Source organism: Magallana gigas, chromosome 9 (genome assembly GCF_963853765.1).
Source record: "Magallana gigas chromosome 9, xbMagGiga1.1, whole genome shotgun sequence".
Taxonomy (NCBI): Eukaryota; Metazoa; Mollusca; class Bivalvia; order Ostreida; family Ostreidae; genus Magallana; species Magallana gigas.
In genome coordinates this window covers 7,667,378-7,739,466 of record NC_088861.1, presented here as the reverse complement: position 1 = coordinate 7,739,466, position 72,089 = coordinate 7,667,378, and the positions used below count along the sequence as shown (strand labels likewise).

Sequence of the window (72,089 nt, the reverse complement as noted above, 5' to 3'; positions counted from 1 at the left end):
CTAAAACTTTGATTTTGGGGGGCAAAAATTGCATAAAACCGCACTTAGTCCTGTTCCGGGGGTATGAGATCTGGGCCCCCTCTCCCCCTTTACTGCATGTATGAAGTTATTAATATTGAATTTTCCGGGGGCGGGCCCCCTCTCCCCCTCGAGATCCATACATCAGCAAGGAGTGTCGCATAATGAAATTAGAATGTTACTGTGTTTGATCCACGGTAAACAGACAGCTGGTAAGTGACAGCTGGAGTCTGAAAGTGCATATGTATACATTATGGTGGATAATACATTTTATATGGAGTATATAACGATTAGACATAACCAGCACTGGTAAACATATATGTCACATATACACATGGATTAATCGGAAAACCTTGGCGAGTACAGTATCTGCATCAAGTTCTACGTAATCGACCGAGACTTTCTGAATGCTATCAAAACAGGTGAAGACGAAAGTGCGAAGTTGCGAAGTTGCGAAGACGAGAGTGCGAAGTTGCGAAGGCGAAGGAGCGATAGTAGTATCGCTCCTTCGCCTTCGCACTTTCGCCTTCGCACTTTCGCCATCGCATCTTCGCACTTCGCCATCGCATCTTAGCACTTTCGCTCCTTCGCCGTCGCACTCTCGCACTTTCGCCTTCGCAACTTCGCACTCTCGCATCTTCGACCTAAAGGCGAAAGTGCGAAAGTCGAAGTGGCCCCATCGGAACACCATACAAATATAATATAACCAAAATTTCGTGTAAGTTATTAATACTTGTAGTCCATTCTCATTTCAAAATCTAACTCTTGCTTTTTTGTCCATTTCGTTCCGTAAACGAAAAAAACTGGTGTCTGAGGAAATCATTATACACTTGAATATTGATTTTGCGATAGTTATTTTTCTGAAAATTCCGCAGTAACTCTTTATTTTCTATCGCCCTGTTTTAATATTTCCAACCGCTCTACGGCTTTATCTTTAACTGAAGTAGTTATATTCGCCGATCTTCAATCTTTATTTTTTAATTGTGCACGTAAGTTTTCTATACTATTTCACTTGATTCCAGTAAAAATTGTTTCCTTATTAAAATAAGTGTTATGTTTATTTATTCTGTTAATCAAATGCATCATTGTTGAAATATTTTTGTTACGTCATGTTAATCAAAGCGGCTTTGTAGATCAACACAAAAAAGAAAGTATGGAGCAACATTATTGCCATTTTACAAAAAATATAAATATAAGAAATCACTTGTTAATATCCCGATCTATATCCAAAAATGATAACTTATTTCTTAAGTATTGACTGTAAGTTAAATAATAGCTCGATTCTTAATCTTTTGCCAATTAAGTTGAAGCTCGGCGAGTCTTCTTTGATTAAAGCAGCTCAACACTTTGGGATAACAAGTAAGTTCAGGTGAGTTGTTTGAAAGATGAGTTTTACATCCCCCCTTTTTAATGCCTTAAATTTGGACCCATGTCTCCGCTTTCTCGAAAGAAGAACCCTCAAGGTTTTTCCAAAATTTAGATTTCAAATCCTGAAAATTATTCAGCTGAGATTAAGCTCAAATTCCATTTCTCGATTAAAATTACCGTAATTCTCAACTGAGCTAAGTAATCACGTCACCGAGTGAAGAATAATCATTGGCAAAAGTGGCCTTTTATAAATTCCCTATGTAGTTCATTACATTTTCAATATCAACAATCATATAATTATATTTAAATATAGACACTTGGATAAAATTAACAAAAGGTATTAAATGTTGATCAGTCATGAAACTTAGCAGTTTGTTGTTGTAAGTTCTGAAATGTTAAACTCAATTACATATTTAATTATTATACAACAAACAAAAAACACATTAATTACATCATGGTAACAAAAAATCATTAGAAAGTAGAATATTACACAGTTACTCTATTTAACACAGACATTTGATTACCCTTTGTTCACATTTTTATGAATAGAGATTCCCGCCTTATTTTTTCTTAATTAAAATAATATTTATGAATCCTATAAAATATTGCATATACGCTGACTACTGGGTGGAATATATCTGAGAAATAATACTACAGACACTAACATACTGCATTTATGATATTTATGTTATTTTAAAATTTTAGATTTGACTCAAGTTTGCTAAAGATAATTTAATTTTTTTTCAAACAGAGTTAAAAAAAACATGAATTAGTCTTTTTTCGATAAATGCAGATATTAGAATTTGTCAACTTTGAGAGAAAAATGCTCAAATTCTTGAGTATAAATTCAGACCTAAGAATGAGATTTGACTATTTTTTTTTCAAGAAAGCCTAAATATTCTATAGTATCTCACCGATCAAAAAGTATGGTGTTCACCATAACACCAGAAGGACGAGTTTCTCTTCGTTGTTGGATGTACATAAGATTGTCCAAATGAAACGCGGGTCAATTTTCAACCCGGGTTAATATTATTTTTTATATAATATTACATCATATTATCCATCCACTAATGCAATTGAAAATGTGTGCAAATGTGTATCATTAGTGGTTGGGTATTACTTATTTCTCATTTGATTCCCATATTATTAGAGGTTACGATTGTTGACTGCTAATGCTATAAATCTGAAATTGTATCATTAGCGGACGGTTAGGTTGCTCGTTCATGATAAAATAATATCTTATTGGTCAACATTCTGACCACTAATGCAACATTTTATCATTAGTGGACAATGTATTATTAGAGTTTGCTACACTACTTAAAACAAGGCTGCTCACGCAATGCTTTAATGTGGCTCTGTATGTTTTTGTCTGTAGCCTTAGTCGGAGCTTTTTCTAAAGTTTTGTACGTGACTGTGTACAATTTAGGACCAAGTTATCAAGGCAGGTATGTTTGTTTTCAATGTTACTTGCGATAAATAATACCTGTAATATCACCTCGTAAGACTGCTCTGATACGATTGCACGTTGTCTGATTATTCAAACCGATATGAATCATTACAAGTTTGGTTCTAAATTACTACGCATATTGGATTTTTTTTGAATGGTTGTTTTTCAAATTGGATATAAGTGATTCCACTTTGTGTGCACCTGCTGCAAGTGAAATTGAAATCAATTCAGGAAGTGTTTATTTCAAATTCAAATGTATTTGGAATTATGTGCCTTAATCATTCGTGAATAACAAATATTTCTTTTGTATTGTTATTTCAAGTTTTACCTGTAGCTGTCCAATAAGTACTGAATAACTGTCCACTATTTAAATAATGGACAGTTTTCCAACTTATTGGACAGCTATAGGTAACTTATTTGATTGTTTCTGTTCTTTTGAGCAATAGAATGTACACAAATAAAAAAGGATGACGTCATAACAATGTTTTAAGCAAACATATAAAATCAGTTTTCCTAGCGTTGTTAAATAAAAATTGTAAGTACAAATTAACAATAACAGTAAACTGATAGAAAGAGAGTAAGATTTCTACGTTAAATTTCAAACAATTGTGCCAGGACTTACCTTAGAATCCTTGATAAATCTTTGCACAACAAAAGCGTATTGGATTGAACGTATTTATCATATATTTAAGTATGCTTTGCTTTATAATTATATGTTTAATATTAATTTAATATAGCATGTTGCAATTTCAGGACACTTTAACAGCACGTACATTGAAACAATTTATTCAAACTCTCTTACTTGCACTGTAACGAAATTCACATGAAATCAAAAATGAATATTTGATATTGCCAAACACAACTCAATGTTTTGTCATATTACTACAGCAAACCTGAGAATTCACAAGCTGTTTTCTCTCATTAATTGTTTAACTCTCATTAAAGCAAAATTAGCATATTCTGTACTCATTCATGTAAAAGTCAATAAAATTTGAACTCAACTAGTGTGCAGTCGTGCAAAAAATTCTTTGAAATACAAGTTGCATGTACGTGTCTTATATAAGAAAGAATGTACTATGTAATAGATTAAAGTGTTAATAAATGAAATTGTCCTTTAAAAACATTGAAAGTAAGTTCAATAATGGTAAATGGTTGGGTATTCAACAGTGTTTTAGATATTAATTATCATTGAGTAAACAAAGCAGTTCAGAGGGGGATAACCTGTCATTATTATCAACATCCACTGACCAAATTCCCTTTACAGCCTAAGCACCGAAGTCTTAACTTTCTCCAAATCGGCTAGATAACAGTCCATCAAAAAACCCTTTGATATACAGGCTGCAGATACGTGTCTAAAATAGACGAAGAATGTACTATGTAAAAGAAAGTGTTATGTTGTAGGGCCCTTTAAAGGTACCCTTTTTTTATTTATTTATTTTTTTTTTGGTTTTATGGGAGCTAACTATTAATAACTTTCCGGTACAGTGAAATCGGAAACATACTGAATAATATGCGTGCCTGTTGTAATAAATGTACGAGTCTTAAATTCTCTTTTCTGTTCTTTTAAGTAAGAACTTATCTAAAATGCATATTTGAGTAAGACATCTATTGCATATTGTGTAAGATGTCAAGCGCCATTTGTTTGTATGCAAATAGGCTTGAAATCGTTTGTTTTATATTTTTATATGATGCACAGCCGGGTCACATGTTGGTATTTCCCGCCATATTTGAAATGTATTAAGCTATTGACAATGATAGATGATTTGACATAATATTATGATATATATATTTCCTCAAAATGTATACATTTAGACACGAATTACTCAGTAAAATTCTATTGTTTCGACTTGCAGTATTAGTTTTCATATTGTCTACCTATCATCCGGAATTCCAAGGTGTTGATTTTTTGTGGTTTTAGATTTACTGTGCGTTTCAAATTTTTATTTAAATATTGTCATTTTGATTTAGAACGTGTTGTAATTTGCAATAGGAAAAATCATAATATCATTCAACCATTATAACATTAAGTTTATTTAATAACCTGTGAATATTTTAGTCAACATTATTCTGTATGTTTTCAACAATTTCTTTTGTTTACCCCTAGACAAGTTAGTATTGAGTAAATGTATTGTAATGTATACATATTAATATGTTTTATGGCGTGACCGTTTGAGCGAGCGTAGAAGAAGGTACTCAACATCTCTTATCACTGTGAAATGCAACTCGTGGACTTGCCTCAACCTAAAAATATTGGCTGTCTCGAAAACTTTTACCACCACACAGAACCCGAAGTTATCAAACATTTATTCAAATTGTCGCGCTCTAGCCTAATATACTTAAAAAAACACCACTAAGCATTAATCAAATTTAAAACAAACTTTAAAAAATATGTTGATAAATACGAAGCATTTTATTTTTTCTAATGAAAATACAATCATGTTTTCTCATTCTTTTACTTTTTAATAGTGATCATTAAAATCAGTAAACAATAAGTTGCTTGTCTGTGTTATTTTTCATTTTGTAACTTGTTGGAAATTAAAGTTTAAATTTTTTTCCTCTGTATCATTAGTTTTGTTTTGAATTTTGTTAAATTTTGTATGCTATATATGCGTTTTAGACAGTTTTTTTTTTTAAATAATTTTTTGTCATCTTTTTAACGTATGTATATCATTGGATTAATATGACAGTAAATTAAGTACAGATGCTTGATCCACCTCTAAGTTTATCGCTGGAAATTGTAGCGTGAAGTCACTGTGTGACGTCATACTTAACTTTCTTTTACGCTCGTAAATTGTCGGATAAATTTGGGGAAGGAAATGGCCTCATATGTCAGGAAAACTTCAGAAAGGTACAGTTGTTTTTACGTAAGCATGTACGAGGGTTGTTCGGAAATTATTGAGACATTTTCTCTTATTCTTTTAGTAAAAAAGATAAACTCTTGAAATTTTACCAAAATGTAAATCAGGATAGAGTTTATCAATGTGAAAAGTTTCTTGTTCATGGCATGAATAGATCATTCCTAGTAAGCTGACCAACGTGCCTTCGTCCTGTAACCCGGCGCAACCGCAAACTTTTCGCAACGTCATTTTAACGCTTCTTATTGCTCCCGTGTTTTAAACACCTTACAAACGAACTGAAATAAGAATTATTCTTTATTTCTCATCTTTTGTTTTAATTTCAAGATGTCATCATTTACATTTTCTCTCATTCTTGTTTTTTTTTATTTTGGAGAAAAAATCAAGTTATTTCTACCCGAAAGTCTAATTACTGTAAATGTATCCTGCAGTCATTGTTTTTTTTTTTTTTACATATTTTAGAACTGTTGACAACAGTTAGTGTGTCAAAAGTTGTTAATTACTCCCTTTGGCCTAATTCTAGTTAAACAATCAGGGAAAAAAAATATGATGAACTGAAGTTCTGTACCTTGTGTTGTCATCGTATAGTTTTTTACGCAATTGCGTGGCTTTAAAAGGTCTTCTTCTGAGATTTCCACCAGTTTAATGGTTTTCGTTGCGCCGCCTTCACGTCAAAATTCAATGTAAAGTCGCTGTCAGATTTTTATTGTTTGGTAAATATATGTGTACCATATCCGCATTTCAACTCGAACATCAGTGAAACTTAATCAACAGTTAGTCGCAAAGAATAGCAAAATGAACATATTTAATTTGATTTCTTTTACCATTAACTGTAATTTTACGGACACTTAGAAAGTAGATGTTTAAGTTGTTTAATCTCCGAGTTCATGGCTGCGCCGGGTACCCCGACCACCGACTTGTTTATCTACTGTCGTAAACAAAATATTAAATATTCTTTTAATATTACTTTGTTTTATTATTTGTTGGTGTTTTTTCAGTGTCTATGGCAATTTTCACCTTAGAAAAGAAAATAATCGATTTGTCTCAAACATTTCCGAACAACCCTCGTATGTGTTGTTTTCTTTAGTGTTTTTAAACGATTTTTTATTGTTAGTTGAAATAGATGTCTATGATTGAGAGGTAAGAATTTTCCTAAGACACACTTCCTGTTCCACCATGTAATCAAAGCGGTCACGGTCAAGTAATCTCAGAGTTTATTATGCTGATGGTCCAGCATTCAAAAGGTTCAAAAGCTCGTCGGTTTATTAGTTTGAAAGTTTATACATTTATACATGTATATTTAATACGTGTAATACATTTAGTAATCAGAAAACCCAAATATCGTTTTTGGGTTTTTTTTTCGGGGGGGAGGGGGGGGGGTCGGAAGAAGATTATGTTTGCTAGGAGGGGATTGGGGGTCCGAAGCTTATAAATTTGAGTTTAAAATGATAAATTTCTATTCAGATTAAAAAGAAAATTAGATTAATATCTACATGCGCTAATCTGTTTGGGGGAGGGGGGGGGTCGGGTTCCGACAGCTTCCGGGAAAATTAAGTCTTATTTCATTCAAATGATAGAACAACATCTACAAATTGGCCTCGACATCCCTCCAAATATACCTGTAAGAACACCTAGTAAGACTACTATGATACGATTGCGTTGTCTTATTATTCGAACTTACCGATACAAATCATTACAAATTTGGTTATAAAATACCCCGAATACGCTTTTACTTTTTCAATAAGTCGGAAATTCAAAGCTTTCTAATAAGTGAAATTTCTTATCTTATTTTTTTAAAAAATGGTGTGGCTATTTGCATTAAAACTGAGTCATTTAAACTGGATCTGATAACACGAGACAAACCTTAAATATTTAAAATATTGTTATAGCAAAAATCACTCATTTAACATGTAAAAGATACCACAGATGACTGACTACTGTGGCAAACTAAATCCCAATATCGAACATACATAATGAAATTAACAACAGGTATCGCCTTTTGAAATTGAAATTCTTAGTAGTGACCTCAATTATATATTTCCCTAACATAGATTTGAACGTTTTTTGAAAATACAAACTTAAGAAGTTTCTGAATAAAAATTGTGAGTACTACGGCAAGTGCAACTTAATAGTAACATTCATTAGCCACGGAGTAAAGTTTACATATAAAAATACTATTAAATGTTACAAAACTTACCTTAAAGTACACGATGATTGTCTGCACGACACAAGATGAATGGGTGCCAAGTACTTTAGAGTATGCGAAACGTTTTGTGTGCTTTGCGTTTTATGTTTTAAAATCATTTATTTTATTTTTTAGATGGTGCAATGCCATTGGTCACAGCAGCTACAAAATCCTTATTCTCATTTCATAATCTGATGACGTAGTACCAGCAGGTATATATTTTAATCGAGTGTTTAATATCGTACTTGCATTTGTCTCTGTAACTAATGAATATTTAATCTAGTCGAAAGAACAATAAACACATTGTCATATTTCTAGAGCGAAACTGATCAGCCGTCTACAGCTCACTTCCCAGTTAAATCTTTAATTATTAAATGAATGAGAGTTTTTTTTCTAGGAATGGAAATTGGTTGCAGAATTGCTAATAAGTCAATTGCAATTTGTTCCGACTGATTGACCGGTTACTTGTAGATCTGTGCCGGATAATTGTTCCAGTGCCAAGGTGGAAAAATGTTGCACCCACTTAAGATGCAGTTTCGAAAAAAAAAACCCATATATACCAATAAACAATAGACCATTGTCTAGAGAGTATATAACCACTTTTATTTTTAGTGTGTTTCGCTGACAAGATATTTACCTTTAAAAAATAATATTCCATAGGAAAATAATGAATCCCATTGAAGAAACGAATCCTATAAATCAACAGGCAAACAGTACTAGTCGTAAATTAATTTTCTATTCCCCAATTTTGCTGTCAACTTAAAAGTAAACAGCAAAGGTAAATCAAAGAAACCCTAGCAATATAAATTCTAAATCTTTCCTTTGAAATATTCATCATATAAATTCGAAGTTATATATACGTAGGTGACATTAAATAACCGTGATTTGTTAAAGATGAATGTGTTTTCTGCTTTTATGTACATGAAAAAGCCATGTAAACGAAACTCTTAACCACAGGAATCAGCATACTGAGATATTGTAGAAATCATTTATATATATATAAATATATATATATATATATATATATATATATATATATATATATATATATATATATATATATATATATATATATATATATATATATATATATATATATATATCATTGCTGTATATTAATGTACAGGCTCTCTAAAAAAATAACGTAAACAACTTTTTTTTTCAAATTAGTTGTCTAAAAAGCAACATTATGAAATATGTATATAGAAATTATAAATCATAATAATAAATGTTCGAAGATAATTTCACATTGTTTTTCAAGTTAATCATTTCATCTGCTTCAAATTTGGATATTTGACTGGAAAGAGACATTGAGTGAAACCTTACAACTAAACTTTATGATAAACTTTATGAATTCAATTTTCCTATAGTCAACTTTCCTTACTTATAAAGCAATGCATAGAGAGTTTTTGCTTTCAGTTCTTTCATAGGGATGCTCTTCGTATGAACAGTTTCGAAGGCTAGGCAAGCTAATGACAAACAAGTTGATAAATAGGACTACCAACATCATCGAATGAAATCTTCTTTTCGTAGGCTTTATGGTCGATACAACGACCTCGTCTTAAAATGCCATTCTCCACTGGGTCATATGCTGACTGACTTTTTCATGCAATTGTTAGACCATAATTACTCACTTAATTACCTACGGATTTTTCCGTTTTCGCGATTTTCGCGATTTTAGAGGTCCGTGTCCGCTCTGTCTTTGTTTTGTATTTTTCCTTTGGATTGTTGGTCTTGAACACCGTTCGTTATTACCACGTTGCACATGCCATTTATTAAGTTTTTAATTAAAGGAATACTTTTGATATGGTCAAATATCTGCCCTAATTCAATGAATTTTTAAAAAGTATCATACAAGATCAAATCTTGATAAAACATTTTAGCACATGTTTACCTCTATATACGGCGGTTATCCTAACGAGATAAATTTTTGATCTTCTCCAACATGACGTAATAATTGAATATTATTTATGTTAGGCGGTTGATTGGCGTAGAATAAAAACAGTTAAAAAAATAAAAATAATTCACTTGTAATATAAAGTTTAAGATCGTTTTTTATTTGTTTTTTCATAGATTGATAAACATATGTTCGAAAATGAAATGTGTAATGTTAATCTTCAAGAAACGTTTTGCCATGCGTAAGGTTGATGACGTTGATGCAGTAAATGTGTGAAGCGGCTGTCAATTAGCATTTTTACAGAAAAGATAAAGGTTTAACGAAAAACATGTGATAGAAAGAATCTCTCATGATGTTGATGGTCTCTACAATGTGTTTGAGTTTTATCCAAAGAGTTGTGCATTTATAATCCCCTAGCCTTGGCGAAGAGATCCTATAGAGGGTGTCTAGCACATTAGATATAAGTCAAAAGATGTTCATCTATGACGTCACTTAAATGGGCTTATTCCCAATATTTTGAAAAGAATTAATAAACAATATTGTCATTTTTTCTCACATTTTGACTTTGAAAGTATGGAGCGCAGGTCTGCTCATATGCGATTTGTACATATATATTTTCGTTCATATAATAATACATTCATACCATAGTTCATTATAGTACCAAAGCAAACATGCGTTTAATATTTTCCAATTGAAAAAAAAAGCCAAAAAACAATGTTTTGCTCCAAAAGATTAATTTATCAAAAAAAACAAAACAATCTTCGTGATATCATTTATACATAATGACAACGCTTTACCGTTTTCGAGCAAAATAATGGTTGGTTTCCGACGATTTTTTTTTGGCTAGGAAACATAATTTATTATTAGTATACAAAATTTATAAAGCGCCATATATAATTTATTTAAAATTACTCTACAGCGCTGTACATATAAAAGTTATTGGCATAAAAGCTAAGAACATAAATAATATACCTAGTAAATACACTAAATTAAAAACTACATACATATATAACACTGATTTTGTTTACACGTTAAAAGAGATGCTGTGCTGTCTCTGTACTAAAAAAAATAAAGTTAAAAATGCGTACTACTTTAGAATAGTCTGAATAAGCCTTGCTTAAATGATAAGTTTTCAATATTTTTTAAAACAAATAGATTTTCCTCTAATCTAAAATTTTGGGAAAGGCTGTTCCACAATGTATAACTGACCACGTCGAACCGCCTGTCACAATACAACCTAGTCTGCACACGCGTCTGAACAAGGAGCATAGAGCTCTCTGAGCGCAGAGATCTATTTGGTTTGTAGACCTGGACTAGTTCTTGTATATACAAAGGCGATGTTCAGTGTGTGGCTTTGAAATGCTTGCTGAAGTGCGATTTTTTAATTATGATGTTTATAATAACATAGATAAAATCATATGTTTAAAAATGACAATATTTCCTTTGACGAATATGAGACTATCAGGATAGACCAGAGCCCCCACTCTAACAGTCTTGTTCTGTTTCAGGAGGAAACAAACTGCTGCATCAGATGGAAGCTTTAAGATAACTTGTTGTGTTCTAGTTATCACTTGTGTCTTTACTAGTAATAGAGAGAATCTTACGAGATATCGTTTGAATTCATCTCACTTTTTAATTTGATGAATAGTAAACTTTCTTGCTTTCGTTTCTTCTTCCTAAATTTAGTCTCTCTCTCCCTCTCTCTATCTCGCTCTATCTTTCTCTCTCTCTCTTCATTCTTATGTCATTACAAGTGTAAATTTGATATGAATTTTGCCTTAAGCAATTTGATATTTTTTGTAAATATCACTGCTACTAACCTTTCGAGGAGACTTCCTGGTTCTTAAAACATAAGTAGCAAATTTGTCACTGAAGTAACAAACACGAACTTTTCAAGCTGACGATACATTTATTAGTTTGTGATGCAATTCTAAATGAAATAGCATATTGGGTGAAATTATACTATGAATATTTTAACGTTTTTTATATGTTTTTAACAGTTGAACTTGAGTCTAGATTATATCAAATTGATTTTAAGAATGTCCAAAAATGCAAATCAATTTTGCGTTGAGTGACTGTTTAAAGGACTTGATCATATCAATAAGTTTGTAGATATAAATAATAATAATGAAAACATCAAATCTATTTGAAAATTTGCATTAATCATAACATAATAATACGTTATACGGTGGAACCATTCGAGCGAGCGCATCATTTTCTGTTCGAATGAAAATTGCATAAAATATATCACTAGATCACTAGGATGTCGTGAATATTTTTGTTGCCTTTTTTAGTATCTTTACACAATACAAGAGAATGGAAGAGGGGAGTATATATTTTGATTCTCATAAGAATGGAAGAGGGGAGTATATATTTTGGTTCTCATGAAAGCTCTACAGGTGCTTTACTCAAAACATGTCTTCAAACCTCACGGCACCGTAACTTGCAAGTTAAAAGTAAGCCGTTTGTGGCATGGCATTATGGAAGTTAGAAGGCATTCTGGGATTAAAGTATTTCTTGATTAACCTGTAGGTTTAGCTCTTTCAAATCCCCGTGCACTGGTTCTTAAATACCACTTCGCACTGCGCGCAGGCGAGCTGTGTTTGCTATAAAATATACAGTATTCCATTAAATGACACATAAAGTATACATTCGAAGACTGGATAAGATTAAATCATTTTAGATCATTTTAGATCCATTCCTACATTGTATTGATTTCTTTGTCAAAACTTGATATCAGTTTTTAACTTCCTATCGTGATTATTCTTTGATCAAACCTTTGCAGCATTATATAGGGGGGAAAAATGACGATTGAAGATTCACTTGATACAATTGATTCTTACAAATTATAAATTAAAAATAAAATTTGCAGTTAAATGATTCATTTATTTTCAAATTGATTTTATAAACCTTATTTGATTTATGGTTCATTCATGGATATGTAAGAAAAAGTCATAACAATAATGTCTTAATACACTATTTTGCAATGAAACTAACTTTATCACTTTGATCAATGTATGCTTGGAAGCAGAAAAAGTCAAAAGTATCTGTGGGTTACAATTCAACAACATTGTTATATGTATTGTGTTATTTGATGCTTTATTACACAATAAAATGCATTGAATTTATACATTCCTCGGTGTCTATTGTCTTGTTGACCATTAGCTGATTGTCATTTAAAGTACTTAATTTTTTTATCACCAGATATGAAATTTAATCCAGCTCTGTATTCTTTGTTAATGGCATCTGTATTGTGCAGGATGAATGAATATTTAATTATTGCAAAACACAATGTATTGTTATATTATTAGAACAAATGATATATCGCCTACTGCTTCCCTCCCATAAAGTCTTTAATAACTAAATGAAAGAGGAGTATTTTCTAGGGATGGTAATCGATTGCAGAATTCCTCATCTGTCAATCTCAATTTAAATTGACCAAAAATAAGTTATTTGTTTCAAAAAACAAGAATATTATTACCACACACGCTGACACTCACACAGATATATAAATATATATATAGGACAACCAGTCCTTTTCTCGGGACAAAAGAAATAAATTGCATGGGTAAAAACAAAGAAAACAAAATCTAGCGCTATCACTAAAACTACTAAACAAACTATAAAAAGAACAACTACATTATGAACAGTTTTAGTTCACAATCTCAAAGAAGGTGTTGACAATGCGGCAGGTCGCTCTAAAGTAATCAATCGACTGCCAACTTCACGCCTGATTGAGTTAATTAACTTATGAAAATTGACGTCCGAGTTAATAAATGAAAATTTGTTCCCCCGTCGTTAATTCGTAAAGCACTTCTGATTTTGACCCGAATTCTTCGATTAAGTTTATAATGAGTAAGAATTTGCTTAAAAAGAGAGAAAAAAAATAATTAAGAACTAAAATTAAAGAAATGATAAAAATAGTTATTAGCAAACGAAAGGTAGTAAAGGAAACTGATAACTGAAAGAGGCGCAGTTGACAGATTTGACAAAATTACTGTATGAATGTCAGGTGAGGTAAGGCTACAATGTACATGTATGAGACGTTCAACCTAGTGAAGTTCATTTGTTTGTTCATGACATCAGAAATGAATGATTTGGTTCTGTGCATCCAAAACTTGTCCTTGGTTTTCCTTTCCGCGTCTGTCCAATTAATGAGAATTATGGTCAATAACCAGTTCTTTCATGTCTTCCCATTTGTGGCCACTCGTATTAAAATGTCTTTATGGTAGAGCGGTGGTTATTGATCCTTCTGCGGAGATTACCTGTTTCACCAAGGTATTAAGGATGCTGTTGATGTTCTTAAGGGCAGGGAGATAGGTAGTGACTAGTGGAACCCTGCTTTTGTATGTTTTCTCTTTGTATTGTAAAAGGGTTTTCCTGTCTTTTGTAACAATCTCATCAATTGTAGATTGTACTGTGTAGGCTTTATAGCCTCGCTTACACAGATGGGATTTAAATATTCTGCTGTTCTTCAACGATGTCATTACAAAAAACAGATCGCTCTTATTTGGGTTGTTAATCCTTTTGAAACACCTCTAAAAGTATGGGGAGGGTGGCAACTCGATGGCTTGAGATAAAGGTGAGAATCAGTGGGTTTCGTACGGAGACTGAATTGTATTTCACCATCATCCAGGGTTGATGTACTATAAAAAAAATAGCTTTTGGGAACTAGATATGTCCACTGTGCATTTAATTGAATTGTGGAAGGAGTTGGCAAAGGTAATGAAATGATTTAGGCAGTCTCGGTTTTCGACCCATTTCATCTCAATATCGTCTATGAACCGCAACAAGCTCAAAAGTTTGAAAGGAGCTCTAAGAAGCAGGTTGCTTTCTAATCTTCCCAAAAGTATATAGGCGTATGAGGGAGCCATTTTGGTGTCCTTAGCTGTACCACTTATTTGTATGTAATGTTTGCCATTAAACATGAAATTGTTCAGCTTGAGAACATGTTTAAGGATCTTGCGTAGAGATTCGGTTGACAGCTGCTGAATCGTTCTACTGTCCCATGTCTCCCTGCAGGCCTCGATACCTTCATCGTGAGGAATAGTCGTGTATAAGGACATGAAGAGTATGATCTGGCAGGCCAGAGGTGTTTTATTAAGGTAATTTGTAGTGCCCTTGAGGTATGATGGCAAATCCTCTACATGTGGACGGAGATGTTAATCTTAAAATTCAGATATTTTCTCCGTGGGATGACCGATGGCACTAAATATAGGGCGTTCAGACATTTCTTCCTTGTGGGTTTTTGGAAGCATATAAAATTGACCCGGTCTGCAGTTGGTTGGGCAATGCGTTTCATATACATTAACACCAATTTCATCATTTTTTAGACAGGGTGTCAGTGATGAGAGCTGAAAAATCTTCGATTGTATCAGTTTCCAGTTTCTTTTAGAAACACCCGTCTGTCAGTTGTCTGTTGGATTCAGCTAAATACGCTTGTTTGTCTAGGACAACCACTGTGGATTCTTTGTCTGCTTTTTTAATGACTAAGTCGTCCCTGTTTTTCAACATTTGTAAAGCAGATCTTTTCTCTTTTGTCAGATTGTCAGGGACCTTTTGGTTGGTCAGGAGATTCTCAATGTCTGATTCAACATCATCAATGTTGAACAATATTTTATTTCAATTTGATAATAAAACAATCTGTCATAAAAGTTTGATTCAAAGCGGAATATTGTATGTGAAGGATCTTTTTAATGCTGATGGCCAATTCAAAACGCTTCAAGAATTGTCATCTTCTTTAAAGCAAAAAGCTAACTGGATGTGTGAATATAGAATAGTTAGAAATGCAATTTATGAAAAAATCACTAAAATTTGATATGAAATGTTGTCAATATATACAAAAAGTATCCAATCGTGATTTTCTTTTTATTAATGGTTTACATTGTATTGAAGACAAAAAAGGTAAACAAAATTACGAAAATTTGTTGTTCAAAAAAATTCAAGCCTCCCTGTCACCAGGCAATGTTTAAAAGACTGTTTTCAGTGGGAAAAGAATATTGGAATGACATATACAACAAGAGGCCCATGGGCCACATCGCTCACCTGAACAGCAGTTCCTTGTAACATTACATTTCGTAGCATATGCTTTTTCTATTTTAAACATTGAACCCCTTTCTGGGGACCCAGTAATGGTCCGAGGTTTATGGTTGGCTTGAACAACATACATGTAAATAGTAAAATAGGAATGAAAATGTGTAGCACTGCGGTGGGACCGCACGTACACAACCTGAAAAACTGAACGTAGAAGAGTTCCACTTCAAGAGGAATAACTCTCAGACTGTACAGAACATTAAGAAAGATAACTCTTGGTTCCACTACATTAGAGTTTACACAATTTGAGGATCCTTGCATAGTAATCTCACAAACTGTAGCATTATAGTTCTCGAGAAGAACTTTTTAAAAACATTTTCAATATATCTTTCTATGTTAAACTTTGAACCCCTTTTGGGGCCACAGTATTAGTCCAGTGCTAAAGTTTTAATTATTTGGAATCTACATTATTTAAGAATGCTTGCATAGTTATCTCACAAGCTGAAGCATTATAGTTCCCTAGAAAAAGATTTTTCAACATTTTCCCTCTATATTTCTATGCTAAACTTTGAACACCTCTTGGGGCCCCAGTATTAGATTGAGGTCACGGCTTTTATAATTTCGAATCTACACTATTTGAGGGTGCTTACGTAGTTATCTGACAAATTGATGCATTGTAGTTCTCGAAAAGAAGATTTTTAAACATTTTCCATATATACCGGTACTTCTACATTTAACTTTAAACCCATCTTGGGTCCCTAGTATTAGTCCAGGGGTCACTATTTTAAAACTGTCGAACCTTCATTATCCAAGGTTGTATGCATGATAGTAATCTCACAAATTGAAGCATTCTAGTTCTTGAGAAGAAGATTTTTTAACCTGTTACCTTTATATTTCTATAATAAACTTTGACCCCATCTTGGGGCCCCATTATTGGTCCGGGGGTCACGATTTTACGAATTAGGAATCTACATAAGCGAAGGATGCATGCATAGATATTCCACTAACTAAAACATTGTAGTTCTTGAGAAGAAAATTTTTAAACTTTTCCTTTGTTTTTTAAAACGTTTAAATTTTGAACCCCTCTTGGTGGCCATCAATTGTCCTGGAGTTACAATTTTTTGAATCTACATTATTTAAGGATGTACATGTATGCATAGTAATATCCCAAACAGTTGCACGATGGTTCTTGAGAAGATTTTAAAACATTTTCCTATATATGTTAAAATCTAAACCCCTCCTGGGGCCCCACTTTTGTTCGGGGGTCACGATTTTTACAATCTTCACTATATATACAACCTTTTGTGTATGTATTGGCATTTTTGGTGAAGTGGTTCTTGAGAAGAAAATTTTTAAACATTTTTCATATGTAGTTCTATGTTAAATTTTGATCCCCGCCTGGGGCCCCAGTTTTGGTCCGAGGGTCATGATTTTTACAATTTAGAATCTTCATTATACATACAAGCTTTAGTGTAAATATTGGCATTTCTGGTGCAGTGGTTCTTGAGAAGAAGATTTTTTAAACATTTTCCTATGTATTTCTATGTTAAACTTTGAACCCCGCCTGGGGCCCCAGTTTTGGTCCGAGGGTCACGATTTTTACAATTTAGAATCTTCACTTTGTATACAAGCTTTTGTGTAAATATTGGCATTCCTGGTGCAGTGGTTCTTGAGAAGAAGATTTTTTAAACATTTTCCTATGTATTTCTATGTTAAACTTTGAACCCCGCCTGGGGCCCCAGTTTTGGTCCGAGGGTCACGATTTTTACAATTTAGAATCTTCACTATGTATACAAGCTTTTGTGTAAATATTGGCATTTCTGGTGCAGTGGTTCTTGAGAAGAAGATTTTTTAAACATTTTCCTATGTATTTCTATATATGTTAAACTTTGAACCCCGCCTGGGGCCCCAGTTTTGGTCCGAGGGTCACGATTTTTACAATTTAGAATTTTCACTATATATACAAGCTTTTGTGTAAATATTGGCATTTCTGGTGCAGTGATTCTTGAGAAGAAGATTTTTTAAACATTTTCCTATGTATTTCTATGTTAAACTTTGAACCCCGCCTGGGGCCCCAGTTTTGGTCCGAGGGTCACGATTTTTACAATTTAGAATCTTCACTATATATATAAGCTTTTGTGTAAATATTGGCATTTCTGGTGCAGTGGTTCTTGAGAAGAAGATTTTTTAAACATTTTCCTATGTATTTCTATGTTAAACTTTGAACCCCGCCAGGGGCCCCAGTTTTGGTCCGAGGGTCACGATTTTTACAATTTAGAATCTTCACTTTGTATACAAGCTTTTGTGTAAATATTGGCATTCCTGGTGCAGTGGTTCTTGAGAAGAAGATTTTTTAAACATTTTCCTATGTATTTCTATGTTAAACTTTGAACCCCGCCTGGGGCCCCAGTTTTGGTCCGAGGGTCACGATTTTTACAATTTAGAATCTTCACTATGTATACAAGCTTTTGTGTAAATATTGGCATTCCTGGTGCAGTGGTTCTTGAGAAGAAGATTTTTTAAACATTTTCCTATGTATTTCTATGTTAAACTTTGAACCCCGCCTGGGGCCCCAGTTTTGGTCCGAGGGTCACGATTTTTACAATTTAGAATCTTCACTATGTATACAAGCTTTTGTGTAAATATTGGCATTTCTGGTGCAGTGATTCTTGAGAAGAAGATTTTTTAAACATTTTCCTATGTATTTCTATGTTAAACTTTGAACCCCGCCTGGGGCCCCAGTTTTGGTCCGAGGGTCACGATTTTTACAATTTAGAATCTTCACTATGTATACAAGCTTTTGTGTAAATATTGGCATTTCTGGTGCAGTGGTTCTTGAGAAGATTTTTTAAACATTTTCCTATGTATTTCTATATATGTTAAACTTTGAACCCCGCCTGGGGCCCCAGTTTTGGTCCGAGGGTCACGATTTTTACAATTTAGAATCTTCACTATATATACAAGCTTTTGTGTAAATATTGGCATTTCTGGTGCAGTGGTTCTTGAGAAGAAGATTTTTAAAGACATGCACCCTATACTCACTGTTTCGCAATTATCTCCCTTTTGAAAAGGGCTGTGCCCTTTATTTTAACAATTTATAATCCCCTTTCCATAAGGATGCTTTGTACCAAATTTGGTTAAATTTGGCCCAGTGGTTTTTGAGAAGAAGTTGAAAATGTGAAAAGTTTACAGACGGACGGACAGACAGACGGACGGACGGACGGACGGACGACGGACAACGGGTGATCAGAAAAGCTCACTTGAACCTTCGGTTCAGGTGAGCTAAAAACAAAGTAAAAGATATATATGACAAACGAATATGTGAATTTAACTACAAAATGCTGAACAATACAGCGTGCTGTAACAGCTTTCTTTTTAAATGCAAATATAGGCCTTCTGCTTATTGTAATATGTGTAGCGAAATAGAAGATGTAAAACATTTGATTTTTGAGTGTGAACATGATAAGATGATACAGTCAACTTTAAGCTTAGTTATAGGATTTGATATACAGTGGAAACATGTTATTTTGGGTTTTTATTTTGAGAGAAATACAAAAATACGCTATTTCAATACTGTTGTTATCATTCATAGCATACAAGATATTTAAATATAAAATGTGTTGTAGATCTCAAAAGAAAACAGAGACATATAATGAATTAGTTTTATATTTGAAAAACAGATACAATATCGATGTACTTATAAATATGTCAAAAATACAAATATTTTGAATTAATATTGTGAAATTTGCAGATATGCTGAAAATGTAATATTACACTATGACTAACTATCTTTGCCCGAGATAGTTGGATTTTGTTAATGTGCTGATTTGTAATGTGAATAAAATAAAACAAAACAAAACAAAAAAACATCACCAATGTAAGACTCAAGTGCTCCACCTTTGGCCGGTGCCGGTTCTCAAATACTTCTGGGTTGGTACAACTTCTGTTCTTCTATGTTCTTCTAAGTTGAGCCAGGGCGGAGGAGGGTCATCTGTGTGATCTTTGCTGTTCGCGAGAAGTGTTCCTTTAATCGTAGTCTTCGGGAAATGCTCTGGTGTCCTCTCTAACCTTTATGACATCGACCACATGCGGTGTTGGCAGAAATTGAGACCATAGATAGTAGCAAAGTCTCAACGTAGACCTGTGAGAGGAATCTTAGATGCATTCAGAACTAAGCAGGTGTTGGTATCGGTCAAGGACTCATCTTTACTTGTTTGCTTGTTGCTCTTGAAGCGTCTAGGGCGCCGTTTTTTTAACAGAAGGACGAGGTGACAACCTATTAGGCCTAGTTTTTAAGTTTTTTAGGGTTGTATTGAATGTTGTTATGATTCGTTTGGCTTTAATAAAATCTGCATGTGATGTGGATTTATCAAGAGAAGACTCTCATGAAACTATATCTTTCTCCAGTTGTCGGATACTGTGGTTATCCAGCGACAGACTGACATTAATTCTTTGGAGTATCATCTTATCATGAAATCCGAGCGTTTTTAGACGCTTTTAGAAACTGACCCCTTGTTGGGAGTGACATTTATCTGGAAGCCTTTTGGAGAGAGAGAGAGAGAGAGAGAGAGAGAGAGAGAGAGAGAGAGAGAGAGAGAGAGAGAGAGAATGAGAGAGAGATAATGTAAAATAAAGAAGGTGCACATGTATAGAAAGTTTTCTATTGTTGTTGAGTTAAATATTTAAAAAGAAAACGATAATTTTGCTACATTTCTATTGACACGCGCTGTTATTTGCAATTCCTGATTGGCATGGGAAATCTTTTGATAGTATAAACATGTATCACAAACATTATTGTACTTTATTCATATATTATGTACTTTGTTGTTTGTAACAATGCATGAGTATTCAACGCCCTGAACAGAAGTTTAAATTTCAGGAAACAATATCAGGAAATGTCGGTCGTACTGCTGGCCATTAACTGCTTGTCATTTAAAGGTTATAACCATTTGGAAAATGATGTAACGTTATACGTTAATTTTAAAAACTTCCGGAAATCAGTTTTTGAAGGTTATGTTTTCATAAACACTTCTTTGATACAATCTATGTTATTCAAATTCATCTTTATGTTAATGGCATCACTGGTCGATTGACGAATTTGCGTTTGATTGTTGTGTTTCAAAGTCAATAAAAACCTTAAATGTTTATTATTTTTATTTACCTTACCTTGCTATAAATTATTAAAGGAAGGAGTCGGAAAGAATATAGGATCAAATCAATAAAGACCTGCAAAGAACTATTACATTTAGTTTTTTGGGGGTTAACTCAGTCGCACAAAATGTTATGACAAAATACTCTTGATTGTTATTCCATATGTTTCGCATTCATTCAGAAACATATATATGTTTAATACAGAAATGTTTCATTTCGTGCGGGGCTAATATTTGAAAATATATATTTGATTACGTGAAAATTCTTTCATCAAATTTGATTGAGATTACATTGGGACGATTAAATTTTTTGCGAGGTTTAGGAGTTTATATGCAGGACTCCAAAGTGTGTTGGCACTCCAAAGTCCGACGATCACACCAAAGTCCGACGGTCACGCCAAAGTCCGATGGTGTGACACGCCAAAGTCCGATGGTTGACGTCATTCACCAAAGTCCGATGGTGTGTCATACCAAAGTCCGATGGTTCACAAAACTGTAGCAAAACTGTGCAAGATCCGATTTTATACAATCAATGTATATACGAATCGACTTACGTAAGTTCGAAATTAAAACAAATTAGAAATTAAAAACAAAAACACTGAGGTCATAGTCATTATTCATATAGTTCACTTCCCTTCCCCCGTTTAAAAGCATACTGGGGCGCAACAGATATTTCGAGAGAAGGTGCACTTTTCCGTATTCACAATCTTCCACCGTAAAGATCATCACTTTGAAATCATCTGTGTCAATTTTCATCACCCGTCCTTTTCTCCAGTAACCAGACAGAAACACATTTGTTCCGGCGGAAAGGGCAGAATTTGGTTTAAAATCTACAAAGTCGCCCATGTTCGGGTCGAATTTTTCCAGTGTCGCTAACGAAGCCGGTTTCCTGGAAAACAGTTCCATGGGGTAGAGATCATAGTTCCAATGATCAGGGTTCTGTAAGAAATTTAAATAAAAAACTAAACAGAGTTAATGCACTGAAAAACGTTATTTTCTTTGTTATTATCGAGTTCCAACTAAAAAGTATACGAATATTGATCCTACCTCTTTCATTTCCCAAAAAGAGTCCGAGTACCGTCTTTTGTTGTGCGTTTCTGGCGGACTTTGAAATCTTCGTTCGTACAGGTCCTTATAGTGTGAACTTACACCACACTAAACAAAATATGAAAATAACATTACAAGTATCAAACTATTATGTATTTTTTACCGTTGTTTATTTATAACTGGTGATCGCTGTTGTAGATAGATCTGCAACTGTGGGGAAATGAACGTCAGGGATCATCTGGAGCGTCTATAAAGAATGGTGAATAATATGATTATCATTTATGTAAGAAATATAAAATAATGTTTGAAAGAAGAGACAATTTTTAAATGACTGTGAGCATTTAAGTACCATTGACTCTTTGTTTTTGTTCCCGGCGGCGTCAATGTCAATGTTTTCCTCTGCATCATCTATCCTCTACATCGATATGGGCTTTCTCTAAAAACTCTCTTTCCTCTCTAGTCACGTTACACATTGGAATCTAAAAATTTTGGATAAGATCTGTCTATATATCCGCGTTAAATCAACGAGCAACAGGTAGTTGCTAACTTAGATGTCGGAGAGAGAGAGAGAGAGAGAGAGAGAGAGAGAGAGAGAGAGAGAGAGATTAAATGTGTAAACGGTGTATTTATTGGCAGAATTTATATGTCAGTTATACTGTCACACATGAGTAACTTAACGAAACCTGTACCTGTTCTTCAACGACAACCGAAAAGTTCGGTCGCTTGAAACTATTCTGATGTGGAATCATAGACTTGATAGACCTGTGCACGCGGTTGTTGTACTTGTAATAAAACTCCGGAAGGCTAGCCGGCCAATCTCTGGTGTCCACGAACTGTGTCATGAAGTATGCAACAACAGTTCTATTAAACCGCTCCACGCGACCTGAAATATGTTAACGCATTTGTAAAATATTTGATTACAATATTAGTTCTATACATGCATCCATTTTTTAAAGCCGAAATGTAAGAATACATTGTCTCTTAGCAGCTTATATTCGCCGAAGCTTAAGTGATTTTTAGTTTAAACCTTGCGTATAACGTACATTTTTAATATACATTTGTAAAATTACCTTGAGCTTGTGGGTGATAGGGTCGGCGTTAACGTGCCTGGTCTTAAATTCTTCCATTTCGGAGGTTAAATTAGCATTGTTGAATTCCTTGCCATTGTCCGTTTGAAGAATTCGTTGTAAAAGCGTTTGTTTTTCAAGCGTCCAAATAATTATCTTGCAGATTCGCTTTCTGCGAAATTAAAATTGTAAAATTGTAAAGGTTGAAGCAGAGTTATTGTTCCTGCCAACAATAATTATAATGTTTCACTGGCTACGATTATAATCATCAGATAATGTTGACTTGTGTTCGCACAATAATTATAATGTAGATTTCGATTACAATTATCGTTGGGTGACATTTTTATTATTTTGAACCAGAACACTATCATGATTTGATAATAAAAAATAATTATGTTGGTATTTTTTTCACAAGTAAAGATTAAATATTTATTTTGAAAAGATAATAATAGTGCAATTTAAGTGAAGTTTGGTGAAATTATTATTTTTGGTCAATTATATAGGAAAATATAATAATTTTGTAGGGGTACCATACGGCTTTCCATACTTTTCATATTTTTCGTATGATCATTAATTGTGGATGCTTCACTTGTATATCCAAGAGTTTGTACTAGGGGAAAATTATAAAAGACAGCAGCCCAGTATTCAATAGTTGATCCCATAAACCATGTAGCTCTCATACATCTTACAAAACTTGAAATTTGCTAGTGTATGAACGTATGTAAAACATTTATTATCTAAGTAATGTTAAATTTTACTCAAATCTAATGTATAAGGCATAGGTCATATACTTTCACCCCGTTTTCATTGTTTGATTACTTGGTCAGGACTGACTCTTGCTTCTTCTCCAATACGAAATGAGTTCGACTTGAAACCCCCTTGTTTACAATACAAACTTGTAAGTTTAAGCAAGGAGGAATGAGAACTGATAACTCATCAGGAGTTTACCATGAAAATAAATCAGAATTTGGCCTGACCTGTACACTGTGCCCCCCTCCCCCATTAAAAAATAAAAGATTACTGAAAAGGAAAAGGGAAAATTTGATCATCTCGTAAATTACTGAACTTAGGGTACCCCGGTATATATATGATATCTGGTAGATCCTAAAGTTTTACCTTCGCTGACATAGAAGCTATGACACAAACGAAATAATCTAGAAGGGATGGCCAAGCTATGTACCTTCGCTGACATAGAAGCTATGACACAAACGAAATAATCTAGAAGGGACGGCCAAGCTAGAGGTAATTATAATTCATGCATTTACTTGAAATGATGGAAACTTTCAAAAGCCATCTTATGCATGCCACGTGTTCTGACCATAGTGTTTTAACGGTCTATTTCTTTCCGCTGTCAAATTTCCCTATATTGAAGAAGGGGGTTGTATAAGCGCTAGATCGGAATGAATGAGAACCAAAGTAAAACAAAAAGCAGAAATCGCCAATGAGAAAGTAATCTCCAATTGCATTTAGCCTTGTATTAGTGTGCCTTAAAAAATGTTTAACTGAATGGCCAGAAGTACAACATTCTAACTAATGCCATGGCCTCAGGAGATTAAAATGTTTGTATCTATCTGCTCAGCCATTTGATTGTCTATGTGAAAAATATCTTCTTATTAGCCAATAAGGGACCCTGGAATGGCGACTACTACTGAAACAAGCTTTAGAAATACCATGTCATATAATCTAGCAAATTTCAACCAATGATGTGACCATCTACCAAAAGCCCGTTTGTTGTGGGGAAAAAAAGCAAACCTACAAACTATTCTACCATAACCAAGCGATTGACCTAAAGTGTGTCAGTGGAGACCCGTAGCCTTTTGGGAAAAAGGCTGGGTCATTTTAATGATTAAGAAAATATACCAATATTCCCCTTTTTTGATTTAGGTGGCGTGATGCCCGATGGCAGCATATTAATCTTGGACTTTTTAAAACAATCAAGATGACGTACAGCTAGTTTATTTATTGCAGTTTGAATATTAAAAAAACAGTTTTATTAAAGGTTTGATTACATGTATCGACGCAATGCATAATCAAATTCATAGTTAAGAAAAAAAAACGTGATGCGGTCAATCATGCACAAGTTGTCGCTCCTGCACTGGAACTAAACACATTTATCAAATATGGTGATCAATGCAATATTATATAATAGTTCTTAAGAATTCGAATGTTTCTCAAGAGAGAGAGAGAGAGAGAGAGATCCCATACGAGGTAATTAAAAAAGGATATTAAAGTATCCTATCCTAGTTAAAAGAGAATTCTTAAAAAAAATGAGTAGTTTTGTTATTTACCTATAGACATATGCTGTTATTTACAATACGTAATACGTGATTGGCATCGGTAATTGGTAATTCAATTTGATAATATTTTCGCATAGTATTTCATGAATAGTTTATGTGATATGCTGTTATTTACAATACATGAGTAATGAACACCTTCAATTGAAGTCTGATTCATCATTTAGAAATAGTCATCAGGAAACAGTTGTGCATATCTTTCGTTTTGTGGATCATCAACTGTTTGTCATTTCAAGCTTTTCAACCATGCGGAAAATGATATGTACGATTTTTAAGAACATCCATAATTGAAAGTAATGTTATCGAAAAATAACTCTATTCTTTGACCATTATCATTCAAATGCATCTTTCTTTCTTCATTTAAAAATTTCGAATTATTTACAAAAACATTTACAAAAACGTCTTCTTACTCCGCCTAAATATATGTTAATACGTGTCTTTCAATAAAGTAACCACCTATTTTATATTATTGACCCTTAATATGTGATGTTATTTGTATTTTTATTACCTAAATATGTTAGAATGTTTTAATATTACTATAAAGATTAAGATCACAATTTCCGCATTTGTCAAAAAAAACATAGCCATTTTCTGACAAATCTGGGAAATTGGGCATACCAAAAACATTGATAAGACCCTGTAAACAAACCAGGAGTTAAAAGGTTTTTATATTTCTTCATTTGATGCCTTCTAGCAATAACTTTCATGTGTGGAATGGAGAAAAAGTCCCTAAAACAAAAGTTTAAAAAAATGTAAAAAGAAATGTGCAAAATTGACACATTTCAAGCAAAATCCCATAGTTTCCTATGTTAAGAAATTAACAAACTTTGAAATGACCACCTTAACAAAGGCTGTGGTAAATTTATGATTTTTTTATCTTAAAAAAATAATTATAGCAGTAGAAATTCATGTAAAAAAGTTCATTAAAAAATCTAGGGCAGAAAAAATTAGACCCGGCCTCGTCAAAATGTGTCACAAATACATTTACTGTCTTGTTGTGTTATCACTTTTTTAACATTTGTAGTGGTACTTTGTTTAATGTAAATGGGCTAAATTCATACAAATAATGAATGTATCAGTTCAAATTGTAAAATAAGTTAATTTTATAGTTACCATAATTATTCAACAGAAAAAACCATAACTGTTTGGATGTAACAGAAAACCTAATCAATGTACGGAGTATTAAGCTTAAAAATACACAATAGTGCATATAGCCACAGCTTTAATTGAATCATGTTCTTATTTAGCAACTAAACCCTTTAACTTCCAGCAGTCGGTTTATTAGAAATCAATTTTACAGGCCCTTTATTATTTATGAACACATAGTTTTATATCAAATCAATATTTTTATTACTTTTTATCTATTGATTTTCGAAACGAGTTTTAGTTTTGATAAACTATTATTGAAGATTCCCATTCGAAAAAAGATAGATCTAACAGTAAGAACTAATTCTCTGTGAAATCATAAAAAAGAATGATAATCTAGCAAAACTAATTTGTAAAACTAATTTTAACTAAATGTTGTTTTTATTTATTTCCTGTTAGATAACAATTAAAAGTAGACAAGCTTTCCATCTATACGATGGAGACTACTTTTATAATTATGACGTCTACTGAATGATGACCGCTATTGAAAGTTGACCACTACTAAATGTTGACCACTGCTGAATGTTGACCATTACTGAATGTTGACCACTATTAAATGATGACCTTTATCAAATGATGACGACTTCTGAAACGATGACTATTTTTAATTGATGACCACTACTGAGTGTTGACCACTACTAAATGTTGACCACAACTGAATGTTGACCACTATTAAATGTTGACCACAACTGAATGTTGACCACTATTAAATGTTGACCACTATTAAATGTTGACCATTACTGAATGTTAACCACTACTGAATGTTGACCACTATTAAATGCTGACCATTACTCACTGTTGACCACTACTGAATGTTGACCACTACTAAATGTTGACCATTACTGAATGATGACCACTTCTGAATGTTGCCCAAAACTGAATGATGACTACTATTGAATTTTGACCACTACTGAAAATTGACCACTACTGAATGTTGACCACAACTGAATGATGACTGTTACTGAATGTTGACCACGACTGAATGATGAACACTATCAAATGATGACTACTACTGAAACATAGACTTTTTTTTAAATGATGCCCACTACTGAATGTTGACCGTTACTGATTGCTGACAATTATTGAGTGATGACCACTATTGAATGTTCACCACTACTGAATGATGACCATTACTAATGTTGACAATTACTGAATGCTGACCACTATTAAATGATGAAAACTACTGAAACGATGACTCTTTTTAAATGATGACCACTATTGAATAATAACTAATTTAAATGATATTGAATGTTGACCACTATTAAACTACTAAATAATTACCACTTTTAAATGATGATATGACGATACGCTTTACAGATATTGGCTGGGTATGAGGGCAACATATGAGTTGTTGAACCTGAAGGTGAAAATGTTGCCTGAGGCCACAGGCCTCAGTTAAGTAAAACAAAAATGTGTTTTCTTTATATAATTTTTTCAATATAATAGACCGTGTTCCTGAGAAGTATTTGGAATAAAAAAACTATTTTCCCTTTGTATATTGGAAGACTGTTTAAATTAAACGGTTTGTGATATCCTACATGATAATGAAATTATGATACTAAAGCAATTTAAAAGCAGCAATGACTGCTGTATTTTATTACAGCATAGACTTTACAGTTTGAACAAAGTTGAATTCAATATTATCGATTCTATACATACAAAATACCACTAGTAACTTATGAATAAGTTTTTGCTAAGGAAATGGTACCGATGCGATATATTTCCAAATTATTGAAATATATCAATAACATGCATTGTTATATTTAAGATTTCGAATATTTTTTCCCCTCTACCAAACTGAATGTGTATATGAAATAACGAAGCATAGCATAATCATAGGAGTTTTTGTTTGCATATCAACTTTGAAAGATGCAAATATGTTTTAATATTAATTTTGTTAGAAATGGATTCACTGAATATGCTTACACTGCAATCACGGAATACGAAAAGACGACTCCAAAAGAAAGTAAGGCTTATATATATGTTTATGTGAGGAAAACTCGAATAGTGCAAGGATACTGAAGTGCTTGAAAGTGTGATTACACTAAAAAAGCCAAATCAAGTAAACAAAATATTTTATAAAAGAGCTCTCACAAGTACAAAAAACATTTTTTTTTATTTATTGCGCAGATGTGTTCGCATTCTCAATCACAATCAAACATTTTTGAACAATAACGCAGTCGATATTTCAATTCTAATTGCAATTGGGTGATGAATTTGAATTCATTATCGGCCACAATTGAAATGGTCATTCAATAGTTGTAATCATGAAATAGTGGTTAATATTCAATAGTGACCATCATAAAAATAGTTGTCTTCAATACAAAAGTACTCATCATTCAATATTTACATTCCAAATATTTTTTGCATGTTAAGTGTGTGAAAAGGTACTGCAGTTATGATACCGTAACATACACAAGGTACTCAAAGGTTTAAATGACGAGTTTTATTATGACGTCACAAACGTTGAACGCTGTAAAATACAACATCACAAGCGAGAATCAAAGTTCACGCTTGCAGCTGTTACAGTGGCTCTTCCATTAATTTGAAGTTACCCTTAGGATAAAATAGAAATTTTGACCTATAAATCACATTTGCAGACAAGGCCAGCAGTTAAAAAAATGTAAATATAAGCATTAAATCATTATTTTTTGAAAGATATAGTCTCGTAACTGCAGCAGTGTGTGCATACTAATTTTCAATTTGTATGCACACATCGCTGCAGTTATGAGACAATATCTTTCAAAAAATAATGATTCAATGCTTAATTATCATTCTTCCTATCAGTCTGTCACTACACTGTATATATCGAATACTCAGTTAAATAAATTTGGTGTCATCTTCTAAAAGGGAGAGGGAATACAAAGAATTAATGGTTTTTCCTTTTACCTATTTGACACACAAAATGTATTATACACTTAAGATGCTTATTAAAAAAACCCACTAAATTAGAGTTTATGATATACTTTATATCATTCTTTGAATGCACATGACTTCATGTTCTGTGTTTTTTCCTTAGACGAGACACTTTACTTTTATTGTGTTAGTTCATCCAGTTACAAATGGGCTCTGGGGTAAACCTACGATGACCTGATGTTTCATGCAGGGGAAGTCAATGAGTTTTCCGCATAGTGTCAGGGAAACCAGTTATAAGCTATGGTCTTTATCGCATTCATTGCTCGTAGAAGGATTCTACTTAATTTTTAATGAAACTAGAGATTTTAAGAAATATTAATCTTCCTTCCTTTGTCCTTTAACAACCAAACTTTAATTTGCAATTCATACATAATTGTATGATTTTTACAACAAAGAAAAATGTACTTTTTTGCAAATTTTATTAACACAATCCAGAAATACAAGTACATATTAAGCGATCATAAAATTACGTGAAATAAGAAGTCAATAGGCCACATCGCTCATCTGGGTAACATCGGCCATAACTCTAATCAAAGCAGCAAATTCTGATACAAAGATTTAAAGTCTTGTAATCAGCTGCATTTATCAGACTGAGACTGTGCTTGACATTTATTGTATTTTTTTGGACGTTGACCCTTTTGGAACCCATACATGTAATTGTTTGTTAATGCATTTGTGTTTCTTAATCCCGACTTTAATTTGGCTTCAGTATGAAGAAAAATGTGTATGTTTTATTACTTTTTCAACCGATTTATGAATTAATTAAAAAAGAGATATTGATACTATTGAAAAATAATTACAAACCTAACTTACAGTCATGTGCCTTGTTTCCTTAACCCCAATGTCTTAAATATAATATTATAATTCACCCCCCCCCCCCCACCATTCTGATAAACCCATAGTGATGAATGTAATATACGAAACATAGAATTGGTACAATAGCTTTTGTCTATAATATTTGCACAGATTATAGCATTTCAGTTTTTCAGTAGAATTATTTGAGTGTTATTTTCTACTTATTTCTAATATAAACTTTGAAGCCTTGTAATTGTTTCTTCCTGAGCCTTTGGGGTCATGATTAAAAAAAATAAACATATCATATATCAGAAAACTAAAGTTTAAGTTTGAATTTTAAAGACAGTTTGGTTCTTTAGAAAACATAAGTACCCCATCCTTTTTTACTCATTCGCAATTATCTCCCTTTTGGAGACCTGGCCCTTCATTTAGACACATGTGAAAGCCCTTCCCCAAAGATTCTTTTTGCAGAGTTTGGTTAAAATTAGCCCAGTGGTTCTGGAAAAGAACATGAAAATGTGAAAATTTTACGACAACGGCAACAATGACACTGACGACGACTACGACAGACAACGGACAAATTTTAATCAGAAAAGCTCACTTGAACCTTTGGCCTAGTGAGCTAAAAAGGGGATAGAATCTTCCACAACAATTAACAATCAAAGAAAAGGATAAGAAACAAGATATATTACATTAATTTGAAAAATGATTGCTAAAAAGTATTTAAAAAGTATTTACAACTGAGAAAGTTACATGAATTTCTTTTTTGAATTTGTCAAACTAACAATTCATTACGAACAAAGGGAAAAAAACTCTCCACAGATTATTTTTATTTTCAGCATCTTTAGTTAACTGAATAACATGGCTTGTCTAAGAAATTATTGGACAGTCCTCGAAAGTTAGACAACAGCCAGTACAATGTAACAGTTTGTCAATAGAGAAGAGAAAAATTAATGCGTGATATTACATTCATAATAGTACAAATAAAACGCCGAAGGCTTAGGGTCAAGATCTAGTAAATAAATCCGGACTGTCCTTTTGGTGCTAGAACCATAATGACGTCATAATTGATTTGATGAATCTTTTTCCGTATTTTACGGCTTCAAATGAACTATATAGAAAATAAAACAATTTTTTCAAATTCTATATTTAATAACGGGAAAAGTAATCCCGGTACCTATATTCAATTTGACATGATTTTAAAGAGGAGATCAATAGCTTGTTAAATGCCGTTTTTGGAGAGACTGTACGCATTCTAGATATATTTCATTAGTCAAAAATGGACAAAACTCCGAGATGTGTTACTTTTATCCTTCATATTTCATGGAAAATGGTTGTTTAAAACAAATTTATGCCCATGTACACCCCATGAAACAACGCTATTGTCATGAGGCATCATTGAAAGAATTTATATTTTGAATTTTTTTTTATCTTGTAGGCACTTTTCATTTACTAGATCTTGACCTTAAACACTAAAAAGTACGCAATAGTTAATGATACCAATATTAACACTTTTGCATGGACATAAAAACAACAACAAAAATACGTATTCAATTTTTTACATTTATATCCGTTTTCAAAATTGCACTACCTCAAAAAATTATTTCTCTTGAGGGTACAGTCAAAAATTTGTGGTCAGTAACTAAAATTTTGTGAGTTTATTTAGTTCAAAATGTCGACGAAATGGGAGCTTGAAAATATCATTAAATTGTCTTGATTTAATTTTTTTTTTTTACTGTTGGTGCTCAGCTAATGCATAATATACTGCCTTTACACATTTTACACAGAAGTAAATTGTTCCTGGTCTATGCTGACCCTCTTGATGATGTATATTTTTTACATTCCGTTATTTACTTCATTAAATGCCATTTTTTTCTAAAGATGTTTTATTTTTCGATATATAACACCAAAAACCTAGTTGCAGTCGGCTTAGTCTTAAACGAAATAGGAACATAATTAAAATTGTTCCTTAAAATGTAATTATAAAATGAAGCGCATATAAAAGTTGTTCTAAGATAAGAGTGAACATAAAGTTTCCCTTGCAAAGCTAAATTTTCATTGTTGAACACAATCTCGGGAAGAGGTCAACATTTGTTAAATCAACATTTTCTGATTAATCATGTCAGTTTTCTTTTGTTATCGTGATGTCTTAAAATATGTACAAACTAGTATCTGGATGATTTATACCTGCAAAATAGGATCACAACATTTAATATTTTCTCTTCACAGAAATATACCACGTAACCCCATTCCTGAATAACTATTTATCATTTAAAGAGATAAAGATTGACAACTAGTGAGACAGCTTGGAAAAAAGAAATTTAAAGTTGACGTTAACCAAGACTGCAAAAACCGTCCACTTATTGGCCGGGATTCACGAGGGCTAAGACAAACAGCAACCAAAGGCTTATATACATATATGATGCAATATAAAAAAAAAACTTCAATGTAATGGTTTTATCATTATACAATGAAAAACTTCATGTGATAAATAATTATTGTAAACAAATCTATAAACTTGTTTTAATATTTGAATTAATTATTTGACGTCATACTCGGACATACATGTATGAACAACCAATACCGATATCAACGTCATAATAACTATGGTTAACCGAAAATTGTGTGAAATAACAACCGAATATTGTCGCAAAGGGATATGTACAATCATGTAAATATAGGATCCATCATTATTTGTGATCATTAGTGATAGTTCGTGATTTCAATTCAAATGAGTTGTGTTTTCTATCCCCAAGCAAGGAGATAGCAATCACTCAACGAGTTGGATTTTTTCATCACGTTTTAATTCTATTTTAATGATTTAATCCCTATTTTATAGGATTTCTATGCAAAACCCAGGACACTAATTCAGTAGAAATACGTACAATTCATTGTGACGTCAATACAGGGTAAAATCATTTTATAAGTTGATTACATAAGTGATATTAACTGATATTAAGTGAAACATGTGAAAAATACACAGATGTTGATTATTAAACTCTTGAGATATGCTGCCTAAAATGTTATGGATAATTTTTTAAGTATATGTATTTGCGCACTGCATGTGATACACTTATCTAAAGAAATTAGTAAGATGAAATCGACAAAAAAATGCAGAATTTTATTGACAAAAAGGGGTAAAAACTTCGCTTTTTTTTAGTGGTGCGAAAATATTTCAAGTTCAAAAAAAGGAGACAAAAATAACTTTTCTCTTTTTTGACTCATTTCAGTTTATAGAGAAACATAATTTCTTTATATAGAAGAAATGTTAAATGTTATGTCAATATTTAAAAAAATAAAAGATATTCAAATAATTTTAAGCTGTTTAACTCACGCAAATTAACTTTAAAATCATCAAAATTATGAGTAATCTTAATCCTAAACAAAATGCCAACACTAAGTCGACGGCATCAATTACTCACTTGTCAGTCCCTGTTTAGAGTAAAAACGTACGTGTACGCGCAATAAATCTAGCATAAGTGTAAAAAATGTAACAGTGTTTTTATCATATTCAATTTAAAACTTTTGTCTGTTTTTCTAGAACCCCTTTTCAGAAAATGTCTTCAGGCAAATTTCCTGAGTGAATTTCGGCAAACGTGCCGCAACTACTGAAATGTTTTCGGCTAGATTGCTGCTAAACGTAATTATCTGCAAACGAGAAAGTTGTCTTACAATAAACCTGCTGCACATCTGCAGCATATATACCCTGATAAAAGGACAACGAACTTCATTCTCATCGTTATTCAACTTTGACACGTACAGGTTTAAATATTTTGCAAAAGTTCGTAAGGTCAATACAGACAATTATCCCAGCGACGAGAGAGATGAATAAAGCTCCAGTCACCCCCATGTATTTAGAGGTTGGCCTGTCATCGGGGGCACTGATCAGCGTCCGTTGGTACTTATTTGTCTCTTTTCTAAGGACAGTCAAATTTTTCTTCCTAATTTCAATTTTCTCTTGCAGCTCTGAAGTAAAATATAAATAAGTTTGGGTAATGATCAAGTGAATCAAAAGATTGTGAAGTTTTCAAAGAAAAACAAATAACTGAAAATAACTTTTCATTTAAAGAGTTCTTTCAAATATTAAAGAAAACAATTACAGGACGATAAGAGTTTCTATGAAATATTCCTTCCTTCTCCTTACTGCATTTGATATGTTTTGAAAATGTTGATAGTTTTTATTCAAATACAGAAAATAATATGGAATATGTATATTGTAAAAGCATATATTAGAACAAAAGTGCGAGTTGTTTTGTGATCTGTGGCGCGATCTAACAAATATGCAATTTGTTAAAATAAAAAAAATAGATTTTTTGGTTTAATACAGTTATATTAATTCAGTAGCTGATATTAATTTTTTTTATCAATTCCAAGTTGATACCATGCACCAGGACGCATTCAAACCCTCCACAATAAAAAAGATGCTTGTAATTATAACAATGCTCGCAATGAATGCCTTGTCACAAAAGTATGGAAACCGGATAGGGCCATGTAGTTCACTATCGCAAAATCGCACCATCGATGTTTGAGTCAAAAGTGCGATGGTGCGATGACGATGATGCGATAGTGCGATGGCGATGATGCGATGGCGCGACAATACGATGACGATGGTGCAATGGCACAATAAAACGATAGCGCGACGACACGATGATACGATAGCGATAACGGGATGGTGCGATGGCGATGACGCGATGGTGCCATAGCGATGATGCTATGCTTTATCGCGTCATCGATACTTCAGTTCTTTATCGTGTCATCGTCAATGTGCCATCGTGCCATTGCTCTATCGACTGTTTTGTTCATTCGCCATTGAAAAGAGAAAACACAACAGGCAGTGAATATATGTACGGATTTCATATGAGAAATTGACGTTATTAGGTTGATAAACTTGAATATCCTAATAATAATAATAAGGTATTACAAATAAGCCTTGTCCGTCTAGCTAACAATATAAATATTTAAATTGTAGGTAAATAAACAAAGAAAAAATGCAATTAGAGAAGACCACGTCATCAAGCCATGGATTTAAACAGGGAGGGTGATAATTCACAATTAAATCAATTAAAAACAAACACACACGCTCCATATATTGAGCGAAATAAAATTCAATTCCGATATACTAGTGAGCTATTAGATTTGATAAAGAGTGTGTATTTATTATTTAGAACCGGTACTTATTGTCATGACAATTAAGGGAGGATTACGTGTTCTATCTTCATTGTAATTGTTAGAGTTACCTCCCTTTAAATATTAAATGACTTGTGTATGTAATATGAATTATGATATTGCAATAGTATTATACCTTCATTTAGATTTAGATGGAAAGTATGTACAAGTTAATTACTAATAGTTATTTTTCTTATGATATATTTGCAGGGTTTATATTTATACATCAACAAACACAAACATCCGCACGTTGCTGTGTTCGTAATAAAATTTCATCTTAAATCCTATGCCTTAATAATATATTCTAGAATCTCTTCGTCATCAACCGCCATGTTGTGCAATGGCTGCTGGGAATGTTATCCTTTTTGGAAAAAGTCGATAGAGCGATGATGCGATGATACGATTAGGATGACGCGATAAAGAACTAATGATGACGCGATAGCGCATCGCATCATCGCTATCGCGCCAATGTGTCACCGCTATCGCATCATTGCGTTATCGCCATTGTAGCATCGCGATACCGCTTTATCGTGTCTTCGCACTATTGCATCGCATTGTCGCGCCATCGCATCATCGTCATCGCGCTATTGCACCATCGCATCATCGTCATCGCACTATTGCACCATCGCATTATCGACTCACACGTCGATGGTGCGATGATGCGAAGTGAACTCTATGGCCCTATCCGGATTCCATACAAAAGAATATTTGAGCTTATTATTTGGTTAATCTACTCATTTTCAATTGTTACTGAATATTAAGTTATTTAATTTCCATATGTTTTTTTCTTTTTTCATTCGGTAACAAAATTACTTTTTGGGTTTTTTTTCCTTCCTTTGGAACAACAGCAAAGCTTATCAGAGTAGGCATCAAGTGACCTCGTTTCAACATTCAAGATGCAATTCTCAATGCATAATTTACGACTACATCTATAAGTGCTGTGTCAGCTCTCTCATTGTTTGAATGATACTCGGATACATGTTAATGCCTTACTTTATCGCCGTAACCTGTTTGTCCAATGCAAAACAATGCTAAAACCTACCGGGACACGATTTGGATATTGGTTTATCAGGAACGTACATCGGAGGATCCGGCAAATACCAAAATGTACCTTTAAAAAAAACCAAAATCTTCAGTTAAGTACCCCTGACGATGGTTCATCATATTCAAACTTATGTATTCCTTTGAACCAAATAAAATAGTTTAAATTGTTTGTAAACTTTAATGTAATTTAGTTTGAAAAATTGATTAATTTGTTTAAATACCTATAACCAGTTCAAATCAGAAAATACTGGTTGCCGTGGATATCTGGATCCAAGCAATATTGAACTCTGTCCCGTTCAACCAGAAGCTCGACTGTCTCCGTTAATCTTTGACTACCAAGATAGACTCTCTGTTCGTCTGAGATTTACAGATACAGCCGAGCTTCTGGTTGAACGAGACTTAATTGAACTCTGGCGTAGGAATACATACGGCTACAAAATATATCTAAATTATTTGTACTAGTTAAAATCAGACTATGTTCAAGGTATTTATAAATACGTTTCCTTAAAAATTAATGGTTCAGCATATAGTACACATAAATACAAATTGCCAATATTAGAAATAAAAAGATTACACGTCTGAAACATTAATCTTATCTTATAGGTTGTGAGTGGTTAAATCTTATACTAGTATACTAATCGCACGGCTAATTTATTATTTTTATCTATTTTATATCATATTACATTAAGGCAGCTTTGTTAAGTTTTCCCTGAAGAACAGGGAGAAATACTTACTAACGTGTCTTAGTACCGGGCTTTCAATGTACGGTTTCTGGTTATTTTCACAGTTTTCTCGGGGTTGAAAACTGTGTTTTGTAAAGTACGTGTCATTTTCATATATAGCAAAGTATGGTATAGTTTGGCCTTTTTCATTTTCATTCCGTTGGCACAAAACGTATTTGCCGCTGTTATTGATAACATTTCTGTTTGATGTCATCATGCAGTCTGGCGTTTCCCCTATAAAATAAAAACATCTTCAAACACAATAACACCAATGAATCATATTCAATAAAAGTTACAGAGGATAAATCGTTCAAACCATGGATCTGAAAACCTGTAATCTAGCGACATCAATCTATTCTAAATAAAGATAATCCGTACATGTTCTTTCCTACAAGTACATGTCTTATTATCTCTTATATAATGGTTATATAATAGTTAAATTTATGAATTATCTCAAACAGCAAAAACAATTAGATTAGTGATTTTACTGTATGTTTTGAGAATCTAAGTGACTTTCATAGCCATCTATCTATTTCCCCCTTTATATTAAAACCCGGAGTGTATTTGCCCTGATTGTGTAAAAATATGTTCACTTGGAGGGCTTTTAATCAATAAAATGAAAATTATGAGTGTGGTTATAGCCATGAAACGCGATTCAATGATTAAAGAAAATCAAAATAGATGTTTTGATGAAGTTCATGATTAAAATACCAAGTTTTTAAATCAATAGAAGATATACAATTTCAACGACACATCTTCACCAGCCATAATGGGTTTTCGGTTCACATATATGCTCTAAAAAGTACTGAAAGTGCCATTTTTTACTGATAGTTTCTGATATTTACTGATATTGTACTGTTAGGGCTGAGAATTGCTGATATTTACTGATAATTTTACTGCTGTTACTGATAATTGCTGTTGGTTCTGATATTTACTGATGCTTTTGCTGTGAGCTCTGATAATTACTGATATTTACTGAGATTTACTGTTGGTACTGAGAATTGCTGATAATTACTGAGAATTACAGGCAGGGGATTTTTAAGAGATTAATTCTAATTACTGTAACATGCAAATTATATTTATTTAAAATTATCGGTAAACAAATACCGGGCATTTTTTAAAAAGAAATATGTAAGATCTAGCTAAAGTTTTATCAACAGTAACTTCTTTTTTACAACCACAAAAATTAGATTTGATTATTAGGGTCTTCCGTCTTCAGCGGAAGACCCTTCTATTATTCTTCGGTTTCTTTTTCAATTCTATTATTATTATTATTATTATTATTCTTTTTTTCCTTACACATTTTGTGCAGAAGATTTCTCGGCGATTACTCGTTCGATTTCTTTTAAATTTTCAGTAAAGATGCCCCGCAGTCTGAAGTTTGTACCGCCGGAAAATTTTTGAGAAATTCACTTCTGTTCGGAAGTTATCGTCATTTTACGATTTTTAAAAGTCAATTTTGTCTGACAGGTTTTTCAAAAATGGGTAAAGATATAAGGCTGAAATTTTCAGAGATGATAGACCTACTGTTTTTCTGGCGCAACACACTCAAGAAAGTGTCCGCCGTCACTTCTTTTTGTCATAGGAAAAAAAATTGAAAAATTGAATTTTTCGACTTTTTTATTTTTTAATATTTCTTTTTTATATTTTAACAGTTGATAGTGACCCTCTTACTGATTCAGAATATGTAATTTGTTTTAAAATCGATCAAGGCGTTCTCGAGAAATTAAGCGTCAAAGTCCTGAAGCGAGAGCCCGAGTAGCTCAGTTGATATAGTCGTGGACATGGCCCAGGCGACCCGGGTTCAAGCCCCGACTGCCGAAAAAAAATGTTCCTATTTTTTTGGATAGAATAACAATTTCGTGTTAAAAGTCGTCTTCTCTACTCAAAAATCTCACGGAAGACCCACTCGTTGCTCGCAACGAGATCGAATCTAGTTATTCTTATTCTTTTTTTTTTCTTACCGATTTTGTGCAGGCGATTTCTCGGAGATGGCTTGCTTGATTTCAGTCAAATTTTCAGGGATGGTGCCTTGTCAACTGAAGTTTGTACCGCCGGAACGGTTTTTTAAAATTTACTTCCGGTCGGAAGTTATCGTCATTAAACGATTTTTTTAAAGTCAAATTTGTCTGCGACGTTTCTCAAAAACGACTGAAGATATAGAGCTGAAATTTTTAGAGATGATAGATTTAACGTTTTTCTGGTGCACTATTGTCTAAAAAATGTCCGCCGTCACTTTTGGTTTTCTCTGGAAGGAATTAAAAAAAATTGAATTTTTCAACTTTTTTATTTTCTAATATTTTTCTTTGAAATTTTTACACCTTATAGTGACCCTTTTACTGATTAAGAATATGTAATTAGTTTTAAAATCGATCAAGGCATTCTCGAGAAATTAAGCGTCAAAGTTCTGAAGCGAGAGTCCGAGTAGCTCAGTCGTTATAGTCGTGGACATGGCCCAGGCGACCCGGGTTCAAGCCTCGAGTGCCGCAAAATTTTTTTCTCCTTTTTTCGCTTGGATCTACGATTTTATCTTTAAATTGATAAGTTTAATCTAATCTATTCAAAAATCGGACGGAAGACCTACTCGTTGCTCGCAACGAGATCGAATCTAGTTAGGGTCTTCCGTCTTCAGCGGAAGACCCTTCTATTATTGTAATGTTTCTTTTTCACTTTTCTTATTATTCTTTTTTTGTCTTACAAATTTTGTGCAGGCGATTTCTCGGAGATGACTCGTTCGATTTCCTTCAAATTTTCAGGGCTGATGCCTAGTCATATGAATTTTATACCGCCGGAATAATTTTCAAAAGTTCACTTCCGGTCGGAAGTTATCGTCGTTTTACGATTTTTAAAAGTCAATTTTGTCGGCGATGTTTCTCAAAAACGAGTAAAGATAGAGATCTGAAATTTTCAGAGATGATAGATCTAGCAATATCCTCGTGTACCTCGGTCACGAGAATATTGGCCGTCACTTCCGGTCGTCACCGGAAGCAAATTTAAAAAATGAAAATTTTCAACTTTTTATTTTTATATATTTTTTCCAATAAGATGATAGTGACCCTTTTACTGATTCAGAATATGTAATTTGTTTCAAAATCGATCAAGGCGTTCTCGAGAAATTAAGCGTCAAAGTTCTGAAGCGAGAGTCCGAGTAGCTCAGTCGATATAGTCGTGGACATGGCCCAGACGACCCGGGTTCAAGCCTCGAGTGCCGCAAATTTTTTTTCTCTATTTTTCGCTTAGATCTACGATTTTATCTTTGAATTGATAAGTTTAATCTAATCTATTAAAAAATCGAACGGAAGACCCACTCGTTGCTCGCAACGAGATCGAATCTAGTTCTTCTTATAATCTGCTTATTTATTTCAATGCATATTTTTCTATTTGTTCTTGTTCTAAGTTTTATTTTAGCTGATTAACACAATTCAGCACATAAATAAATGAATGTAGAAATTGCAGAATTGCTATATATCCCATCCCCGTGCGCCAATCCACTCGATACTACAGTGTTACATTGTATATATAGAACAATCCATTGTAAAAAAAAAAAAGATTTTAACCACTTTATGTAATTGATAAACATCTAGTTAATGATTCTAAATTTTGAGCGATCAACTCTTTAATTGAACCGTGTTAAATATTTATAATTATAAACTTAAGATGTTTTTATCCCGGCCATAATCACTAATTTTGTTTTCAAAATAAAATCAAACACTTTTGTTTCACATTGTATTTCCCGGCCATTTATATTTGTTTATTTTGAGGCTGCAAGACATGGTCAATTTTCACACCTTGCCACGGCCACCCTGTCGTGTATATATTCTGAGCGCTGTCTGTTAGTTCTGAGGGTTTTCTTGATCCCAGACATACAAAAGAATTTTTTCAGCGACTGCCAGACATATACACAGGTGGTCAATTTTCACACCTTGCCGTGGTCACCCTGTGGTGTGTATAGTCTGAGTGCTCTCTGTTAGTTCTGAGGTTTTTCTTAATCCCAGACATACAAAATATTTTTTTCTGCTTGCTTTTAGGCGTGGAGATTAAATATCTTAGCGTTCATAGATTAAGGAAAATCAGTTAAATTGTGTGTCTTATTTTCAAAATTATATAGCCGCTGGTCATATAACCGCATACAAGTGCATGACTAAAGTATTAATGAGAGAGAGAGAGAGAGAGAGAGAGAGAGAGAGAGAGAGGGGTTTTCAATCAAATCGCTGTTGCAATCGGTCGTTATGATACTGTAATGGGACATAATCATGCTTATGCCTTTCTGCATTGACGCCTCAAAAAACGTTATAATAGATATCTCTGAGAGAGAGAGAGAGAGAGAGAGAGAGAGAGAGAGAGAGAGAGAGAGAGAATTAAAGCATGATAAGCCGTAACACTTTTTCACTATATTAAGCTGGTGTTCTTTGTAGTCTTAGAAAAGTTAACAGTTTGAAATGGCGGTTGTGATGCTGAAATAGAACTTTATCGATCGTGCTAATGCCGTTATGCCATTATTTATCCAACTTTTTTTGAATCAATTGAATGCGGAACAAATAAGATGATGAATATGAAAATCATTCTAATACGTTATTTATATTGTTGTCAATAAAAATAATACTTTTCTTTTTGAATAAATATTCTCAAGATCATGGATTCCTGTATACGGATATTACGTAATGTCATACACAAGGTGCCAGACTGACAATTTACAAGGTTGAATTGCGATATTCAAACCTCTTGATCTGCTGAAAGTATGTATACTATACACAAATACTGCCTCGCTAATCTTTCTGTGAAGTAAAACCTCAAAGACATTATAAAGTCCTGACCGGGTATCTCTCTATTTTGAAAAGAAAAATAATCATGTTAAGAATTATGGGGTTTTTCATTGTTGAAAAAAAATGTCAACCGCATTTAGAAATTAAAATTTTTGTGGAGTCTGCCTGAAGTTTAAGTACCAATTTTTGACCGGCTTTATAATATTGTCTAAAATGTGATCTGTGAGTTTCCGAAGTTCAAAAGAAGCTAAATATCAAATAAAAAAATCATAAGAATATATAATTAAATAAATTGTGTTAAATCTGAAATATGTGTTATTTAATAATTAAAAGACAATGTTTTGGGCCTTAAAATATTCTCAGTAATTATTAGCAATTCTCAGTACCAACAGTAAATCTCAGTAAATATCAGTAATTATCAGAGCTCACAGCAAAAGCATCAGTAAATATCAGTAAATATCAGAACCAACAGCAATTATCAGTATATATAGCGCCTCATAAACCTCTGACAGACTCATTACAAAAAACGCGGTGATGCGATGGCGTTTTTAGCGCTCCTTGAAACTTTACATTTTAATCCAACAAAATAACTGGATTTATACACTATACGGTATACACAATAACTTCAAGACATATCGACTGGTGGATCTCGGAGATGAAATTACATAGACCTTAATACGAATTAAGATATATAAGCAAGCAAAAGCATAAATTTGTATCAATATAATCGTAATGATTGTTGTGATCTCTACTGGTGCAATATGGTGCCTTTTCCTCCTAACCATCCCCCCCTACCCGAAAGAATGGCTATGTAGCAGTTTTTCACCTATGAAAAGCTGGCTATATGGAAGGATTTCCCCCTTTTTATAGCCAGATTACTCCCATGGACTTGTTTATGGCAGACCATTCCTGACCGTAATTTGCAATTTCATAGATGATATTGAATATTCATAATAAAGAGTAATAAGTGCATTTATCAATACATAGTATAAAATACAGTTTTTGCTCCCAAAATGTGAAAAAAGGCACGCACCTTCATCACATTTCTGAATCATCATCCTTAATTGCATTCTTTGTTAAACTTTATTTGTACACCTTTGCACCAGTTATTCTGATTTCGGAATACCTTTGAACTTTGTATCGGTGCATATCTGCAGTTTGACTATAAATAAATAAGATCTCAACGAATTTTGCTGTCATTTTACTTTTCAGAGTCAATAACATTTAAATATCCTTCTAACGCTTCCAAATGAAGTTTTTTTTTTTTAAAGTTTAAATCTTTTTTTTTATCCTTTTTAAAAATTGTTCCATAAAGTAAGCAAAGAAATACACTTTATATTTGAAAATGCTTGGGATTGAGGGGAACGAGAAACCCAGCTTCGATTTGTGTGAGTAAATAAAGTAATTATGTGTAGTATTTTTGAAGTCAGTGAATGGCATTTATGCCAAAATCAGACAAAAACGACGGAAAATACCGACGTTCTTCGGACGGAAAAGCTCCAAGACCGTCAACAGACTGTAAAAATGGCGGACTGTTTCAAGAAGTGGTTCTAGAAGTGGCCAGGTGGACCAAACGAACAAAAGAGGTTTGAACAAAGGGATAAAAGGCAATACTCATTGTAAACAAACTTTACATTGACGGTGTGGAATACAGGGACCGAAAAAGCTTAATACTCGGAGCACAGGGCTGTTAATGAGGACTCTATATAAGAATAGAACGATGCAGAGAATGTCAGCCAAACAAAATCACATCAATGTAAACAAATGAAAAACATTTTTTGGAATAGAAATATGGGTTTTCGTTTTCGTATTGATCTATGTTTCCAAAAGTTATAAATGAATCATGATGTTTTATTAACTGAATGTTGGCTTCCGAAAGATACATGAATTTAATATGTACATTTGGATGCGTTTGACTCTTACGTTTTTTCCCGACAGAAGAGCAGAAATGAGCGATGCGGTGGAATTGTAATTTCGATCCTTTAAAAAATCATGATTTTATAATTACCAGTTGTCAAAATCAGCATGACACTGTTCTATCACTAAAAATACTTTGTACACCATCTTTTTTTTTTTTTAGAAAAGTGTAGATAAAAGCCTATTTGGAGGTCGTGGATATGTATCACCCAGCAAATCCACGTTTTACCATCTCTATCTGGAAACATAAATAACCACGATCCAAAAACGAAGAGAAAGTTACGGCGTTAAGTGTTCTGAATGCAAGGACTTCAAATAGAGAAGATTTGATTTGATGCAAGTCCAACATTCTTTTTTCATTGTACATTATTCATATAGAAATTGAGTTCATAAGAATGGTAATGTCCCTTTAAAAGTATAAGAATTAATTCTTTGTACTTAAATTTATGTTGATAACATGGTAAGTTTTGCTGAATCTGTACATAAACTTCAACTATCTTAGACATGTTATATGATTATGCCTCAAAATTGGACCTGGCCATTGGTACAGATCAAACTAAAGTTGTTGTATTTAGAAACAGAGGTAAAGTACATGAAAACGAAAAATGGCATATACATGTACACACTGACCAAATAGAAGTTGTAGATCAATTTCTGTACCTTGGTGTTTTGTTGAACTATAAAGAAATTTTATGTTTGAAATTGGAATAGACTACATTTGGTACGACCAAGACAAAATATTTTATAAAAGCCATTTTTTTACTTATAAAACAAACAATTATCGACTCCCTTGTGGAAAATCTTATTGCAGATGTTAATAATTCATCAATATGTTTGTTATAGAGAAACATCATTGACCGTTGTTCAGGGCACTATTTTTGGTGAAAAATAGGTCTTCAATCTACTTTGACTCTTGAATTGAAAAATAACACTTCAATCAAAGGTTTATAGAATACAATATTTGTTTTTTCATTATCATAAGTTTTTATTTCATTTCGAGTGAACGTCATCCTATAGCGTTGCAATCGCACCCTAATAGTTCAAAATTATAAACTTTAATGCAAGTCTTTATGAAATAATACCATTTTATTTCCCTTAATGCGCATCATGAGTATTTTGTTTATCATAACATGTAACTGTTCTGTTTTGCACAAGTTGTTCATTGGTCATTTCATAAAACAGACAAGCAGATAGATAGATAGATAATTTTTGTAAAACGGTAACTGCAGTGGTAACGTTTTAATCTATAAACGATTTATACGATAAAATACAAGATACTTCAGTTAGCATTTTAAAGTACTTTAAAATTTTAATCGAGAAAACTTTATTTCGCAATCAACCCTAGATAAACTATTTCTCGGGGACTAAATTTCAGGATTTATACACTGTATGTAAATTTTCTTAACAAGGATTTACAAGTGACATATATATAGATATTGACTGCATTTGTGACGACAAGTCTCTCGCGAACCTTGCACGAAAATATATATAAGTTGGATGACTGCAATTAGAAGAACTTGATTGTCTCGTTATTTAATTTATATTTACGTTTTTGGTGACGCCTCTTTCAGTACAGTACATTGTTATTGCTTTAAAGATAAAACGATTGATTTATTTTCATATCGTTTTTATATCAAATAGTACACCATCCCTAGATATTTTGCAAATTGTACAACAAACTTCACAGGTAAGGGTAACACCTATGAACGGTTTGAACGAACAAAAACGAGATGGTTCAGTTACATATAGCGCTTGCTTGATATTGTAAACTTTCTTTAACTCGGGGTGATTTATTTTCGCAATTAAGGTGTAGATTATCTTAACAATAATATACCAGAGATATTGAATTGCTAGTTCGCTGAAAGATATCTCCGCGCAGACAACACCCTTGTGAACCTTGAAAAATTTTCTCGCACGCGAATAAAAGTTGGTTTACAGTTATTAAGGGAACTTTAATGTCGCGCCCTGTTATATTTTTCGCGATTAAAACTACTTTTCATAACAGTACATTGTCATTGCTTTAAAAATGCAATGATAGATCTTATCTTATTTTCAGTGTACTGTATATATGATTTATACATTGTTGTGATTCGGGAATAATTGTTCACTGTTATAAGACTGCTTATTGTAAAATTTGAAACAAAATACTGCTCAACACTACTACTATGCTCTTAGAAATACAAATATTTGCATAGGTTTAATAACCAATTAAGGTAATCGATAAAAATCAAATGTTCAGTATTAAGAGATGCAGGCAGTAGCAAATGCGATGAAGATATCGAAATCTCGGCGTGATACTTGAGGTTTCGAAAATGATTACAATTACCCTGTTAACGACAATGAAGCCTGACATAGCTTTTGATTTTAAAACCGCCGATTTTAGTTTATTTAAAATTACTGCGAGACGATTTCGTAATTGCTTATGCAAAAAAAAAAGATTGCTTATGCATGACCGAACTTATAGAAATGGAATGGCGAAATTTCAGACGGGGCTTTTCTTACGGGTTTATCTAAAACCTGACAAACAACTTATGGGGCACATGTTATGGGGGGGGTGCATTATCTTTTCTCCTTTTTGTTTACTTTTAATATTCAACAATTCGGATTCATCATAACTTGAATTCCGATTCGTGTAATGGTTTTTATATTAAATTTGAGATATAATATAAAATTGATTGATCTCATCTTTAAAAAAAATTAAGTTCTTGTTTGCTTTTTAACGATGTGATGTAATTTGTTTAAAGTGTGACTTTACAGTTTTATATGTTTTATTTTTCGAGTATGTTTTGATGGTATCAGCTCAATCCTAATTAAAAACGTATGTTCATCGACGCTTCTTGAAAATATTTTATTCGCCTCGGCACTCGCTATTTCTTAATAACATGTTGAATTTCAAAATTACTTAAAATATTAAATTATATATACATGTAATATCATTCTTGTTTTACTTTACAATTGTTGAATGCAAAGATACTACTCAATAAATATTATGGACTCAATCGTTTGTGCTTTAATACCGGTAAATCGATGAAATATGGTGATGGGTTTAGATACTTTAAACAATGCACCTATTTTAACAACGCCAACCGGTTTATTTATTAATAAAAAATTCATATTTACCGCTTTAATTATGTTTAAAATGGGGGAATTCCTGCATATAGATTCGGTCCCGCGTCTGAAATCCTATTGACTGTCCCAAAATAAAAGCGATCATTGAAGACAAAGAATTCAACCAGTGTTATTGGCATAAAAAATAACCCCTGATCGTAATTGATCACCTCGTAATACTCAACGATTCCTTATTTTTTAAATACGATCACCCTTCATTTAAACCACACCATTGGTTAAAAGAAATGATAAAACAAAAACGTTCATACCGTTTGTTTGTTTTTTGCAGAGAAAAGATTTCTTGTTGTCACAGCTGTCAGTTTTAAATTTCCCAGTGGAGTAGTGATAAAACATACACAATATATCATCTCTTGGTTGCGATTGGTCTTGGATCGATCTGGGGTACATGTATAATGACTTACAATGATAATCCATGCTCTCATTGGAGTGAGTCCGCAGAAATGCTCCAACCCATATTCCTAGATTAGATCTAAGATGAAATAAAGAAATAATACTTTGTGAAGAAACAAAAAACTTGTGAATGTCGCATGTGTCTGTAAATTAAGAACGGTTATAAATATATTGTGCGTTCAAAGTATATTATAAGTTGTCAATTTTGTACAGTAATAAATCTTATCTTTTTACATTTTATTCCCTTAACATATCATGAGTATGTTGATATGTGAGGAAATAGAAAGATCTTTTAAACAAGATCTACTCGACTAAATTTTCTAGGTTTTGTATTCTATACATAAAGCAGAGATGTTCAGTTATGATTACTGAGGGAAACAATGTGGCCCCTAGGCCTTTTATTAACTGCTGAATATCTTGTCAACTTTAGAGAAAAACAACCTAACACTTGGGAAAAAATTATGAGCACAGTTGGATTTATTCACATTAAACGAGATAGGTAATAATGGCGTTTAAAACCCTGATGTCTTGATTGTTATTATATATATATATATATATATATATATATATATATATATATATATATATATATATATATATATATATATATATATATATATATATATATATATATATAGCTAAACAGTTTGATTAAAAGGAGGCATGATGCATCTCAGTTGACAAAAATAGAACATACATTTCTACATTCAATGTGGCTCCAAGTAGTTCATCAATCAAATGACTGAAAATGTATTCATAAAGTTGAAATTCTGAATCTGGTAGTACCAGCATTTCCCCTTTCTCCTCGCAAATCTTGGATGCGGTGTACCAAGTGACGTTTGTAAAATAAAGACGGTAGCCACAATTCTCATGAGGTTCTAAAGGATAAGAAAAAAGGAGTAAATTAAATTTTAAAGATATACATTTACAAATATATGTTTAGAATATACCTATATGCATGAATATATGTCATGATAGATAGATAGATAGATAGATAGATAGATAGATAGATAGATAGATAGATAGATAGATAGATAGATAGATAGATAGATAGATAGATAGATAGATAGATAAACTCTGTAAAGGATTTACAAAATGATAATGAAATAATTACTGTGTTTAAAAAAAAATAGAGTAAATATATAATTCAAACCCTTTTTTCGTGTCATAAAGAACAGTGATTTATTATAATCAATGATAAATAAACAAAAAGAATTTTTTTTTTCAAAAAGGAGTAAAAGTAAAGATATTAAAACTGAAATACAAGAACTTCTCATAAAAAATTTGAATAGATGAGTTTACAAACATACACATCAAAAGATGAAGCCACACACCGAAAAACATGATATGTAGCTTCAACAGTTGTTATTTTTTAAATGATTTCGTATCATCAAATTTTCTTAAAACCTTTTCTTAACAATATTTTGTTGAAGGTCTCTTGTTTATTACAACCCTATATTTAGCTTTCCTGCTACATGCCCAGTAGTAGATAAGTACATTTTAAAAGATATTTTTTGTGTTTGTGTTGATTTTTGCATTTTGTGATCATAGGATCGGGCTTCCCCTCCCGCCCTTAAAACACAAACCCGTCTGAACTATCAATACTTGATTAGAAGATTTTAACTGACCAAGGGCTTATGAGTCTTATACTTTTGGTATAAATCATCGTAACATCCTAAAATGTATCCGTTTTACCGACCTTTTTACAACTTGCATATCCTCTTTATAACCCCCATCTCCGGTCTTACAAAACCAGCAACCCTGCACCAAGAGCCTTGAATTTTATAGGTTTTAAATAGACTTTCTTGTTCATTTTAATAATGCCCCCAGTTTACCTACTCAATGCCCATTTGTAAAAAAGAATAGTTTTGAAATGAATCCATGTCAGTTAAAAGACAATCAACAATTCCTACTCCCGAGGCCTAACAACAACTGTTCTGCATTGTGCAAAGTTTGGAAAAAAGTATACTATTTGATCACTGTAATCATAACACTATATTACTGCTTGATACCCATGCCAAAAGAAGAGGTGAGTTACTTCATGTTTATTATATGACACACAAATTAACGTACTCTAGACTCTGACTCTCTGATTCTGGGAACATTTATTAAGAATTTGGTTTACCTTAATACAAAAAGTTAACCTGTTTTTTAACAGTATACCGATTTATATTTTTAACGAGAGGAGGAATATTTGTAAGGGATTTTAAACTTTAGTTTATATTATACTGTTTGTTAATCATATGATTTGTTATTTTATAGAAAATTCTGTAAATGTTTAAATACATAACATATAGCAGACGAGCAACTTATGTGAACTAGAGAAAGATATTATACATGTAAGAATTTTTTTTTACCTTTTTCTTTAAACTTTGCAGACATTGACGTATTTACTAATAGCATCAGAACGCACAAAGCCATTTTCTAAAATGAAAGATATTTGTGTTAAACATGATTTATTGTTTATGTACTTTTTCATTGTTGTGGCGAAACAAAATGAAAAAACGTGTTGTCATTTAACAACGTTTATTAATAAATAAATATATCATGCACGACTAAATTTGCAGAAAAATGAAAAACGAAGTAGTACATGTGCATATAAAAAATTCAGTACACAACACTCCTCTCTGATTAGAAAAAGAAACAATATGCACTTCCATGCTCAGAAACTACTCAGAAACATAGAGCCAAGAAACATAATTCATTCGACTAGAAATAAATCGTAGATGCTTCAATACAAAAAAACTCCACTTATTACACAATTGCATGAACATGTCATTACAACATATAAATAGCTGTACATATTTTATAGATATATCTCTTTAAATTTATTAATTTTATCGTCACACTGTATAAGGCATGAAAGTAAACAAGTATATATATATATATATATATATATATATATATATATATATATATATATATATATATATATATATATATATATATATATATATATATATATATATATATACTGAACTTAAGGTATATTGACTTGCATTCAATAAATACACAAAGTACACGAGAGCCCAATCAAATTGTAAATATAAGTGTTCATTACAATGTAATCATCAACACTGACTATAAAAGTAAATGTTCAATAATAAACATCTATTCAATGAGACCAATTAGTTTACTGAAAGGTATAATATAGGTACGCAGTTTCCTATTTACAATACGACGTACACAGACATTTCGCACCAGTCCATCAGCACTTGGGATAAGTTCTTCATAAGGACCGCCAGACGACTCACGTCAGACATACATCAGATGATCACTGTCATCCTGTCCATCAGTTTACTAAACACTCCATGAGTTAGATTCTTTCCATTTGGTCCTACATGTTCCAGTTGAACATCTTAGATATGCCGCGCCACTCCTATTACCCTGTACCATACTAATCCTCTCATGTGGGATGAGTGAGGTGTGTTAAAAATCCACTAAATCTTTGACTGGTTTAAGAAGAACCATACTGGACCATTTATCACGACTTTATTAAGACCTTTGGCAGCTCGAATGAAGTTTGTCATACGGTTAGATTGCATTTTATCTCCGTTTCCACGGAGAAAAAAAAATCTTTGTGATATATTGATGAATGACGAGCTTTAACTGATTTCCACAAACTCGATGTGTACAGCTCTTATCGTCAAACATAATACTGTAAACTAACTTTTTTTCGCGATTTACTTCCTAAAAACTTGTTTGCAACAACTTATGTTCGCGACGAAACCCTATTCAGACCCGTCTTGTTATAACAACCATGTGACATGGACTGGTTTGCAGCGGGAAATATTTGCGACCACGATACTCTCGCGAATCTCGCGAACATTTCTCTCAGGCGAATAAAAGTTGGTTTACAGTAGTTCATCGCGAATTCATTGTGTCTTATCTTTATTTCCACAAGCTATAGTTTAGTTTTACGTGTCACAATAAACCAGGGACCAAAGAACCAAAACCCACGGCACAAAGATTTCCTGGAGTTATCTGGATGTTGGTAAATCAGTTATCTTCTGAGATATCAAGTTTCTACATAATCTTTTACACACAACGCACTTATGAATCAATAGGGACAATTACTTAGTAACCACTGTTCCTTATAACATCCTCAGTATTGTGTCTCTCTTGATGAGCACAAGTTCTTTTTTGTTCATGGAAAGTGTTGCACAATTAGATTTGCTACATGTGAGTTCCTAGGGTTCTTTTGCTCAATTGGCAGTACACTAAGGTTCAACCTGCCATCAATTCTTATCATCCCGATCGAAATATTGGCATAGGTTCCGTATTGAGTTGACTCGAGTTGACTCGAGATAAATGTTTCTGATACTCCAAGAAAATGGTTTTCTGTGGGGTTTTTTCAAATCAAATAGTTCACACTATCGTTTCATGACTAAAGAATCAAATCTCGTACCCTTCCATTTTCTGCCAATGGTTTTAGCACTGTAATTGCAGAAATTGATGTAAAAAATCGCTTAAAACGACTTTTAAGGCTAGCATTGCTACGGATTTTTTTATCTTTACCATGGTTCACATGTAAAAAGTATTCGCTAACAGGGTCTTCGCTTACGTGCAGAAATCCACGCCCCCCGTAGCCACTTACAGCTTAAATCATCGCCTTTACTTTTTTCTCGCGTTCGTACATGAGCTAGGTTTTCATCAGATTTCACTGCGAAGGTTTACATGATCGTACAATGCGTTTCTCACAGTTGGCTAGTAGTTGTAATAGCGTTTGGTGTAAATATTGATGTAGCTTGGCACAATTTTGTTGTCAGAATAGAACTGTGTTTTCAAAAGGTTAATGTTCAAATCCACTTTAAAAATTTCTGCCATTTCAACTGCCATAAGAGCAGCTCATGATCAAAGTACTTATCTTAGCAGGGAATTTTCATGTAAAGCAGATAACCTTACTTTGAAATCATAAATGATACTTCACTCCTCGTCTCATCTGGAACGTCGATGTATGGCACTGCTAACACAGCTTTTTTGGAGGCATCACAAAATGTATAGCTTTGTACATCATCACAGAGCTCAAAGGTTTTGTAATATATATTCGAGGAATGAACCATTTGAAGTGATGAAATGGACCTTTCTAAAAATTTCCCTTGTTATACTTGAGTAATTAACATCGTCATTCCATATTGCCGTAATTTTGCGAAGGGTGATTTTTCAATAAATAGCAAGTGGTCAAAAGAATCCCAAAATATCATATATGCTGTGTAACATAGACAGGCAGTCACCTCGAAAGTTTGTTTTTCCAATAAAAATGATATCGAACAGGAAACTTTCAAATAATTAATCCTTTAAAAGACTAAGACCAAGGTCCTTTTCTTAATCAAGTGGATTGATTCCTTTATTTGCTCGGGTCTTTTTGAAAAAGCTAACATCTCTTCTGTATTGTTTGAAGCGACTTTGCGGGTTACCTTTTGTTTTCCACACAGTGGCTTCATCTTAACAGGTATTTTGCTTGCAAAGTATTAGGAACAGGTGTTAAGGGTTCATCTACAAAACAGGTGTTGTTGTTATTAAGATCCTTAATATCTTGCTTTTATTTTGATTCATCAAAAACTTTAAGCAATCCAAAAGTAGCGAAAGCTGGTTATAGGCAATTCCCAAGCACGTATGCACATACAATGAATGTATGCATAACAAGATGATTTCATGGATCATCTTCTGTGTGCAAAAGTGAATAGTCTTTGTGGTCTTCAAGTACAAGAAATGAGTAGAACATAGATATGCTCATACTTGCTTATATGGTAATTGCCTCTCTTCGGAAACGAAGCAGAACACCTCACCATCTTTGTATGGTGCAGATGATTCAAAGAATCCATCTAATTGGTTTGGTTTCTTAGGATGGTAAAAGCCAAATAATGGAAGATACTATTTTTATGTTCTTGTGAAATTTCTGCCGCGCCACTTTTTTCATAAATGTAAGAAGTGTTGTCTTATCTCACAGTTTTCTAAGAGATTGATAGCTAAAAATATAACTCCCTTAAGGAGCATAACTTTGTTCTTTGGTTTTGCTTGTTAATCTTATTAAAAAGAAAGAGACACTTTCTTCAAGATTCTAAATTCATTTCACTCTCCATAAGTCGAATGAACTTCCGATCTTCGACATGATCTCAGATAGACGTGTACTTTATATCAACAATGAATTGTTCACCCTGCTTGCCTTGCAGTATTTGAGAAATATCTTTGATTTTTAGGCCTTATTGCATAGCATTTAAATGACTACTGCTACCACATTCTTTGCACAATTAAATTCTCTACAGTGTTTCTTATGAAATTTCATTTGTAAACACCAGAAACAACGTTTATTTTATGCTACATATTTCTTCCATAGGTTTCTTCATGAAGAGAAGACAATCATCAAGATATGCCAAATATCATGTGCACGTAAAAGAGACAATCATTTTAAGGGTCTTCCGTTTCCGACGGAAGATCCTCTTGTTATTCTATTGTTTCTTTTTTAGGGACTTTTTTCGGACGCTATTACTCGTGAACTACGCGACTAATTTGCATGGAATTTTTAGTACTGAGAGAACATTAAAAGATCTTGAAGTTAAAAAATTAAGGGCTGATGATGTCACTTCCGGTTTGAGATTTTGAAGATTTAGTGAATTTATTAGGACTTTTTTGCCCACTTAACTCCTCCAAAACTAATAAAATTAAAACGTGAAACTTTCAGGGATAGTAGATGAATGTCTATAAGTGATTCTATTTAATTGATAATTTGAAAAATGTGCAAGGCGCCAAAGCTCGCCCAAGCTCGAAAATTTGCAGCAAATTTTTTCACGTGTTAAGATTTACACGCTCTTTCATTTGATATCAGTCAAAAGAGGCTGGTTCCTCAAATGAGGGGCCAAGATGGCCCTAAAGTCATTTTATGATATCGCTTTACTGAGCAATAATTTGTTATTAACTAGAGACGATCTCGTTGCGGGCAACGAGAAGGTCTTCCGTTCGATTTTTAGAAAATGATATGACATCATAGACTTTGATTATCGATAACAAAATATGATTTGTAAAAAGGAGGGGAGTACTAATGCTTTCCTGTATCTTTTTTTATAAATTCTCTTACGTTGCTTTTTAAAATCTTTGCATTTCTTCCAATCGCGGTAGAGAAGATTAAACTTTATTACCTCTAGCCCGTAAAAACCCTCATAAGGTAAACACATGAGAAAATCATAACACAGTTAGGATATAAAAACGTATTATACCTAATTTTGCTTTGATAACCTTTCACAAAATATATCTTAGTAAAAGGTTACAGATAAAAGACTTTAGAGCCCTCTGGTCCCCTAATTTTAGAGGCGAGTCCCTTTTTCTTGATATCAAATGAAATGTCATATAATTCTAAAACATATTTCAAAAATAGATATGACGTCATCAATATAAAAGAATTCCAATATCTAACAGATCTGAAAGTTTCACGAAAATCGGTCCAGCCATTTTCTAGAACTCGCGTGGACAAAAATATAATACCAGCAACGTTGTTTTTTACAAGATAAGCAATATGATAGGATTAACGCACGATAGAACAATAAACACGCACTATAGGATAGAATTAACGCACGATAGAACAGTATACATGCATGATAGGATAGGATTGATACACGATAGGAAAGGATAAACGATGTTTAAAATAAACGTATAATCGCTTTAACTGATCTTCACGAATAAACTGATAATGGCAGAATTTGAGAAAGAAGACGTTATAACATTAACATAGTTTTTAGAAGACGTCACAATACGTTTGAGCGCCGGTTTTGAGATGGGCGAACTACGATAAAGCTAGATAAAGTTTTTCATATGAAAATATAAACGAGTTGTTTTTCAAAAATATGATAAAAACAACAATACTTGGAAAAATCTGTATCGCACTCGAATCAACTCCCAACCAATATCTGCCCCATGGCCTTCGTTCATCTGGCTGATATTGGAGGCTCGGGTTGATGTGGGGTGTGGTACAGAGTTTGCAAAGTAATATTTTCTATGAAATAGGCTCCTTTTAAAGAAAATTACTGATAAATCTTGAGTTAAGTTGTCAGAAGGAAAATAGGAGTGTAAACTTATTATCCACTTTGTTCCCAACGGCTATTAATTTTAAGTGAATATATTTAGAATTGACGAACTTAAATGTAATCATATATCTTTTCTTCTAAATTATTAAAAAAAATTCTATGACATCACCCATTGTATTAAGTCAACGTTTAATTTCACTATTCAATCAGCAGTTGTTGGATATATAAATATCCAACTTATGGGCAGTTGGATATTTTTAATATCCAACCGCCCATCAGTTGGATATTCAAATATACAACAGTGCATAAAACAAATAAAAATGACAAAATGTCGAAAACGTGTATTTCCAAAATAAATCCAAATTTATAACACAGAATCTTGTCATCCATACATATACATCCGATAAGCCACGAATGAAATTTCAACAGAAATACATTTATTTCCTTCACTTAATTTTAATCGACTTGGGATCACATATTAAATCACTTTTATAAACACTTTTAGACTTCCTCTTTGAGCCTTGAACCATAACACTCCTTTTCATTAGTTTTAACAATAAAAAGATTATTGTCTTACTATGACTTCAAAAGACTCCTATCAAATCTTTTCACAAATCATCGTCTGTTAATTTACGTCAGAGATTTGTTTTTTCCTTTCTCCAAGTCCAAAATATCATTCAAACGGTATTAGTGCCTTTCCTGGAACTGTAGACTTATATACTTTGCGTTAAAAATTCATCATCTAAATCTATACCTGCTCAGTACATAACATGAGCACCTGTTCACTCGTCCATGAATAAAAGGTGTGTTTGGGAAGACTTTATGGTACTGTATGGTACTGTTGGAATTATGAATGAGCTATATGCTTTTTTATTACAGCACAGTTCGATATATGAATGGATCATTGCTTCTTTGAGGTCCAGTGGGGGAATTTTTTTAAAGTAAGATAAATAACGAGATAGTGTTTAATAGTTTAGAGAAAACATCACATCCTCGGGCCTTCGGTTCTCGGAGAGAATGTTTTCTCTGAACTATTCAACACTATCTCGTTATCTATCTATTATCTATCTAACGGGAGACCGGGTGCAATTATTTGATGAGAAACTAATTTTTTTGTTCGCTTGACTGGGTTCTAAATCAAATAAAAATTCAGATTGAGAAAAGTATTTTAAACTAGAAAACTCATTACATTTTAAATACTGAGAAAGGTATTTAGTTCTAATTTTTTAAACAAATAACATTCTCAGATATATACCATCCATCATTTGACATTATATTTACATTTATATTTATATTGTATATAAAGACAAAAAATACATACAAGAAAATTCTAAGAAACATCTACTACAAAAGGTCATTTTTACGTGGAATTTCACGTTTTAAGTTTCGTGGAAAACACAGAATGTCAAATGTTGGTTTGAATCAATTCCTTCCTTTAGGCATAGTTTGATAATGTTTTAAATGAAATATAAAGATTCTTTTAATTCTATTGAACCATCTCCGAGAAACATTTGAAAGTATGCATTATATTTGTTTATTTATTTCTCTTAAATTAAAATACATTATAATTAAAATACCTTTACTTGCTTAGAATTTTATTGCGTGGACCCTGAGGTCCACGCAGAAAATATATAAGCGAGGTTAAACCGGATCATATGGGGAAAATTCAGCCTGCGCATGGGCTAGCCTGGTTCCTGTGCGTAATGGGTAGCTCAGGGAACCAGGCACTACTGGCTCTGAAAAGTACTGAAAGTGCCATTTTTTACTGATAATTTCTGATATTTACTGATATTGTACTCTTAGTGCTGAGAATTGCTGATATTTACTAATAATTTTACTGCTGTTACTGATAATTGCTGTTGGTTCTGATATTTACTGATATTTACTGATGCTTTTGCTGTGAGCTCTGATAATTACTGATATTTACTGAGATTTACTGTTGGTACTGAGAATTGCTGATAATTACTGAGAAATACAGGCAGGGGATTTTTAAGAGAATAATTTTAATTACTGTAACATGCAAATTATATTTATTCAAATTATCGGGAAACAAATACCGGGCATTTAAAAAAAAAAAAAATGTAAGATCTAACTAAAGTTTTATCAACAGTAACTTCTTTTTTACAACCACAAAAATTGGATTTGATTATTCTTCTTATAATCTGCTTATTTATTTCAATGCATATTTGTTGTTTGTTCTTGTACTCAGTTTTTTTATTCAGCACATAAAAAAATGAATGTAGAAATTGCAGAACTGCTATATATCCCATCCCCGTGCGCCAATCCACTCGATACTACAGTGTTACATTGTATATATAGAACAATCCATAGTGAAAAAAATTATAAAGATTTTAACCACTTGATGTAATTGATAAACATCTATTTAATGATTCTAAATTTTGAGCGATCAACTCTTTAATTGAACCGTGTTAAATATTTATAATTACAAATTTAAGATGTTTTTATCCCGGCCATAATCACTAATTTTGTTTTCAAAATAAATTCAAACACTTTTGTTTCACATTGTATTTCCCGGCCATTCTGAGGCTGCAAGACATATACACAGGTGGTCAATTTTCACACCTTGCCACGGTCACTGTCGTGTATATATATTCTGAGCGCTGTCTGTTAGTTCTGAGGTTTTTCAGACATACAAAATATTTTTTCTGATTGCTTTTAGGCGTGGAGATTAAATATCTAAACGTTCAAAGATTAAGGAAAATCAGTTAAATTGTGTGTCTTATTTCAAAATTATATAACCGCTGGTCATATAACCGCATACAAGTGCATGATTAAAGTATTTATGAGAGAGAGAGAGAGAGAGAGAGAGAGAGAGAGAGGTTTTCAATCAAATCGCTATTGCAATCGGTGGTTATGATACTGTAATGGGACATAATCATGCTTATGCCTTTCTGCATTGACGCCTCAAAATACGTTATAATAGATTATCTGAGAGAGAGAGAGAGAGAGAGAGAGAGAGAGAGAGAGAGAGAGAGAGAGAGAGAGAAAATTAAAGCATGATAAGCCGTAACACTTTTTCACTATATTAAGCTGGTGTTCTTTGTAGTCTTAGAAAAGTTTACACTCGAAATCTGTGTTTGAAATGGCGGCTGTGATGCTGAAATAGAACTTTATCGTGCTAATGCCGTTATGCCATTTTGACTCGGAAACTCAAATTTTAGGACTAGATAATATATGCGAGCAAGAGAGAGAGAGAGAGAGAGAGAGCAGGGTGGGCAGATTTACAATAATATAACTAGATCATGACATAGGCGTCGGAACCGGGGGGGGGGGGGGGCTAGGGGGGGGGGGGGGGGGCTTAGCCCCCCCCCCCACTTTTTTTTCAAAGTTATACCTAACTTAGCATTAGAAACATAGCATGATAGAGGGTTCAGCCCTCCCACTTTTTCTCGCAGGAAAGATTATTGTTCCTAAATTTACCTTGAAAGATTGAAAAGTTAGATTCAGAGGCATACTAGCCCCCCCCCCCCCAAGGATTAGGATTTCCATGATTTTGGGAATTACTTTTTTCTCAATATTTCTGAGGATTAGTCTAGCCCCCCCACTTTCAATTTGCTTCCGACGCCTATGCATGACAACATTACTTAGCCGTGCAACCGCATACAAGTGCATGAATAAAGTATTTATGAGAGAGAGAGGTTTTCAATCAAATCGCTGTTGCAATCGGTGGTTATGATACTGTAATGGGACATAATCATGCTTATGCCTTTCTGCATTGACGCCTCAAAATACGTTATAATAGATTATGAGAGAGAGAGAGAGAGAGAGAGAGAGAGAGAGAGAGAGAGAGAGAAAATTAAAGCATGATAAGCCGTAACACTTTTTCACTATATTAAGCTGGTGTTCTTTGTAGTCTTAGAAAAGTTTACACTCGAAATCTGTGTTTGAAATGGCGGTTGTGATGCTGAAATAGAACTTTATCGTGCTAATGCCGTTATGCCATTTTGACTCGGAAACTCAAATTTTAGGACTAGATAATATATGCGAGCAAGAGAGAGAGAGAGAGAGAGAGAGAGAGCAGGGTGGGCAGATTTACAATAATATAACTAGATCATGACAACAGAGAGATATTATTTATCCAACTTTTTTGAATCAATTGAATGCGGAACAAATATGATGATGAATATGAAAGTCATTCTAATACGTTATTTATATTGTTGTCAATAAAAATAATACTTTTCTCTTTGAATAAATATTGAATTTCTCAAGATCATGGATTCCTGTATACGGATATTACGTAATGTCATACACAAGGTGCCAGACTGACAATTTACAAGGTTGAATTGCGACATTCAAACCTCTTGATCTGCTGAAAGTATGTATACTATACACAGATACTGCCTCGCTAATCTTTCTGTGAAGTAAAACCTCAAAGACATTATAAAGTCCTGACCGGGTATCTCTCTATTTTGAAAAGAAAAATAATCATGTTAAGAATTACATGTATGGGGTTTTTCATTGTTGAAAAAAAAATGTCCACCGCATTTAGAAATTGAAATTTTTGTGGAGTCTGCCCTAAGTTTAAGTACCAATTTTTGACCGGCTTTGTAATATATTGTCTAAAATGTGATCTGTGAGTTTCCGAAGTTCAAAAGAAGCTAAATATCAAATAAATAAAACTTAAGAATATATAATTAAATAAATTGTGTTAAATCTGAAATATGTGTTATTTAATAATTAAAAGACAATGTTTTGGGCCTTAAAGTATTCTCAGTAATTATTAACAATTCTCAGTACCAACAGTAAATATCAGTAATTATCAGAGCTCACAGCGAAAGCATCAGTAAATATCAGTAAATATCAAAACCAACAGCAATTATCAGTAACAGCAGTAAAATTATCAGTAGATATCAGCAATTCTCAGCACTTACAGTGCAATATCAGTTAATATCAGAAATTATCAGTAAAAAATGGCACTTTCAGTACTTTTTAGAGCCAGTAGTGAGGCTAGCACACGTTTATCTGAATCGGGATCGGGATTCCGTGCCATATGCACACATAAGTTCAAAGGCGCTATAATTGTAAAGTTGTCGGTAAACAGTACAGAAACAAAGTATTCCTTTTAAAGAAATGATTGGCATGTGATATGAACTATCGGTATTATAAAATAAGTTAATTTTATGCCGAAACTACAATATGCATCAAATAGCATAATTTGCAATGTTTCGTTGTTTTACGAATACACATGTAACTTACTTTACTTTTATAGTAGGCGATGCTAGAGAACTTCCCGATTAAATCTTTTAAGCATTTAAGTATGATTGAATAATCATGTCACTGTATAAAAGTTTAAATCTCAAGTAAAATGCTTCAAATATGAAATTTTTAATTTACGCAAAGCTGTCACTGCATAGTTAACAAAGTAGTGCGAATCGTAATGTGTGTGCAAATAGTAGAACTCACCACATGCCTAATATTATACATGCAAGCCTCATTCATAGATAGATCTTAATTATTTTAGAAGTATGAATCCTTCAAATTCTGAGATAAAAAGTCAGGGCTATGTATACATACATGTTTACGTAATACAACGTACAAATTTAGTGGTTACAAGGAGAAGGCTAGAGTCGGTGGAATCTCTGATAATCGTAAGGCTTTCACGTTTTCGTGGAAACACATGCAAATGGTCCACGTATTGTAGTCCTTTTTTAAAGGACAGCAACTTGTAATTTTTTAATATTTAACCAAAAAATAGCTTTTAAAAATGTTTGGAAAGTAAATTTTTTTAAATTATCAGGAGGATGAAAACTCATGACTTACAAATTCGTAGTGAACCATCCAACCCACTGCGCTACGCTATTAGATGTGACAATCTTGGGTGAAGATATTTATAAATTTAGACATCATTTTAATGTTTATTTTGATAAATAGTACTTCAAAACATGAAAGTGTCCCATACTACCTTAAAACGTAAAAAATTGCAATTCGTCAATTGAAAGATAAATTTAAAGAGACTTTAGTTATTTCGATGATTGAACCCGGGTCACCTAATGAGAAACAAATAAATAAGAAAATGGGACAGTCGCTGGAAAGCATATGAGTGTGTATCTTGTCAAATCATTTAATTTATCAGATTATTATCTAAATACGTTCTATGTTTGCCATGATACATATTTTGAATATTCAGCATTGTCTATAAAAAATAATAAATCGGCAATACGAAACTTAACCTGTATATATGAATGCAGGGTGCAAACTGAGGGTTAAAAACATTGATTTGAAATCCTTACTGGATTTCCATTAATATTTTTTTTTTTTATAAAATTTGAACCAAAAAAGTGAAGGAAAAACCCTACTATGGGGGGAAATCTAGTATACAGTAGCTTTTCCTTCCGGAGGAAAAGTGACTATATAGCAGGTTTTCCGGGGGGAAACTACTATGCGGCAAACACTGCTATACAACACCGGTATTCCTGACATTATGATACTGCAATCAAGATATATACTCATCATATTCATATTCATAGTCAAATAAGATTTGGCTTATATCTGCTAAAGATTTTATTAGAGATTGCTGAATTCCAAGTTGGAAAAATGAGTAAAATAAATAGGGCCGACATTTATTTTGCGAACCTGACAATAAGGCTGAATAAGCTTTTACTTTTTGGTTAGTCTGAACTTCAAAGTTATACTCTTTACTGAGTGGAATTTCTTATTTTATTCTTTAAAAAATCGGTGTGACTATACAAACATAAAACATGAGTCATTAAAACTGGACCCAATAACACGTGACAAACAAACATTAAATGTCTGAAGTATTGTTATAGAGATCTTAGCTATTACTACATTTGTAATCTAACACATAAAACCTTTCTTAGATCACTGACTACAGAAAACTAAATCCCAAAATAGAACATATATATACAAATTAACAACAGGTATCACCTTTTGAATTTAAATTCCTGGTAATGACTTCAATTATAAATTACCCTAATATGTAGAATTGTACGGTATTTAAAAATACAAAATGAGTTTAAAAGTTTATATAAAAATTGTAAGTACTTAAAGTGCAAGCTAATGGTAACGATCTTCGAGGGTCTCGAGGTTATGTTTATTTATAATAATACAATAAATGTTACTAAACTTACCTTAAAGTACATGATAACTGTCTACAGGACACAAGATGAATTGGCACCAAGTACTTCAGAGTCGTCACGTCACTTCACGTCACGTTTGTTTGCTTTATATATTTATTTAGTATGGTGCAATGCCATTGTTCACAACACCTAAAAAATATTTATTCTCATTTCATAATCCAATAATACAATTCCAGTAGGTATAGATTTTTATCGCGTGTTTTATATCTTACTCACATTTGTCTCTATATCTGATAAATATTTAAACTAGTCGAAAGAAAAATCAATACATTGTCATATTTCTAAAGCGAAACTGATAAACCATTTACTGATCGCCTCTTAATTATTAATTTTCTAAAATTGTTTTTTTTCTAGGAAATTAGTTGCAGAATTGCTAATCAGTTTATCGCAAATTGTTCCGACTGATTGACTGGTTACTTGTAACACTGTGCCGGATAATTTTACCAGTGCCAAGGTGGAAACTATGCACCCGCTTAATATGCAGTTTTGGAAAAAACATATATACCAAATGATAAACCATTGTTTAGAGAGTATATAACCACTTTTGTTAGTGTGTTTAGCTGACAAGTGAGATATTTACCTTTAAAAATTATTTTCTACTAGGAAAATGATAATTCCCATAAAAAAGATTCTTCTTCAGGAATAATTGACAATCCTATAGGAATTTTTAAAAATAGGAATTATATTTGCTATAAAAGAAAGCTATTCCCTGTAGGAATTTGATTCAGAGAGGAAGTTTTTCTACAGGAAATTAAAATTTTCTTTCGAAATTTTATCAAATCCTATCGGTATTAAAATTCCTACATGTATATAAAGTTCTTGTACTTAGATCAAATTTCAAATTTCCGATAGGAATATTGCTTTTCCCATGGGAAATTTAGTTTCGAAATATGCAGCTTAGACGGGTTCAAAAATGCCATTTTGGCACAGGCATAATAATTCGGCACAGTGTTTTGTATAAAGAATTAAGATAGGTAAAGTTAGCTACTAGGAACTAGCTACGAGAAGTAAGAAAAGCCAGCTACTAGTAACTTGCTACGAGATGAAAGAAACTTGGCTACTCGTTACTGTCCAAGTGAGAAAACATACCTACGATTTCTTTTTGTGTTCTTAATATGTACATTTCACTATAGCATCATTTACTCATATTCCTCTCATACTTTCATCGAAAATTGGTGCATTTCGTTTAAAATATCCCCATTTTATACAACATTGTCCATTGGACTCAAGTATCTGTACTTATAGATTGAAAATATCAACAATTGTTATTAATTATAACAATCTATAATCTCATCCGCATGATATTACAACAAAATTACTCAGATATCTCTCTTAATTTCATCAGCTACCAGTGCAGTTCTTTTCAACTATCTCTATTTAAAAGACATTTTTTTCATGTAACTGAAGTAGCCGTACATACACAGATACACTGTATCTCTTTAATAAAGATTTGATCATTGACTTTATATAATGTTAATGTCAAATGAATACAGACAATAAAAGTAGTTTTAGGCAATCAATGGTTTGGATCACCTATTAGTCAGTATTTTGTAAAACGATCAAAAATGGGTAGAATTTTAAAAATTGATAGAGGAAATTCGGACTAAGTTAAATTTAAAATATAAGCTTTAAACGAATTTTTGAAATATGAAACTAGTAAAGTTATTCATAATTTATCATTTTCGAACCAAGCCATTGTTTTATTATTTCTAATAATTGCAAAATAAAAAAAAAAACCTTAGAAAAGGTAACAATTTTGACAGTTTTTTCAATAAACAGTCATTTAGAATTAAGAGTTCACAAGCATAAAAATTAGGTCATTGACCTAGTTGTTTGAAAGTGAAAAACAGCACAATAGTAGTTGGACTACAATGTAGAATAAGTATTTTTTCGTTGCTATTAGTGGAATTGTTTCGCCTCTGAGTAAACGTAATCCTTAACCAATGAAAGGTAGCAATTAATGGAAACTATAATGACTGAAAGAGGCGCATTTGACAGATTTGATAAAATTACTATATGGGTATCAGGTGATGTAAGGCTACAATGTATGAGACGTGTATTTTAGTGAAGTCCATTTGTATGTTCATGCCATCAGGTATGAATGATCTGAGTCTGTGCATCCAGAAATTTTCCTTGCTTTTCCTCTCCGCGTCTGTCCAATGATGATTATGGTCAATAACCAATACTGTCATGTCTTCCCATATGTGGCCTATCGTATTAAAATGTTCCCCGACGGGCTCCTTGAATTTTTTTGGTTTTTATGTTAAAGCGGTGGTAATTGATCCTTTTGCGGAGGTCACCTGTTTCACCAAGGTATTGCTTAGAGTAAACTTTGCAACTGAAGAGATAGATGCAGTTGTCTGTGCGGCAAGACTTGTTGCCAAATATCTTGTAGGTGCGACTCGTGATGGGGATTTTAAAACTGTCCGCGTTGGCGCTGAGTTTGCACAAGAGACATATGGCATCAGAACATGTTTTAAAACTTTAATTTGGCAACGAGTTGTCTAATCTCAGCCTCACTACCATGTCCTGTTCCTCGGGCGTTTAAACGCAGCCATTGGCAGATCCTTGAAAAGATCGATCATTCTTTCGTTAGTTTTAAGAATGGGCAGATTATTTCTAAGGATGCCGCTGAGGTTTTTAAGGGCAGGGTGATAGGTAGTGACTAGTGAAACCCTGCTTTTGTCTGTTTTCTCTTTGTATTGCAAAAGGGTTTCCTGTCTTTTGTAACAATCTCAATAATTGCAGATTGCACTGTCTGGGCTTTATAGCCTCGATTACACAGATGGGATTTAAATATTCTGCTCTGTTCTTCAAAAATTTCATTAGAAGAACATATTCGTCTGATTCGGGTTGTTAATCCTTTCGGAATTCCTCTAAAAGTATGGGGAGGGTGGCAGCTCGATTGCTTGAGATAAAGGTGAGAATCAGTGTGTTTCGTATGGAAACTAAATTGTATTTCACCATCTTCCAGGGTTGATGTACTATCCAAAAATACATTTTCAGAACTAGATATGTCCACTGTGAATTTAATCGAATTGTGGAAGGGGTTGGCAAAGGTAAGAGTATGATCTGGCAGGCCAGAGGAAGGTGTTTTATTCAGATAATTTGTAGTGTCCTTGAGGTACGTATGACGGCTAATCGTGTGCATGTGGACGGAGATGTAAATGTATAAATTCAGATATTTTCTCCGTGGGATGGCTGATGGAACTAATTTTAGGGCGTTCCTTTCTTGTGGATTTTTTGGAAACAGATAAAATTGACCCGGTCTACAGTTGGTTGGGCGTAGCGTTTCATAAACATTAACACCAATTTCATCATGTTCATACAGGGTGTCAGTGAGAGCTGAAAAATATTCGGTTGTATCAGAGTCCAGTTTCTTGTAGAAACGATCGTCTGTAAGTTGTCTGTTGGCTTCAGCTAAATACGCTTGTTTGTCTAGGACAACCACTGTGGATCATTTGTCTGCATGTTCAATTACTACGTTGTCCCTGTTTTTCAACTTTTGTAACGCAGATCTTTCTTCTTTCGTCAGATTGTCAGGGACGACTTTTTGGTTGGTCAGGAGCTTCTCAATGTCTGATTAAACAGCATCAATATAAGACTCAAATGCTCCACATTTGGCAAGTGCCGGTTCTCAAGTACTTTTGGGTCCGTACAACATTTGTTCTTCTATGTTCTTCTAAGTTGTGCAAGGGCGAAGGAGGGTCATCTGTGTGATCTTTGTTGTTCGCGATAAGTGTTCGTGAGACCTTAGATAACAGCGATATCTCAACGTAGACCTGTGAGAGAAATCTTAGATGCATTCAGAACTGGGCAGGTGTTGGTATCGGGCAAGGACTCGGCTTCACTTGTTTGCTTGTTGCCCTTGAAGCGTCTAGAGCGCTGGTTTTTTTTAGCAGAAGGACGAGGTGACACCATATTAGGCCTAGTTCTATTAGTTACTGGAACACCATCCCGAAGGAACGTCCTTTTTTGAGTACTGTTGAGGTCATTGGATAGGGTTGTATTGAATGTTGTTATGATTCTTTCGGGTTCAACAAAATCTGCATGGGATGTGGATTTATCAAGAGAGGACTCTAGTGAAACTATATCTTCCTTAAATTATCGGAGTCTGTGGTTATCCAACGACAGACAGAGAGACATTAATTCTTTGGAGCGACATCTTAATATGAAGTCCTTTTAGAAACTGACCCTTTGTTGGGAGTGACATTTATTTGGAAGCCTTTTGGAGAGAGAGAGAGAGAGAGAGAGAGAATGAGAGAATATGTAAATTAAAGAAGGTACACATGTATAGAAAGTTTTTTATTGTAGTTGAGTTAGATATATATTTTTTAAATTGATACTTTTTCTACATTTTTATTGACACGCACTGTTATTTGCAATTCCTGATTGGCAAGGGAAATCTTTTAATAATATATATATATATATATATATATATATATATATATATATATATATATATATATATATGTATGTATCACAAACATCATTGTACTTTATTTATATATTATGTTCTTTGTTGTTGATAACGCCCAGAACAGATATTACCTGCTTGTCATTTAAAGTTTATAACCATATATTTACATTCCACATATATTTTGCGTGTAAAGCTACTGCAGATATTGCACCATAACACAGACAGGGTACTAAAAGGTTAAATCACGAGCTTTAATTGTGACGTCACAAACGTTGAACGCTGATAAATACAACGTCACAAGCGAAAATCAAATATCACGCTTGTGGCTGTTACTGTGGCTCTTCCATTAATTTGAACTTACCCATAGGATAATTCAGTAACTTGAGGTATAATTCGCATTTGCGTCCAAGGCAAGAAGGTAAAAAAAATGTAAATATAAGCATTAAATCCTTATTTTTTGAGAGACATAGTCTCATAACTGCAACGGTGTGTGCAAACAAATTTTCATAACGCGCTAACGCGCGTTATTCAATTTGTATGCACACACCGTTGCAGTTATCAGATTTTATCTTTCAAAAAATAAGGATTCAATACTTAATTGGAAAATGATATACGTTATACGTTAATTTTTTAAACTTCTGTAATACATTTTTTGAAGGTTATATTTTCATAAAGACTTCTTTGATCAAACCTATGTTATTCAAATTCATTTTTATGGTAATGGAATCATTGGTCGATTGAGAAATTTGTATTTGATTGATTTGCTTCAAAGAGACAAAGTCACGATTTTGGTCATAAATTATTTTTCCGATTTTAATGTTTAGAATGCTTCAGTAAGGTAATTTTAATAGGCAACCAAAATTTTAGTGTCATTCTTGAAGTAATTAATAAATTAAAAAGCTCAATTGACTTCAAATGTCAAAAAAATATATATTTGGTAATAAAAATAAAGTACACTCTCATGAACAATCTATTATTTATTTCTAACTGCTTTATATACACTGTGTATCCCAAGTGATATTTTGATGACAGCGTGTAAATTAATCTTTCTTTGTTTATTCCAGATACTTTTAAAGAAAACGCCATCAAATATATTTGATAATAAGTATTTTAAGTGACAGAAACATTAATGTTTTGTTTATCAGTAATTACTTCATGTATATTTTACAAAATAAATCGATATGTTTCATTTGCCATTTTAGCCAGCAAGAACAGGTAGACAATTTTTAGTGGATGTGATAGAAATGTACAAGGGGATTGGAAATGGGACTGTTTTCTTGTCTCGATTTACTTTTTTTTTTATCTATAACATCTGTTTAAGTTAAGAATGAAAAAAAATAGCGGACTCGATCAAACTAAGATATATATGTATTCTTCGATTATAGCGATTTGCCTCCCTTTCGTCTTACAAGCAAGATCATTGTAGAGTTACAAATTTTAGTTGTGTCAGCTTTACGCAATTAAGTTCCCTATTGTAAGGTTTTGTTTGTATCAACTTGATTTAAAGTTCATGCCAACAAATGACCATGAGCTTAAAAAGGCGAGTTCTTATGTTGACTAATTAATGAAAAGAAACGCATATGCCCTCCTATGATGTCGTTCAATTGGAAGAGTTTAAACTTAGTTGTTTAAGTTTAATTTTGAAAGTATTTATATTACTGCTTGGAAACTTTGTAAATAATTCAATAAGATCAAGCTAAGTTGAATACAAGTATGTATTTAAGGAAGGAGTCTTCTCATTATCAAACATACTTCTTATAATAAGAAATTCATGAAATTTTGACACAGTCAAACGGATCATATTACCAAATGATTCTATTAGTTTAATCAAATTTGACTTTTTTGTTTTCGCATAAAGGTCAGGTCAAGGTTACTACCTTTTTCCTCAACGTAAAGGATGATCAAAATAAGTGTAGCTCTTTGTAGTTCTGTAGACAGTTGTTTAAGATTTGAAGATTCTAATATTCGATGAAATCATAGACTATCAGAGTGTCTATCAGCTTATACTACTAAATTGGAATAAATATTCATACTAAAATTGATATTGCTTAGCCCGCATTTCCTCTCATTTTCTTAAATTTTGAAGAAATTTTGATTATTTCTTTATGCTTCTAATAATAAAATATTTCTGATTTTTATGTATTATAAAGACTTAATATAAAGATATAAATTGACAGAAAAGCTTATATATTGACCATCTCATAAGAGAGAAAAACTGATTTTAGTGATTTTTTCACAAAAATCAATGTATAGAATATGCGCTTTAAAAAGCTAATAAAAATGTAATTTGATAGGCAAATCATATTTTAAAAACATATTCTGAAACCCAAGTATCATATCATTAGTTCACTTTAGTAAAAAAAAAAATCTAACATTAATGTTATTGTTTTTAAAATGCTAAAAAAGACTCATTATCTGCAGCAATTCTGAATTGCGAAACATGTGATATTTTCCTACGCCAATATTACTTGTTAGATTCTAAACATTGATTACTATTTTCTATGCCAAGTTGTATGATAGTAAAACAGAAAGAAAAATATACTATTTTGAATTCCTTTCATCTTGATTTGATTAACAATTAATCAAATTTACGTTTGACAAGTCGAAAACCAGAAAAGACTCCTTCCTTAAAATCGACTCTTCATAAAAAGATTCTCTTTTATCATAATAGGGAAAAAGTTTCCATCATGATTTATTCTTTATTAATAAAATATAAGGCAGGTGCGTCACAAAGAAGAATGAACCAAAAGCAATGAGAACCACTGAATAAAGCCTAGACAATTTCAATCATGATTTTGTTCTTTGTAAAATATACTGCTATATCAAAAGAAAATTTTATTTTATTTTATTTTACACCCTAACGGGAGAAGTGGTAAATTTATAAACACAAAAACATTAACATAATAAGTTTTTTTTACACTTTATACACATTTAGGTACACACATTTTTATTGATATAATAAGAACTGTTTTGTTGTTGTTGTCCTCTTTGATATGTTGTCCATGATATTTTGTATTAAATTCAACCATAACAAAATATTCTTACACGAATATTTAGAAAATATTGATATCGTGTACATCATTAAAACAGTATTAAATTAAAAATAAACACTCATGAGGACTAACCCTGTAAGAACTTTTTGATCAATTTTTTCTGCATGTAGAGTGATTTCTTTTTGTGGTAAAACAAAATGAATTGACACTTGCAGTGAAAGCTCAAAGCTCTGAACAAATGACTGAATGGAAGAACTGTGTTAAAATGAAAAAGTTTATTTGACATTGTGAAGATAAGAGTAATCCTTAACACGCTATTATATTTGTATTTTTGTTTTAAATATCCTTTGACCACATACTTAGGATAAATTTAATTATTCAGATGATGAAAAACAGCAGTCATAAAAAAGAGTAACATTATTAAATACCTCTTTTTGACATAAACAAACATCCTTTCAAAATACTAATAAGTTTGAGGGCTGTTTTAATTTAAGTATTGTTAAAGAGACAGTGCAGCTAAAAAACATGTGTTTTTTACCTCAGATTTACTCACTGTATCGTTAGGAAATAAGAAATGATGTTGATTGTGACAGTAGAAGTACAAAAATATCCCGTTCACATACCCAATTAATGAAATTGTGAGCTTATGTGTATATAAATTGAAGGGTCGAATGTACAAAGCGGATTAATCTTATATAATTATAAATTTGTATCACGTGGATTTTGATGACAGTATTTGACATATATATAGAACCAAATTGATTTACTTGAGAGATTTGAATATTTTCTGAAAGTTTGTACACTTATGGGTTGTACAAAAATACCAAACCCATTAGTTTTTAATAAGATGCGCCGTACTTTCTTTCTTACAAAACCACATAAATTCTGTTTCTTCTCTTGTACATATCAATATTTTTAAAAACTTATAAAGAAGCATTGAATTACAACAAATACTAATGTCTTGAGTAGGTTTGGACCATATTGAGGATCCAATTTTACAAAAGAAAACATGAAATTACACGTATTCACAAAAGCTGAAGTGTTGTAATATACATTTTGTACACTTTTACTTATATGCATGCATTTCGACACATTGCTGATCTTTAAAATTGTTTGATTTTAGCCCCTGGATTATTCTTGGGCCTCACAAGGGGTTCATAGTTTTACATCCCATATATTAACAAATGTTTACAGTCCTTTTGAGAACTGTATTGCTCAATTCTGTGATATGACTATTAAATCATCCTGTTAAAAAAGGGACTTGATAATAAACATAAAAATATTCAGGGGAGACTTTTATTTTTACAGGATCTATAGGTATTATACAACATTGTCCATTTTTTTGTATTATGACTCCATTTAGCTAATTAATCATGCCAATTGTTCTCGGGTGAGCGACGTAATGGCCCATGGACCTCTTATTCATCAACCTATAGCATGTAATAGTGATTGAAGCTGCTGATTTTTATCGTCCCTAAACATTCTTTAAAAAGTAATGAAAACCAAAATTAATAGAACTGCTTTTTCTAAGATAACAGTGCACATTTTCACGAGAATTCTATTTATCCAGATTCAAACATGGAAAAAAAAAGTCATACTCCGTATTCTATATTCCTATCTTTATGAAAAGTATAAATTTGCATGTAGTATACTACATTTAAACCTACATAGCATCTAATAAAAATTAATCTTGTGGGACTGAATTAGAAAGACTAAAATGCAACGAGCAGTTTGTCCTACATCAGTTGAAAGTTTGTTTTTGTTTTTTTACAAAGAAATTCCTTTTTCACATTGAAATACCTTTCAAATAAATCGTGCTGATCAGTTGTTACGTGTGCTAGAACAATGTACTTCTCTTGAATATTGACGTGTGAATGCATTTAACAGCCACAATATACAATTTCTGCTTGAAAAAACTATCAAAATGGCGAATTTGATTTTGACCGAAACACAATCTGCATTTCTTAAGAGCATATTATAAGTTTACTGTCTTGAGAAGACCAAATATGGTAAATGATTCCTGGAAAGCTAGAAGTCAAACGCTAATATTCATGTTATTCATTATATCGTTTATATGGCTCCTACTGACATGTGAGTCCATATCGTTTGCTGCTAGATTACAGCTTGTGACAATCTTGCAATAGTTAACAAGAAAGTTTACTTCAAGCAAAGTATTTGATTTTCTGCAAAC

General features: G+C 32.7%; 2 protein-coding genes and 2 long non-coding RNA genes across 4 annotated transcripts in view; all 4 read right to left on the bottom strand.

Moving 5' to 3' along the window:
* The window catches only part of LOC105318753 (uncharacterized), an 11,876-nt gene extending 3,840 nt beyond the window's left edge, over positions 1 to 8,036 (bottom strand). Inside the window, exon 1 of the long non-coding RNA XR_010709540.1 lies at positions 7,886 to 8,036. This is a non-coding gene — a long non-coding RNA (uncharacterized lncRNA). The remainder of the gene's footprint in view (positions 1 to 7,885) is intronic.
* A 12,883-nt stretch (positions 8,037 to 20,919) lies between these two features.
* LOC117690899 (uncharacterized) lies at positions 20,920 to 23,214 on the bottom strand. Its single transcript, XR_010709605.1, has 5 exons — positions 23,071 to 23,214; positions 22,690 to 22,883; positions 22,350 to 22,479; positions 22,001 to 22,247; positions 20,920 to 21,892 (listed from the first exon to the last, which is right to left on the bottom strand). It is a non-coding gene; the product is annotated as an uncharacterized lncRNA (long non-coding RNA).
* Positions 23,215 to 29,861: 6,647 nt separating this feature from the next.
* Positions 29,862 to 62,614, bottom strand: LOC117691060 (uncharacterized). The gene is made up of 7 exons (XM_034476116.2): positions 62,477 to 62,614; positions 49,707 to 49,773; positions 48,047 to 48,227; positions 47,208 to 47,428; positions 37,163 to 37,384; positions 36,427 to 36,495; positions 29,862 to 34,184 (listed from the first exon to the last, which is right to left on the bottom strand). The coding sequence occupies exons 1-7, from the start codon at positions 62,486 to 62,488 to the stop codon at positions 33,958 to 33,960; spliced, it is 999 nt and encodes a 332-aa protein (XP_034332007.2). The 5' UTR covers positions 62,489 to 62,614; the 3' UTR covers positions 29,862 to 33,957.
* Positions 62,615 to 70,862: 8,248 nt separating this feature from the next.
* The window catches only part of LOC105349109 (uncharacterized), a 12,990-nt gene continuing 11,763 nt past the window's right edge, over positions 70,863 to 72,089 (bottom strand). The window contains exon 6 of the mRNA XM_034478833.2: positions 70,863 to 72,089. This exon is cut by the window's right edge and continues 279 nt beyond it. The gene's annotated coding sequence lies outside the window, so the exon portion shown is untranslated.

What these genes read in the sequence shown, in the direction of transcription:
- LOC117691060 (XM_034476116.2), bottom strand. An exon ending in TGCAAAGTTTAAAGAAAAAG is followed by an intron (nt 48,228 to 49,706) that starts GTAAAAAAAAAT and finishes CTTATCCTTTAG; the next exon opens with AACCTCATGAGAATTGTGGC. An exon ending in AATATCCAAATCGTGTCCCG is followed by an intron (nt 34,185 to 36,426) that starts GTAGGTTTTAGC and finishes ATTTTACTTCAG; the next exon opens with AGCTGCAAGAGAAAATTGAA.